Genomic DNA, 72,089 nt, shown 5'->3' with positions numbered 1-72,089 from the left:
GAGAGAGAGAGAGAGAGAGAGAGAGAGAGAGAGAGAGAGAGAGAGAGAGAGAGAGAGAGAGAGAGAGAGAGAGAGAGAGAGAGAGAGAGAGAGAGAGAGAGATGCTTCCAGTGGACAGTTGGACCATAGCAGACGTGTTACAGCCAAGCCACATGGACGTTCTGGGTTACAAACTGACTAACAAGCTGTTGGACTTGTGAACGGTGTCAAAGAATTGGCATGGCCTTGTTGTACAATCTGTCAAACTAGTTTTCTGTCACCCTGCAGAAAGAGACATGCACCTCTCTCATTGTCAGACATGTTCATCCTTGTTGTTGGATTTCGGTTAAATTCTTCAGTTTTCGTGAGCATTTGCATATTTATTCTCTTGATTATCTCCACTGTGACTTAAGTTCTTGACTTTTTTCCTTTCTCGTATCTAATATGAAAATCTGATGAGGTTCAAGGGCAACAACCTATTTTGTTCTTTTGACAAAATGGAGGTTGTATCGCATGAGGCGGGTATCAAGTAAAATGTAATCTCTTTGCAAAGTGTTTAATTTTCTCATTATTAAATGAACATGTTTGTCTTTGAGTTACAACCAGAACAACCACATCATGTTTTTTATGTGTTTTTTCAATATTTTAGCGGGAACCTGCTGTGTCTGTAATTATTCCTGCAAAGGCCGCTGGTGATCAAATAATTTCTTTGGAGAACCTGACTTCGGATCCGCCGAAGGAGAATTGGTTGAAACGCTTTCTCTCCCGCACAGAATTCCTAAAACAATTTCTGCTCTGCTTCCCTCCACTGTCCCCCTTCTTTCTCAACAACCTAATTACGGTTCCCCCTCCCAGCAGACGACAGACAGGGAAAAGAAAGTAAACTAGGAGTCATCCAAAAATGTCTGTCCAGTTGCGTCTCGTTGTCTATGGATGCTTCCTGTGCGTCACAGAGTAAAGAAGCAGTGGTGCTGGGCGTTACAGCACTGACATCACTTATTAATGTGGTCTGCATTTGGACATTACTGGAAGTGAGACAACGACCTTCCTTGAGTATGCCTGTTATGATAAATGGCCAGATACACTACGGTGGCCCACTTTCCTCGTTTTCTTTTTCTATTTCGGTCTTTCACGTGCATTCAGTCTCAGTCAGAAGTCTTGACATTTTAAGAGCAAGTCTCTGATTGAGGCGTAATGATATACGCGTATGCAGAATCCTACAGAGAGGAGTAACCTACCACCCTCCTCTCTCAGAAGCCCTTTGTTCCCATGTCTTTATTTCCTCATTCCGTCATATCTGCGAGAGATTGAGCGATATATATACCATCAAAGCTTTTTCAGAAGCTTCCCACTCTCTTCCAAAATCCTTTTGATTTCCGACAGCACGGGCTGCTTAATATTCCCAACTAGTCGGTGGCCTTTTCAGAGAACTAACAAGGTTCTGAAGATGCAAGTCTTGTCTTCGCGTGAAAGGCAGCTGGGGCGCAGCCCTCTGCTTTTTTTCCCGAGCTCACACCGAGGTGTCTGTGCTGCCAACAAGTTCAGAGCTGTTTGTCAGAGACACAGGGTCCGGCAGGACATGACTTTTTGTACTTGTTCTGCAAGAGTGCCCATCCACTGCCATTCAAAGACAAATATATGTTTTCTGGCACTATTATTATTATTTTTGTTTAATTTTTTGGGGCGGGGGGGGGGGGGGGGTTGGTTGTGGGAGTCAGGAAATCATAGTTTGTTATCATTCATTACAATTTTTTTTACATTTGGTTTGAACAGACTTATTTCATTTTAGAGCTGAAACAATAAGTCAATTAATTGATGGGATCAAAAGGAAAGTCATTTTCTGCTATTTTGATATTTCACAAGTCGTTATATATTATTTATTTATTCAAGCTAAATTGTCTCATTATCCCAGATACTAGAAGTTGGAAGATTTACAACTTTCCATTTTTCCATTCCATATTTCTGTAAAAACAAAGCAAGTTGAAGATGTTTTCTTGGGATTTTAGACAATTGTGACTCTTTTTTTATTTATTTTTTACATTTTGTGGCCAAAACAATGAATCCATTATGCAAGAAAATAATCCGCAGATTAATCTGTAATAAAAATAATCAGCAGACCATCTCTGTTTAACCAAGCACACAATGAACTTAACTCCAGGCTAGATGCAAAATTAAATATCTGTGGTAAATGAAGACTCCCCGGCAGCCTGCAGGTGCATTTCCGCCAGAATAAAATGATGGTATGTGGACACAGGCCATAAGTTTACAATTTTACCTTTTGCATTATTAATGAGATAAAAAAATAAAATCCCCACGCCGTTTCTGGTTTAATGCTGTTGCTAAAGGTTGCTGTCTATGTGCTACGTCTGTGACTTATCGCTGGAATCTGATGCTAAAGTCTCTCCACCGGCAGCGTTCGCCTACAAGCATGAAAGCAGAGTTCACTTCAGAGAGCACCACAGAGTCTTGACAGGCACCAAGGGTATTTACTCAGCTTCCAAAAACTTCCAAACTCCTATTTACTTTTATCTTGGCTTCCTCTTGCAAGCTTGCCTTTGCCGCCTCCCACTCCAAGTATTATCCTTTCATCCTGTTTCTTCACTTTAGAGTTGGAGTGCAAAAGCAGGAGTGGCTCTAAGAGATACTTCAGTTCTCAAGTTTCTCTCTTTTCTTTTTTTCTCCTGCGTTTACGCATTGACTCCACCAGCTCCCTCCCCAGAGCCTGTTGGAGCTTGTTGCTTCACCCTTTAACTGTGGCACTCCAATGCCGATGTTACCGGGATCGAATGACTGAATGCAAAAAGTAGCTTAGTTTGTGTGTTTTTACGTGAAGTGTAACTAACTTGTGATGCTACAGGTGTACCACAAGTGTGGAAGTATGTAGTTTTCTTTTTTGGGGGTGGGGGAATTCACCAATAGAAAAGTCTGTGCATGGGAAAGAAGAGAGCGAACAGTGGGTGAACAGCTGCACCCGATCTGGGCACAAAAAGGTAGCGACAGAGCCCCCAAATATATGCAAAGCACCACTAAATAACATCAGAATTTACTGTCTGTTTCCCTGAACACTTGTGACAACCACAACGCATCTCCCAGCATGTGATGCAGACCTACTGAAACCCTCATTGTTCGCTAAATCCAGTGTGAAAATGACCCTAATGGTTTGAGAGTTGGGAGAGGTTGGCACAGGGCCAGTGCTTTTAGAGAATATGCCTCTCATTGGTGACTAGCTTTAGCCCCCCAATTTTGTGGCTTTTTTTGCGGGGTAAATTAAAGACCTTTTATTTTTGGTCCATGCATATTTCTTTGATAGATTAGTATTAATATAGAAACATCGTACTCTTTCATTGGAGATAGTCTAACCTTTTCTGCTTTTGACAGCTCATTATAACACGTAATGAGCAAGATTTTCATTTCCATTTTCAAGAGTGTGTTTAATTTAACCTTTTGGTATAGAACACGCGCATATATATATATATATATATATATATATATATATATATATATATATATACACACACACACACACACACACACACACACACACACACACACACACACACACACACACACACAAACACAAACACACACACACAAATAGCTTGAAAAGGCTTTTGTCATCTTTTGAACAACATATTGAAACTTTTATATGTAGCTTTTTTTTGTTTATCTCTTTGCGTGCGCACACATACTCACACAACAAAGTGGACCACACACGGGAAGATAGACCTCGGGAAGAGAAGCAGTCTATCAATCCTGCAGCTAATTCTTTGGCACTAAAATCCAAAAGAACTGCAGAAATAGGTTGATAGTTTGATGAAGAGAAAATAACTTGAAACAGTTAATTATTTTCATATTGATTAATTGTTTAGTAATGTTAAATGCATTTAAAAACTTTTTACTGACTAGACAATTCATTGATTTAAGGGGTGGAATCCGCAGAGTGATCGATAAATAAATCTTTATTAATTCCAGCCCAAAGCTCAAATTGTAATGACGTTGTATTGAGTCTGAAAGCGCATGTGACACAAAGTCTCTGGTTTTGTGTGCGCGCAAGTGAACAGGCAGAGTTGATGAAATGTGCGATAAGAAGTGAGCACATTTTAACCGGTTCGATTCGGCTCCGCAAGCAGACATCTCAATTAATTGAGCGCTTCACTTTGCAGACTGAGAAATCTTGGAGATTGCTTCGGGCATCAGATGGTCAACGATTGGCTGGCACTGTCGTGGCATCGGTTGCGCGATCATTCAGTGTTTGGCCAGCCATCGACTCCCTGGAGAGAATGGATGTATTATGACGGCCCAACAGATGGGTCTCCATCTCTCTTTCTACCCCGACTACGAGCCTTGATAGATGGCTGCTTGTGTCAGGGTGGCAGCGAATGAGGCGCGACTAGAATAACTAATGGCCTAATATTATTCTCAGTCAAGCCGCCGTAAAGGAAATATCCTCGGCCTAATGTTCAGAATGTATTCACGGGAGAGAGCCATAAAGTTGATGTTCATGATTCATATGCGAGGTGTCAACCCGTTGCTTAAGAAAGGTCGAATGAATGGGGACAATATGTAAAGGCTATGAAAATGATGTCAGCTCGGTGCTAAGCTTTGAGAGCCACATATAAGCCACCTTGAAGAGGAGCTGGAGTGCTTCTCGAGTTGCACTGCCCTTGCTAACACAAGAGGTTGTTACTCATCCTTCGCTTTTGGTTCAACTTAAGTGTTCGAAATTGAGCTTCTGCAGAAAAAGATGATCTTTATCAAGCAGTCGGACATAATTGCAGTTTATTATAAACGCAAACAGGTTTTGTGTGCTGCTGTTATGAGCTATAGTGTATACCATGGCTACAGAAGGTGATTTTATTTCTGATGAAATATGTAAGGATCTATGTACCGTTTTATCAGACCACCTAAAACATAGTCCATCAATCACTTTTTGATTTTTACTTGTGTTTTCAGTTCGTTTTGTCGGCAGGTAAACACTACTGACTCCATTTTCATGTAACTTGGTGCTCGGGTGTAGCATGGCCCAAGAAATAACACACAATACTATTTCACTTACGGAAACGGCATTAGCGGAGGTCTGCACTCTCCGCGTGCCCTTTTTAGTTGATTTCTTTTTCCTAACACCTTTTTTTTGGACAAGCTTTCTTTGAAGATGGCGAATGTTTTGATTAAAACAAGACATCTTTTACACATACCGTCGCAATTAAATTAAAATAACAGTAAACCAACAAAGAAATGAAACGTGTGTTCAAAAGGTATTTCAACGTTGTTTTAAGATATCTAACTACATTCAACTTTTTCTGCAGGACATTGGTGAGCAGAATTGCAAATGAATCCCCTGCTGAGCTAAATCCGACAGATCCAGATTTGTTGTATCTCATTATTATACAAGATGTCTAAACAGTCACCTCACTCATTAGATACCTGGCCTCTGCTGGGTGCACCACTTATTCTCACACTCAGCCATTTTATCAGGTACAGCTAGCTCAAACTAGTGACGGGTGTTTCTAGGTTTTAGTCTATTCTCGTTGATATGAATGGCATGGACAAAATAATAATAACACCTGTAGTGACCTTTTTAAAATCTGAAAAAATGTATATCGTGGATTTGGGGAATCTTGAAATATTCGCTTGTTATTCTTGACTGTATAATTCGATGAGCAGTTTCTCAATATAGATGCTTCTTTAAACAACACTGGAGACGGATGTTCAGAGAGAGAGGAGATATCTGAAATGTTGCCTAGAAAATGCATAGATGGCAGGAGCGGTGCAGGATAAGCTCCAGGAATAATGAGCTGCTCTAGGCTGATGTTTACGCTCATTTTCTTCTCCTCACCATCTGCCTGCAGCACACCTTCATAAAAAAAAAAAAAATCTGTACGCCCATACAGTAGCCAGGGAATATTGATTAAGACTGCTGACATTTCTACTTCCTTTTCACTCTGTCTGGGTACAACATGTGCCGTCTTTCGGATGAAGGACACACACACACACACACACACACACACACACACACACACACACACACACACACACACACACACACACACACACACACACACACACATCCATCCAATGTGCCACCAGAGCAGAAATATGTCAGGAGTATTTTAATAATTTGGTTTCTCAGACCCTTACAATATATATTTTAAATGCCGATTGTAGCTACAGGGGTTTTCACATAAATTACATGAAATAATTTGCTTCTTTCTTTGCTAATCTGATAACAGACAAATGCTGGAAATCTGATTTATCTGCATATTTTCTAGTTACTTATTTGTAGCAGAATAACTCTGCTGTGATAATGGTGGATGGTTTTACTTCAACAAGGAAGCAGCACTCATCAGGCATGTTTTCAACCTGTAATTGAGAAAAGAATAAAAGCAGAAATGTCATATATTGAATTGGGATTAATTGGAATGGCTACAAACAAATAATGCTTTAACTCATTTAATTTATTTGTAATTGGATTAAATCACTTTAAGACGATTTGGTTAGTTCATCGCGTCTTATTGTCGTCTATTATTCTCCAAGCATTGTAAAACTGTAGAGGGCACGCAATGGCTGAGGCAGCCCAGCTGTTTTTATTTATACAATATCTAATTTAAGTGCTTTGTCAATAAGCACATTTCATAAAAAGATCGATTTTCTCTCTTGATGTGACAATTTAGCACTTTCTTTGGTTTAATAGCCTCTTTCAACAGGGCTAGAAATAGATTGGTGAGATTAATTGCAGAGCAAAGTATCCATGTCACTCTGAGAGCATTTGCTCTGATAGACTGGTTGTACATTAATGACCCTGCTGTCGAAAAGCCTATGAATTCATCACGGCTCCAATTACAATTATGTATGTGTTTCCTGGTCTTAATTTTTAGAGCATCAGTGTACGGGTCTATGCAGCATTGATTTCAGGTTGTGATTAGCAACAGTGGAACAGCTGATATTTTTTGTTTCCTTCAGAAAGGTTTGTATTGGAAAGCTGCTTTGTGTTCAGGGGGATTTAATCATAATTTACCTCCAGAAACATTTGGTCTGTTCAAACATTTAATGCGGAGGATATGGATCTTAGATCAAGATGCTCAGATTACTGACATCCTTCCTCATGATTATCTAATTGTTTGCGTGAATATTTAACATGTGACCACTGTTGGTAACTTTCCCTGAATGCACGCTGGGGTAAAGCTGGTGACTCACCACTACGATGGCAATACGGCGGTATTTGAAATTGATGCAATAATAATAACTCATAGACATGTGACCAAGGGGGCACGAGTAAAACTGGCTTTGAAATAAGGATCACAAGCAAAGAAGGGAAGCAACGGGTTGCTAGACTTTTGGATGTCTTTTAATGACAAATGTTAGGACTTGAATAATCTCATACATTTTAATCAAAGTAAAACGCATCTTTTATACATGACTACAACTAGAAAAGACACCCTCAAAAATGTAAATAGCATGAACAAAACCAGTGAAAGACAATATCTATAAATATATTCACTGTGTCGGTTCATATTCAGACAAATATGCAGTATATTTACATTGACTACCTGCACATGCTCTAAAATGTCATTCAACTTTTTTTATTTTTCATACTTAACTTGAAGTCACATTAATGGAATTCCACGGTCTCCTCTGTCATGTGTAGGTACTGAGGAAACTGCATGCAGAAAATACCTGAAGAGCAAAGCCGTGGACAGACTTGGTGGTGAATGTTGACAGGATGTTCAGCCAGCTGGCCGTTTCTTTGTGAATGGATTAGAGGTCAGTATCAATATAATTTCAGTTAGATTTATTTCACAAAACTAAAATTAACCAAAGTGAGGTCATCAAAATACCTACGCTGAATGTTACGTTAACCTGTATAAATAAATATTCTGCGCACACACCTACTATATGATGACCGTGATCATCAAAGTCCTGGATGGAGGACTACAGTATGTGAAATGTAAATAACATACTGAATGCAGCACAACCTCTCCTGTATGCCCATTGGTGCTAGACTCCATTGCATGGACAAATTCAATCTTGCATCTTCTCCATGCTCTTAAACTCCACTGTGGAAAAAAGAAAAGCCCCAGTCCTGCCTGTTTGATGAAATGATGAAGCATCGCTGCTACGAGACCCACTAAGCCCTGCGTGCCTTCTCTTGTCATCACTGAATCATCTTTGAAAGCATAAGGAAAGATGGAGCTCTTTGAACTAACTCTGGGTTCATTACCTTTTATAACACAGGTTGGTGTGTGTCTGCATGAAAAGACACACACAGACACACACACACACATAGCAGTCTAATAATCTCTAGGTAATGACGCACCACTTTCATACCACGTCTGATATTTGAAACTGCTGTCTGGTGGGCAGTGTGTTCTAATAATTTGTGTATTTTTTTTTATAGCAACCAAAGGGAACATACTATTGAACTTGTTATGTTCTTGGTAGCATATGCTGGTACTTTGTTTTGTACAACTTATTGAACAATTTGTTTTTACAATCAAGTTATAAAAAGTAATTTAAATGTGAACTCGCCTCTAATTGGAAGACCCTTGATTCATTTTTTACTTCATGGTGTCTATCTGCAGGCTTCATGTCCACTTAATGAACTGACCAAAACATAGAAATGCAGCGTCATTAGAAACCAAAGATATCATGCTGCCCAAGGCTAAAAACAGTTAATACACGTATATAATATACATGTCACATATTTTAGCGACATTCTCCTTAGAATGAGTCGTTCAGTCAGTCATTTGCTTAGCTCAGCTGGTTGAGTGCACTTCAACAGTCCAATTGTTGTGTCATATTCCTTTTGAAACACATATGTACCACGTGAATTCTACCAGAGCATGATTTGGGTCTCGGCTTTTAGCGTCTTTTGCCGCCTCGTGTGTCTTCGATCCAGATTGGTTTCCACGATGTTGTCGGACAAGCAGACGACATGACCTGCCTCTAAAACGATGCAGATGGTCTTGCTTATTTATTTATTTTCTCTCGTCTCCTCTCCATTTGATTAGGAGTTTGCTTAATCCCTCAGTAGACCTCAGTTATAAGCTTTTTGGTAATGACCTGCTTAATCCTCCTAGAGATAAAACGCACAGGCGCATTAACTTCAAAGCGGTTTACTCACTTCTGGGCTGCCTCTAAACAAAGCTTTATTATTGAGCAGTGATGTGAGTTTACTTGTTGGTCTGTTGTGTCTGCCACTCTTTTAGGAGATGCTTCATTTGCAGGCCTGGAGTTACACCAAGGTTTCTGTTAGTACATGTTTTATAGATTCCTGGGCACTCGCTGGATCACAATCGAAACCACCGTTACTAGATTCGTAGCTAATTTGTCACTCAACATCATGAAAAACCCCAAAGTTATTTTTTATAGCAAACATTGTCTGGCTCCAGTTTCAATTGTGGGCGTTTTCTGGTTCTCATTCTTTATAAAATGACGATGCTTAACTCTCTGCTTCCTTTCAAGTATACTTGCTTTCTTTTTTTTCTTCCAACCTTGACTTATTGTCACGTTACGCGATCACAAGCGACGTGAAATTGCACCTCTTTTAAAGGTTCTCCTGCATCTCAAGTGTAAAGGACTTTGAGAACTGACCTCCGATAAGTGCTGGCTTTCACAAGTATGACTCAACCTCGTAGCTTAGCAACCTTTTACGAGACAACGAGTTATAATGATTTTTTAATTTCTGTGACCCGTCTGTTCTAGAAATTTGGTAAATCATGCCTGGAGGTGGGAAAGGGGGGGGGGGGGGGGGGGGGGGAGGGGGTATAAAGGTATTTTGGCAACAGACAGATCTGTTCATGTACCAGCGCTTCTTTTGAAAAGATAATGTCAGCTATAATGGAACCAGAATGTGAGCGTCGAAATAGAGATTTATAGCGACTCTCATACTAAACGGCCGTGGGGTAAAAGATGCAAGTTATTCCCCCCCCCCCCCCCCCCCCCCTGTCAGTTGTTGCCTTGAATTCACCCCGATGCCTACACAGTTTCACAATCGAGCGCACCCCCCCCCCTTCCACAGAAGCTAACATGCCTCACAGCTTCAGCATAAGCGGATAATTTACAGGCGGTCTCCATCCCGTACCTCACTTCACCCGTGGAGGACAGCAGTGAAAATGTCAAGAGTTTAGTTAGGGCTACAACACCTGCATCTCACGCGTGCACCGGGCCTCTGCTCCAATCGCTCCCTAAGGGTGGCTCACAAGCACTCAGCTTTTATTGCTGCGATGACTGCTCATGATTTTTACACCGGAGGACAGCGGGAGAAGGAAAAACAACTCCATTCACCCATCCTTATGCTCGCTGCTGCAGCCGTTTGGACACGTTGTAAATGTTGTAGATTCTGCACTGGGGATCAGGACGGAGATTAGCTGGCATGACTTGAAGTGCATTTAACAAGGTCACGATGTCTTTTTGACATTTGATTTCATGAGAAAATGCTGAACCCTTTCTTATCATGAAAAGAAAAAGAAAAACGTGCCTGCTCGAATTTTCCCAGCCTTGCTACTGGGGATTTGTGGGATAAAGACATCCAAATATTTGCATCTGTTGTCTGTGTGAGGCAGAATTAATACCCATAGTTTTAAGCCAAGGGATCACTTGCTGCATTTGATGAAGCGCCCAGAGATCCCTCATATAAAGTCCATCACAGCTGAAAGGCGAACGCTCACAATCAAAGTCTACATACAGCCTGATCTGCAGAAGCAGCAAGAAAGCTGGGCATGCAAGCACCCCTGGGACCTCAGGAATTCAAGACTGTGAAGTCGCTCGCCCTGTTAGTCAGTGAAGCCAATGTTCTCCCGAGCAGCTGGAGTGTGGAGCTGTCAGCAATATCATGTCGGACTTGTCAGCCAGATATCATGAAACTCTTATGAAGTCAGATGGGATTTACCAGTGGTTTGTAATTGTTACCCCACTTTAAATGTAGCATGTAGTTATTATATAATACTTTTTTTTTTTTTTTTTTTTTGGGACCTGGCGGTTATTTTCCAAAGTTATTGAATAATTTAAATCGTACATCTCGGGATGAAACGTTTGACTATTTTCATTATTGTTTAATCTGACGGTTCTTTTCTGCGTTGTTGGTTTCGTCCAGAAAAATCCCAGTTTTTCCAAGGGGATTTCTTCAGGTGTCTCGGGTCAAAAACCTATTCAAAAACCTATATTGAGTTTATTATCCAATAAAAAAACTACAAAAAGTATCACATTGTTATATTGGATAGGACCCACTTATATAATATGTTTCCAAATAGCTTCAGCATACAACTAAACTGGTCTATGTTCTATTGATGAACTCGGCTACTCCCAAAGTGTTGTCCTTTGCCTCCTGGCTTTGTATTAAGATACACAAAGCACCATGTGAAGCTTGTAAATATGTGACAGGCCTGTAACTACGCAAAGAGAGGAACAATTTTAAACAATCATAGCCTTTTTTACATACATAACTCATTTCCCTCTAAATAGCAGCTCAGTGGAAGTCAGGCTGTTAATCTTGTGCTAATTGTAAATTGATTCATCGTTAATACAGGGATTAAATAATCAAGTGCCACCAACTTGCTACACATTCTTCCGGCTCCTGTTGAGTGAGGAGAAAATCACTTCCCATTGAGATTTTTAATATGCCACAGCTTCCCTTTGTTCTTTTTCTTTTTCTCCATGGTTTTATTATTCAGGTATCATTCAGGCACAAAGAATGATGCCGTCATGTACAAATCTAAAGCCTCAACAGGGCACTGCCTGCTATTTAAGGCACTTCTCAATTTCCTGAGGCGGGACTCTGGGAGCAAGTAAACTGAAAAGCTGCTTTTGTTTTTTTAGGGTCTTTTTTTCAGGCACGGAAGACTCTTATACTCAAACAGTTTGTCTTTCACCTCCTGTCAAGTTGGATCTGTCTTTTCTTTTTTATATATATATATAATTTTTTTCAGTTTAGTCTTCACTCCAGATCAAAACAGAGTTATTACCAGAGGGATTATATCGATGCAACACTTCCTGAGTTGAGCTGATAACAAGTGGATTACACAAAGGTCCTTCCATATCTCCTCGACAAGTCCTCATACCTGGAGGATGAAATCAAAATGATGCATGCGACTGTCCCAAAGCCTGTTCTAAAGCTACAGATTGTGGTCGTGGTTAAGGTTAGGGAATTGCCTTTTATAGGAAAGAATTAATGAAAAATAAAGTGGATGATGCCAAGAAACAGGACACAAACTGCAGTCTCCAGTAAATCACACACACTTCCTCTCAACTATTCCCTCTGACTCTCTCCGACACACCACACAGATCCTGTCTTTGCTACAGAGTGAAGGCAGTCAGCATTCAAACAACTGAAGAGGTTGCTGAACACAAGTCATGCTAAGCTTTTTGAATAAACAACCAACGCTGTTGTTCTGCTGAGAACGGACTCCTAATAGATGAAAGTGAATTTGGGTTGAAATGCACCAGAGACAATGCAGCTACTTTCTGAGTAACGAGCTCAATGTTGTTTGCTTGCCTTGTAATTAAGTCAAACATTAGCAGAGGATGTGATTTACAAACATTCTCATTTGTGGAATAACAGTAGAGGACATTAATAATGGCGTTAAACTAGTCTGAACTTGGTTTCCAGTTGTTACTCTTTTACGTGGATTTAAATAAACATGTTTATTTGAATGGTGAGGGTCGTCTGGTTTTAATTAGAGTTGGGTACCGAGAAGTGAGTAAACACGTCCGGTACCTACCGGACCGAAAAGCAACGCAGATTTCGGTGTTTCCTTCCGGTGCCTGAGCCGATTTAAATACTTTTTTTTTTACACTACTCTGTAAAGTTGCACGGTATATAGATACTAAAAAGGTAGCGCGGTACCCGCACGCTAAAAACGATTATTAAAATAGCGCGGATCAGAGCACACTCGCTGCTCTGCTCTCTGTCTGCCTGCATGCAGAGCGGGGCTCGAGGGGGCGGGGCTTCCAGCGCGCTCACACACACACAGTGCGCGCACACAGAGATCGCTGGAGACACGAGCACGAGCTTTTGAATGTCCGTCCTCGGCTTGATGGAACAAATCTCTCCAGTTGATATTAATGATGACGTGTAGTCCAGTAAAGCAGCAGTTTTAGGATCCAACAGTGTCTGAGTTCTGTTGCACACGGTCCCATCAGGCCACCTGATTGGACTGGTGTCTGTTCTTTTTTTAAATATATATTTTTATAGTTTGAAGTTAAAAGGTTTGAAGCTGTAGTTTGAAGTGTGTTTTGTATGTACTTATTTATTTATATCTATAGTATATTTTAAACAGTTCATAATATTGTTCAATTTGAAGAAAAAAAATTGCCTTGGTAATAAAAAAGTATCGGTTCAGGCACCGTTTAGGCACCGGTATCGTTTTAAAAGTATCGGTTTAGCACCGGTATCGGAAAAAAACCAAACGATACCCATCCCTAGTTTTAATGTCCAAGAATTAAAGTTTGAGTAATAAATGATGCACGTGTTCAACAGTTTATCAGATGCAAAAGGGAGACACTTCACATTCAGGATGGGACAGGTTTCGATGGCAGCAACTAATGTCTGTATTACATGCTTTCTCCCCATAACCGGTATCAAATACAATATCGAACATCATTACGTCTTTTCTTTACGTTATCTTTCTTGCTTGTCTCTCTTTTTTTGTATCTGTCTTGCTCTCTTGCTCTTATTTAAAAGACATTTCCATCACTCTAGATAGTTAATAGTGGCTCTCTCAACCTCCTAGAGCTGATTTCAACCAGGTGGTAAATGATCAAGTGCCGATTTATGTGGATGAGAAATAAACAGAGGGAGGTATCGCCTGAATCAAAACACTCATGGTTTTTGATCCGCAAACAAACTGCATCATGTAATTTGCTCAGCCGTGACATTAACTCCTCTTCCAGTGTGCTTACTGTTGCAGGTAAATTACGTTCAGGAAATGGGACATGGCTTTTTTACGGATGGCCTCATCGTCGGCGCGAGGCATAAGGATACTCTCCATGCTGCAGTGCTTAAGCCCATGTCTATCCACCTTGAGCCTGAGCTCAACACCGGCAACGAATCACTATAAAAAGAACCAATTATTTATAGTCGGCTCCCTGACAGGGCCGGTCCTACTTATCTTTCAGGGTGCAGTCCGCAGTCCCCAGGCCATCTCCCTCGCATTTTTTAGCATTGTCACAGCTCCTGTCGGCCCTTTTCTTTCATTCCTGTATAAAGCAGTACGGAAGCGCATTGCATTCACTGGATAAAAAAATATAGACCCCTTTTCTCGTAATTACGACATCCTGATCTCGTAATTACGAAATCTTTTCTCGTAATTACGACATCCTGATCTCGTAATTATGACATCCTGACCTGATTGCGAAAGGTGCCATACTGTCCACTGTATGGCATGTATGTGTACAGGCGTCTGTATGCATGTATGTGTACAGGCGTCTGTATGCATGTATGTGTACAGGCGTCTGTATGCATGTATGTGTACAGGCGTCTGTATGCATGTATGTGTACAGGCGTCTTCTTAGACGGTTCCGTGGCCTTAGCTACTCCTTGGGGATCTATGATTTTTAACAGGTGCCGCACAGTTCTTTGAGTCACTGTAGCATCCCCGGCAGAATTATAGTCTGGAGTCTTTAAGTGATGGTTCGTATAGGTTTATTAAACTCACCGTAAGAACTATGAAGAACAACGGAAATAGCAGTTGGTTAGCTTAAGCTCTGACACAGACAAAAAACGTACCAATCTAAAACAATATTTTCTCAAAAAATGAACTTGAACAGGTGCAAACCTTGTGCCCATATCAGCCAGGTGCTAAACTAATACATCCGTAACCTTTTTATCACTGTTTTCCGTTGTTATGGCAACTTTTCCTTTCTGCCCATTTCTTACTAACAACTTCCGTTTTTTGTATCTTCAAAATAAGAGCGCAACCGGAAATGCACCGACTGCAGTAACAAAACGGACTAAAATAAAGGACAAAAAAAAAAAAGGAACAAACTATTACAATACTTTAAACTCTCAGAGGTCCGTTACAGTCACTACCAAACCAGATTGGATGCATTTCAAATGCATGAATATGTATACATGAAGCATCCCGTGCTGGTTCAACTGCTCCTGCAGAAACAGAGCGACATCCAGCACGTCAGACTGGGCTTTCCGCCTGAACAATCCTAACGCCTTGAGATGCCTGCGCAGTGTTGACATACTCAATTTAATAGCATCCTCATTTTTTAGAAACATCAGTATTTCCCAGTGTCTCAAACCGAGAAGGTAATAATAGCAGATTAACTGCGATCGCGCCATCATTGCCACTGAGAGGATTTACAGACGTTTCCCTTTTCTTCATCTTTTCTCGTAATTACGAGATCAGGATGTCGTAATTACGAGATCAGGATGTCGTAATTACGAGAAAAGGGGTCTATTTTTTTTTTTATCCAGTGAATGCAATGCGCTTCCGTAAAGCAGCACCTCTAAATCTTAATGATAGTTTTTATATGTGATAATAATTAATCAGGCGCAGAGTTTTTATTTTTCCATCCCTGACTGGAACACAACTGTAACTAATTTAAAACTAGCACGTAAACAAGAAATATAACGATTTCTTGACTTTTTGTCTCTTCTGTCTTCCTCTTTCTTGTGGAAAGAAAATAGTTCAGTTTACCAGAGAAGGAGATGTTCTGTGAGTGGACACATCTCAACCCCTTTCCTACTAACGCACACCCTAAATTCAGTGTTTGGCTTTTGAAGTTTTACTCTTAAGTCCTAACTTAAAAGGAGGTGATTGTTCATCTTCTACAATGTGCTATCCCTCAACATTTGCTTGTTATTAAAGACCTGTAGAAGTCCACTTTCCTATTTAGTAAAAGTCATCCAAGCCATTAACTTTGTTCCAGAGTCCGCTAGCACTATATTTTGCCTTTGCAATGCTGTAGGACATTGCTATCGTCCAATTAACGCACATTAATTGAGCTGACCTTTTAGTAGTGTCTGGTTTGAGGTGAGATATTGAAATGAACTTGGGGAATAATGATTTTCCTCCTCCCTCATCGGAGGACCTGACTCCTTCGTCGCTGTAATAGTGAATTCTTTGAGCAGTGAGCTATAATTAGTCTGGAGGAGGAAACCTCAGGATGTATTGATTTCCCCCTGGCTCGGTGAAAATGCCAGAGAAACACAGAGGACATGAAAACATGGATCCAGACTGATTCATCCAATAGTGTGTCTCATTGCGTTGTTTGAGGTCTTCATTCATATACAATTAGGCCGTCAGCGAAGCTATAACTAAAATAGAATCCGTGCAATGTCAAGTGATGTTGAGCTGCTATTGATTCGCTGTGAGCCGAAAAAGTCACTATGATAACAGATGTTGACCCAAGTTTAAAATGCATTCCGATAATTACAGTGAAAATAGATTAATGTATCGGAAATGCAAAGAATCTGACACAGACGGAATAGAAACGACCAGGAAGTGACGGTAACCTTTTATGTAAAAGAAAACTTTTCTTAAGACTTGATTTGGAAATGTCAATTTTCAAACTTATTGTGAGTGATGGTGTAAACCTTTCCAAAGGGTAATTGGGCAAAGGATGTAAGAGCCCTGTAGATGCAACATGGGCTGACCCGGTCAGAGATAAAAAAAATAAAATAAAAAAAACAGCTGCAATGCTGTAAAATAAAACAAAAGAACCCTAAAATAGATATGTCTGGTAGCCAATGATGGAAGGTCAGCGTCAGGGAGATAATAATTGTCGCTTCTTCTTGAGGACTTTTTGCAAATTGCTTTTACACTTTCTTTTGTAAGGATTAAAACAAACAAACCGTAACAGGTCCGTTTGTGAGCTTTTGAGGTTCTGGTAAAAAAAAAAGTAGATTTGGTTACTGTTGGACAAAGCGGACTGTTTGTTTCCAGTCTTTAGGCTAAGCTAAGCTAACCAGCTACTAGCTCAAGCTACATACATACAATATCAATGTTCTCAATCTAACTCTCAGCAAAAAAGCACATGAGCATATATCCCAAAATGTTGAACTATTCCTTTAATTGCAAGTGTGCCAGATAGAAGAGTGTGTGAGGAGCAGAATGGACTTGAAAGTGTTCCCAAAACGAGAATTAAAAATGATGGACGAGGAGACCGAAAGACCAATTTCAGACAATGGTTTTCTGTTGGGTAGTAAATGAGACACACATGCTCAGGCTGGCACTCGGAGCACAATCCAGAGCTCCTCATTGGTCACAAAACTGCCATTTTGCATGTGCAACTGGAGCCTTAATTACAACATTTTCTACATTTACCATCACTTTCCTCGTGTGTTTCTGACTCATCTCTACAGCAAGACGATCCTCACCAAACAAAAGTGAGCAAAAACGCGGTTTGACACAAATTACAACTTGTCATGTATTTAGGGAAAGTTGTTGCCAGCAGCATACTCTTGGGTTTATGTAGAGTTTCATGAGATCATCGCTGGATAACACACGTAGTGTCTACTGCTGCTCGGCATTGTCATTTACCATGTGGCTAGATTTGTTTAAATTTTTTTTATAGTTTCTTTTGGTTTTTATTCTTTTTTTTTAATTTACTACTGACCTCATTTAATTGATCTATTTGGTTTACGCATTATTAATGCTGTATGAATCAACTGAGTTTCCACTGATGTAGAAAATTAAACTTGTTGGAAAAGAGCAGAGCCGTTATGGGGCTCATTGCACTTGTATGCACTGAACCAGGTTACAGTCAGTAGTGTCAACCAGAAACCTGGTGTCAGGAATGGAGGGAGGGGATTATGGATTTCCCCATGTATATGTTTCCTGGACAAAGCTGATGTCTTGTTCATGTGTAAAGGTTTTCTTATCATCTTTTTTAAATTAACGTGTATGGCCAGCTTTAACAGAAATACTACAGGATGAAAGCGAATTTCACGACGCATATCCCATCCTTGTTTTCAAAAGGATTTCATTCATAGTCTGACTTCAACAGACACTAAGTGGCCTCTAGAAGTCTAGTCTAAACATTTGAATATTTGTTGCGGCACACGCACACACACACGCACACACGCACACACCCCCCCCTGTCCTCAGGAGTAGAGGAGAAATCGGATCAACAAATGATCAATCCCTTGTGTTTGTGTCTTGCAGGCGAGTTGTGACCATGCGCTGCCTGGCTGCTCGGGTGAACTACAAGACCCTCATCGTCATCTGCGCCCTCTTCACACTCATCACGGTGTTGCTATGGAACCGCTGCTCCAGCGACGCCTCCCTGCACTTCCTGCCCCGCGCTGCCTTGGTGGCTCCGAGCCCCAGGGTGGGGGACGCCAGCATCAGCAGCCAGCAGCACCCTCCTCAACCTCCAGAGCCGCCGCCCGTCGTCGGGGTCGTCGCGGGGATCAAGTATGAAGATATCGACTGCCTGATCAATGATGAATCTACAATCAAAGGCCGCCGAGAGGGTGGAGAGATATACCTGCCCTTCAGCTGGATGGAAAAGTACTTTGAGGTGTACGGCAAAGTGGTGCAGTACGACGGCTACGACCGGTTCGAGTTCCAGCACAGCTATTCCAAGGTTTACGCGCAGCGCGAGCCGTACCACCCCGATGGAGTCTTCATGTCGTTTGAGGGCTACAACGTGGAGGTCCGCGACCGAGTCAAGTGTATAAGTGGAGTGGAAGGTAAGATATATTTTTTTCTTTTTGAGTTTTTTTTTTTGTTTGAGAATACGCACCTATTGTCAGATGTCCCTAACTTCTACCATCTGTTAGATATTAGAGAATCAAATCTGAAAGGCTTTCTTCTTTTGAATAGCACTCTGACAAGAAGAGGTGGCTCTTCGGGTTAAAAATAATCAATTTATGTGTGGAAAAAGTGACAATGTTGAAAGATGGTAAAAAGAAATGAACAATTCGGTACAACTTCATTTTTCACATACATGCTTTTTGCATCTGAAGACCCTTTAGATTTATTTTTTTGGAGGGTGTCATTCTGTTCATTTTCCTATAATAACAGAATTTAAACTTGACTTTGATTCTTTTGTAGGTGTTTTAATAAACCCTGTGTCACAGTGAAATATATAGTTTACTTAATACTGTCTTTTCCAGCCAAGTGATGCATTGTAAATCCTCTACTTGATTTAACAAGATAGATCAGATTTCAAAAGCACCTGCTCAATCTCTGCCACCCATTCCCAAACACGAGTAGCCTTTCTTTAACAATGCCTAAAAAGTCATTTGGGCAAATTCAATTTAAAAATGTATCTTTTCTTCACACAATCAGCAAGTCTTTGTATCGATTATCTTACTGGAAGTGAGCGTATCCCTCCCTGTTCCTTCCCACTTTGAGTCCATCCAGAAAGTTGTTTTCTCTTCAAGGTTCCTTTTAAAATAATTACCCGGAAGGATCAATAGCTCATTTAAAAAGGCCATTAGTTCAAACCACATTGTCGTCAATATAATTTCCTCGCTCGCTTGAAAAAGAGACCCTGTATACTCGCCTGAAATTACAAAATGGATATTTATTGTTCTGCTTTTATTGTCAGATAACTAGAGCCTCCAGTTTTCCACTTTGTTTTAGTGGGGTTATGTAATAAAAAGTGTTATATTCACTGTTAAAGTGGCAGTTACTGAGGTCAGCTTGCTGAGTAATGATGACCAATGTCTGCAAGAGCTATTTGCCCATAATAAATAGGTATTTTTGTTGAGATGGATTGTGCAAATTCCCCACTTTGGCGTCTGAAGTGTGCGCATGCACGCACACTTCAAGATGTACATGCGTCATTCTTTTCTTCACTTTCAGAGGCTGTAATAATCTATTAAATGCAAAATTATGATGCCGGTCAGAAAGCCTGAAACCATATTTGGTTGATTAGTTCCAATAACTTTGGCTGATTTTCAGTAAATGGTATTATTTTGTAGTTCTCATTACTGTGAACCGCAGTCCCACTTAAGGACCCACTACAAAAACGCATGTATGGGAGGGAACATATAAAGCGGGAAATAGGACAGATGGGAATCCACACACTTGCACACACTCAATTTAACAAGGTCCATTAATTAAGCCCAAGGCTTCTTGCTATTTAGCGCTCCACACACACTGAAGCACACACACCTCTCTCCAACGTAGCACATTTCTACAGGTTAAAATAGCAGTTCATTAATTAGCCTGCCACAGTCCAAGTTACAGCAGGGCTTAAACAAGGTCATCGGAGCATTTCAGTCCCAACGCACCCTGCTGCCCATGGAAAGGTTATTTAACAGGATCCTCTGCAATGTTCTTTACATGTCGTCACACGAGCTTCTGCCATTTTCTGTGGAGAGTCAAAACATTTGACATGCACCCATATTCTGATTCTGATTCTTTGAGATGCAATTGGAATGGGGTGGGCTCCAAATGTGAGCCGTTCAGACAAAATAGTCTGGAATTTGACTGCAAAAATATGCTATCAAGGTTTTTATTGTTAGACAGACATAAAAACGCAGCGCTTTTATGTGCCATTACTTGTCGCATCTCCTTCTGGGCTTGTGGTTTTATAGTGGAGGGTTAGAAATTGAGGTCTTTTTTTTTCCTTGTTGCAAAGAACAAAAGTTGAGAATAATGAATCTCCGGCAGCCAGAGCACTATCATTAGTGGAAGTAGTTAATCCTCTTACAACACCCTCTTAAATCACGTTCTGTCTCGTTTTGTGTATCTCTCGCTTTTTCTTGAACCATCTTTATCTTCACTCCCGGTTCTCTTGCAGACCGCCATCACTTAAACGTGTGTGTGTGTGTGTGTGTGTGTGTGTGTGTGTGTGTGTGTGTGTGTGTGTGTGTGTGTGTGTGTGTGTGTGTGTGTGTGTGTGTGTGTGTGTGTGTGTGTGTGTGTGTGTGTGTGTGTGTGTGTGTGCGTGCACACACACACACACACACACATACGCGCGCGGTCTAAGAGGTTTTCTAACCTTTTAAGTGCTTGATAAAACTCACATTCGATGCAAACATACGTGACGAGTGATCTTTTTAACCCAACGCCTTCGCACGTTCAACGTGTTGACCAAGATGGATGCAGCACTCTCTTGTGAAGACTGAGGTGGATCTGGATGAGTAGTCTGTGAATCCAGCTCACAATGACTCCAAACCACTAATTCATTGGAATAGACAATAATCCCAGTTGACTTGTGTCATGTTAAACATTTTATAAAGTTGTGGTTTGAAGTCAGTGTGCAGACATGACTCTTTGCATCTGTGCTGTTTTCCGAAGCACAGTAAACGCTCCTTTTGAGCTGCTGCAGATTGTGTGGCGATCGAGTCCTGTATTCTGTGAAACACTTAGTTGTACATGCAGCTAAATACACTTAGTAATCGTTTATGACGTAACCAGCCAGAACATCCAGCTGTAATAACTACATTGAAGCTATATTGAGCTATTTTGGCCACTAGGTGGCAGAAAGACTACAAAAAGCTCACAGAAACACAACCTGATTGGTTGTTGATGTCTAATATGTTGACAAATAGTTGCCCACTTTACTTAAGTGTACACAGAGTAACATGAACATCCCACTTGCATCATGTTTCTGACTGCTTGACATGTCAGTCAACTATTCGCTGGCTTTTTAGCACTGCTTCCCTTGTTAACATGAACCAGTAACGAATTGGTGTATTTTTATGAAGAAGAAAAAACAAGAAATGGGTCGTGCACACCAGGTCCTGTCTCTAAATAGCCCAATCAGTTTACATGGACGTCAAAAGAAAGCTTCGGTGCCCATGTTAAAGTAATCTATAGACTGTAAATGAACCTATACAAGATATAAGTAACCGGTCAAAGATGTTCTTGGTAGTTAACCCTAGTCTCCATCAAATCCTGATTAAAACCCAGCTGTCAGCTGCAACATGCTGGACTTTCTCCACCACTTTCCTTTGGTTCTTCACAGTGAGCTAGTCTCAGTTTGTTTGCTCAAAAACAGTTTAAAGAAACTAAAAAGTGCAAAGACATAGTTGGGCTTTAATTCTCAGCACAGCGATCGACGCGTTCACGTGACACATTAGTGATTGGGTTTAATGTTAACATTAAACAAATTGCTGAATGGAGCTTTAATGTAGACTCACCTTCAACCAGTTGTTCCAGTCTCGCTGACCTACTGGAGGTCAAACGCAAAGCTTGCATACCAATGAGAAGGTGGAGCTTGTTTGCTGCTATATTAACCGCTCAGGCTTAGAGCCTATAAGTGTAATTGGCCAAAGACCTAGTTTTTCAGATTTCTAGAAAAGTCCACCCTCTGGAGTCATTAAAATATGTGCAGGCTTAACAGTCAATTCCACATGGATTACTTGGTGGTATTCAGGGAGAAGCACAGCGTTCCAGTGTTAGGATTTTGACTGTCATTTGACTTAAGTTGTCAGGGGAGACGCCAGTAACAAGACAAGCATGGAGAGAAAGTCTGGCATAGGATTGGAAAGTGTGTGTGCATTTGTGTGTGTGGTACTTGTCCCTTTTATAAGAAATAAACATCAACTTTTTGATAGTCGTCTGTATGTCACTTTGACGTTTGAAGGAAAATAAATCATCACAATCGCATGAAATGTCTTTGTGGATGAGCTGTCGAGGCCGTCGGCATTGGAAACTCTGCAGGGAGAGTTGGAAAATGTGCGAGATATTTTACCTCTGCTGGGCAACGCGACTGCCATTCTACAGTTAAGATGCTGTGATTGTTTTTGTGCAATGGATTTGGTCCGTCTGAAGTAAGTCTTCACAGTACTGCACATGCAGTCCATGAAAATAATGAGATCAGCGGTGGAAGGAGGGCTTTTGGTGAATAGCGACTTCATTTTTTAACACCGGGAAGACTGAAGGTAGATGTTCCAGATTGGAAGACAAATTGGAAAATAATTGTGTTTTTAACTGTTGTATAATTGATGAACATATACTGCAAGTAAGAACTCACACTCATGGCACTTTTTTTTGCCGAATATTCCTGCATGACCAGTGTAGTGTGTGTGTGCCTATTTGAATGTAAATTGCCAATCTTTGTCATTTTAACTGTTTATTACAATGTCTGCTCTTTTCTTTTTTGTTTTGTGATTCACATTTGGAGCTGCATTTTTATGTTTGAAAGGTGCAATTAAACGTATTATTGACTAACATGAGAGACCGCTACTAGCCGAGTGGTCTCTAAGCAGAGTTAATCATTTTGTTTTCCTATTTCTGAAAACGGCACAAATGGCAATCGGGAAAGTAAAGTGTATGTAGTGTTTCCTTTTGAAATGAGTAGGGATGTTTCAGCCCTAACATGAGTATGTTATGATGTTGTTCCCAAAAGGATGGGGTTTTGGTTGCATGTGTGTGCTCTCGGTCACAAGGCATATAAGTGAGCTATCTGTTAATCAGAGTGAATCTTCCGCTTGAGCTATTTCTGGCTGATGAACAGGCAAGCTCGCCTCCAGTAGAATGCAGGAGATTAGCTTGTTTTTCAGCACTCATTGAGCACTCACCAATCATTTACATAGCCGGTGATAAAATAAATACAAAGATTCACCTTCTTTTTTGCCTTCTGCGCCTGTTTTATAAAATAGGCCGAGATTTGAATCTCTGATACTGCCACAGTCGTTTCCTATTACTGCAAAGTCTTAAAATGTTGTTTGATATCAATAATTCATTTTTAGACCAGTTTTCTTCGTATGAGCGTGGTTATGAACTCAATTTGACACTGCACCAAAAAAGAGCTGTTATGACAACTGCTATCTAAAAAGGATAATTTTCTTGAAATAAACAGAGCCTAAAAGGGAGATGCTCCCATAAGCACAAGATTTAGAAGCGTTTCAAGACGCCATTACAGGAGCGTAATAATGTCATGTACTTTGCGGTGTCTTTTCTATATTAATTTAACGTCGTTGTCCATTATCTTCCTCCCCAGGCGTGCCTCTGTCCACGCAGTGGGGCCCTCAGGGCTACTTCTACGCCATCCAGATCGCTCAGTACGGCTTGAGCCACTACAGCAAGAACCTGACGGAGCGCCCGCCCCACGTTGAGGTCTACGACACGGCGGAGGACCGAGACAGCCGGGCCAGCACGGCGCCCTGGAGCGTGCCAAAAGGTTGCAGCCTCAGCCGCATCCACGAGAAGACCCGAGCTACCTCCGTGCGTCAGTTCAGTGCTCCAGGTATGTGAGACCCCGGGGGGGCCAGGAGCTTATCTCCTGTTAAGCGGGGCTGAAGGAGGCCGATACAGCGACTCCACCCTCGGGACGCAACGGTAGTCTGCGGTGAGACACTCACAGCCACAGAGCCAGAATACTGGCAGACTGTGTCGGTTGACGGTGGACCCTCTACATAATGACGGCTTCCTGAACATTATGATGAATAAAGAACCGGCAGACACAACTTCACACATCTCATTCTATGTTGGTCACTGAGTCAGACTTGCATTGTGGAAATTGTCGCTGACGCCGAAGACGGAAATGCATTTAGTCGACATTATTCCCACGACAGACTTTTATCCCCTTTTTTTTTATCCAGAGCGTGAGTGTCAGTGGTTGAAATGATAACTGTTTGTCAGCTGGAGCCTATTAACCTTAATTTGTTAGTCAAAGGACAGAATAAATGTCTTTTGTCTGGTTAGTGTGCGCGTCGCAGGCGACTGTTGGAGCCATATGGGCTTTAATGGAAGACAGTTAGCGAGTGCCTCTTTGAGTCTCTTTAGTGAAACGATCCAGTTGATCGCTTCAGACAGGTGGTCGCTACTTAAGGTATTAACTTTTAAAAACATGTCACAAATATTTAATTTCACTATTCAAAATGGCTAAATCCTTTCCTGGAACACCAGGCTGATGCAGTTTTAATCAAACGGAGTAAAGAGTGCATTTGTTCGGGACTATTTTCAGCTGCAGATTAGTGTGTGTGTGTGTGTGTGTGTGTGTGTGTGTGTGTGTGTGTGTGTGTGTGTGTGTGTGTGTGTGTGTGTGTGTGTGTGTGTGTGTGTGTGTGTGTGTGTGTGTGTGTGTGTGTGTGTGTGTGTGTGTGCTGCATGATCATTGTCAGGAAGATGGATGTCACCCACTGCAACATTGATCTGGTTTCATTGTTTATTGACAACAATGGAGGTCTTTTGCAAAGAGGAGGTTCAGCTTTTCATAGTATTTGTAGACTATTCCTTTTAAGCATATCATATTGATCAGTTTTATATTTAAACAAATCCACCTAATAGCTCTTGGTCTAAAGAAGCTAAAGTTAACTCATCTTCTGACAGTTAAGAGCGCTTTGCAGTGTCAGATCAGTCGGATATTATTCTGTATATATAATAACATTGTTAGAATTTAATTTATCTGTACATTTATTGATATAACCAGATTTGATACTGAAGGGGCAATGTGTAAGATATAGCCAGAATAAATTAAAAACATTATCAAAAGAATGTGAAGAAGTAACAGTTTTGCCTTTGAACCGCTTTGGATGTAGTTCAATAAACAAACAAAACGTACACGCACCATTCAGCTCCCAATTAGTGTCAAAAAGCAGATGGCGACTGTAAACTTTAGACTGAAGCCAAACAGGAAGATTATAAGATAGAAGTGTTATTTTTTTATTTTACCAGCTCTCAAGAGTTTTACCAGTTTGATCATATTTTATGTATTCTTAACCTGCTTTCAGTTAGTAGTTGGCTTTTTTAAAATAACTGATGACTATAAAAGTAGATTATATGGACCCAGCAGGTGGTTTGACATTTCAGCATCGTGACAAAAGGAATTCATAAGAAATATATATATATGTATGTGTGTATGAAGGTCTCAGGAATTGCAAACATTTATAGTTCTTTTGGAGTCATTTGAACATTGCAGTAAGAACTTTAAAAACATTCTTTAAAATTCTCGTCAGTGCTCAGTTAGAAGGCCTCTTGTAATGAAACTAACTGAAGGATGGCGCCGTCCTTGGTGCCATATTGCACCATTTCCAACTCCAAGGAATCTAATTTAATCCACCTCGCTCATTTTGTATCGAGGCTCATATGGTGCAGAGGACACTCAGACTGTGTGCAGTCGTCTCTATTATGCATCTAAGAATTTAACAATGAAGTAATAAATATGAAAAAAATAAACGGTCTCCCTCCCTCACTCCTAGTCCTTTTCGTTATGCCCCAAACAGAATTGTATTGTGTGTGTGTGTGTGTGTGTGTGTGTGTGTGTGTGTGTGTGTGTGTGTGAGTGAGAGACTGATTCAGACACAGTTTGAAAGAGTGCATGTTTTAAAATCACAAGAGGGATTTTAAGTTAAATCTGGTGACAACTCTCTCTTTACTCAGCTGTTGTTGAAACAACACAAATATAAGATCTTGGCTGCTGCCTGGTTCATATGTGCACTCCCTGCACGCTGGTGTTTATACATTTGTGCTTGGCCAAAGATAGTTTTGTGAAAGAAGAAGCGCCACTCGGAATGGCCCGTGTTTGTTTTGTTTTTGTTGTTTTGTGTGATGATTGTCTCCCGCTAATTTCAGACTGACGAGAAGGTCGTTGAGAGGTTTTCAAGTAACGCTAAATGGCAGCTGGAGAACAGAGTGGTTTGAATCTCCCAGTTCAACTTTCAAGTTTATGACTTTAAACAACACGTAGCTAAATTCATGGTCAAATTGTTTCAATTTAAATCGAAATAATGGCCAGAAAAAATGGAATTAGGTATTTTCCTTAAAGTGTTCAGCCCAACGGTAATGGGCAGACAGATTCATTTTATTGTCAAAGCTGTAAAATTAAAATTACTGAGGCCACAAGGTAGTATTTTTGGAAATGGGAGAAGTTTGCTTCTTTGCTGACTGAACGATCTTAATTCTCCTTTGATCTCCTGCTTAAGCCTAATCTATGGTTTTCCGTCAGGTCAACGGCGTAGCTACGACGTAGACCCCTACGCCATAGCCTGACGCGCACCTCCAAAAAATCCTAACTACGCGTCGCGTCGACGCGGACCGTAAGCGCTGTGATTGGTCCGCTCAGAACGTAATTTCCGGCAGTTGCTTTTTCCCAGCCTCGACCGGTTTAGTGGTCGTACAGACCACCTCCGCAAATGTCTTCTCTGTCGCCTGCGCTTCAACATTTGCAATATAAGCATTTGCTCTTCAATATTGATGAGCTCCAACTTTAATGCAGCCGCTCCAACTTGGTCGCCATTGTTTACTGTGACCGGAATTCGGCTATAACCCCTGAAACCACACAGACACACAGGCACACCCCCCTGGCGGCATGGCGGTAATTGCAAGCAACGCGTTCCCTCGACGCAGAACTTCGAATGCTCAACGACGGCGTCACGTCGACGGCGAACCATAAACTAGGCTTTATATTTCCAGGTCTCTCTCTCTCTCTCTCTCTCTATCTCTCATCATGAACAAATTATTTTCATTTCACCGCTCTACACTTTCTCTCCGCTCTCCTTGCTTCACAGCTTCAACCCGCCATCGTCGGCTCTCTCTTTCCTCAACATCATCATGTTTTCATCATCACCCCTCAGCCCTCCCTCAGCAGCCTTCACTCTCCATTAATCTTCCCCCCGTCGCTCCCCAGATTTCTGTCAGTTTTCCACCTCTCTTTACTCATTTCCACTCACTTGTCGCTCCTCAGCCCGCTCCAGCTTCCTAAACATTGCAATCCCATTATGCTCTCTCCGTTTTAACGCCTTATTCTGCTCTGTCATCCAAACTTTTCCTGTTTTCTTCCTCCGCTGTCGGTTTCTCTTTCCGTCTCTGCCTCCCTCCACTTTCTCCTCCTACTCCCTTCACCCTATTTTTTTTTTCTTTCCTCCTTTCTGTATCTAGGACACTGGTGTTGAACAGCCTCTCAAATCCTCTGACAAGTGGATCAATCGTCTGTCCCCTGATAATAACCTACCATCACCATCTGCACATTCCGGCACGAACACTGTCCGCCGCTGAGACCCTTATTTTCTCAATCCCCTCGTGGTCGTTTGATAGTTTCATAAGCCTGCCAGAATTAGTAAGGTGATCTGTGCATGAAGATGCAATGCAGTGACAGCTGCCACCAGCACCGAAGGGTGCCTTTTTGAAATGGGTCTGGACGTTTTCTTGTTGTATGGTCTCCATTGGCATTGAATCAAATTCAAAGGGTTGAAGTTGCTTCTTTTTTTTAACACTTTATACTTGTCCTCAACACTTCTTGAAGAGCTGCAGTGTGACAAACAAACAAACAAACAAAAAAACGGTGGTATTTGTTATTTTATTTTTTAACCAAACAAACCGTTGTTTTAATAAATATGTCAGTCATTAACAACTGAGTTTCATTACTCCTTTGCAACAGATTAAAACTGACCCACTGCCAAAACTGTATTCTCATTCTGTAGATGGATTTTTTTCATTAATATCAGCAGACGTCACTAACTGTCGTGACAAATATGTTGCCATTCCGGTGACTCCTTCACAATAAAATCCACCCTTTTGTTCCATCAGTTGGAAGGTTTTAATGTGAAGCAGCAGTAGGAGGTGATGGGTTTGCATTCAGTCATGTAGCTCTGACGCGGCTGTAGGAGTGCGAGCAGTGAACCCGTGAGTCTGATGCCAAACACACATCTCTTTCCTCTGATTCATGTGAAGTTTAGGCGTTGGGCAATCTGAAACCACTACTACCAGTACAAACTACTGTGTTAAGAGATTATTACTGATTGTAAAAACATTGACTGACTATTTCAGAAAAAAATGCTGAGCATAAATAGTATCACAAATGGGGTTTGATCTCAAGAAGTGAACCCCGGCTCCGCTTGTCCATGTCGATGTGTCCTTAGGTAAGACGCTTAACCCCAAAATAGCTCCCGCCTGCGTTGTGTGAATGAGTATGAATGGTTAGTTAGAGTCCTGATGGGCAGGTGGCACCTTGCATGGTGTCACCTGTCATCCGTGTATGAATGGGTGAATGATGACATGTAGTGGGAAAGGGCTTTGAGTGGTCAGAAGATTAGAAAAGCGCTAGTACAGTCCATTTACCATTTATGTTACGACTTTGAAGCAAAGGTGCTAAATCTGATGCAAACATGCATATATTTAGTGTTTTATATTTTTTTAATTCAGTGTCAAAAAGCCATGTTAAATCTACTTTGATACAAAGTTGACAGTTCTTATCATTATAATGATTATTTTCCAACATTTAATGGACAAAAAGTTGAACCGAGAAAAAAAATTGGCCGACTAAATCAATAATGGAAATAATTGCTTGTGGCCATACAAACTTCCAGAGGAGGTGAATGGTCTTTTATAGGCGCCGTGTTTCTCGATGTAGTCACCGGAAGACGGGGATGAATAACCAATGTGCATCGGCTGTCGCTTGTATCCGCATGCACAACACGCGCCGAACATGTTCGTCGTGCTCGCTCGTGTTTGCGAGCATTGTTGTATTTCCGCTGACATATTTGTAGCTGCATGTCCTCTCTGTCTGCTGCCTCATCGCTAAACAGCCAGAGAGCGGAGCAGAGGAGGCGGAATCTCGTCTATATTCCCTCTGCCCATCCTTTATTGATGCCAGAGTAATCATGGGGCCAGAGTACAAATCCACTTACTCCCTGCATTGCCTTAAGTAATGGATTTATGAGTGCATTAAAGAGCCGTAGTCATCCAGAGGCCCCTGCCAGACTGGCTCGCTCCTCCATTCTCCTCCTGATCGACTGTCTTTGTGTCTCGGGCGGCCTCGTCTCCTCCTGCTCTCTCAGCTCACGTCACGTGAGATCTGACTCTCAATTGTCTTCTCGCTTTTGGCTCATTTTCACTCTCTCCGTCAGGCTGGCGTTGAGGGCACTTGATGCGACTCGTCTTGCCATTATCCTTCTTTTTCCACTCGCTTTCTTCTCTTCATCCTTTCAGGAGCTATCTTTGAGCTATCTTTGGTTGTTGTTGTTTATTAGCTGTGCAGACCGAGTAACTAGACCAAAGATACAGAGTTGATATAATGCAAGAGGAGCGGTGGCTGTGTGGAAGCTGAATATCCGAGTTCCTAGCGTTGAGATTTGTAGGGAAGAGTTGTGGGGATGCAAGTGGGGGAAAAAAAAGTTGCTGCAGTGCATGAACTTTCTCTTCCTCTCTTTTTCTAACCGCTCTGCTCTTTTCCTCCCTCTATACCCTCCTTCCTGTCCTCCTAATTAAGCTCTGTGTGCAGCACATCTGTACTGCACATCCCATGAGGAGCTTGTCTCTGTCTGTGTTCGAGACACACACACACACACACACACACACACACACACACACACACACACACACACACACACACACACACACACACACACACACACACACACACACACAGAGAGCTAGCCACTTCAAACAGGTATTAATGAAACAAGGTTTTGACCACATAAGATCATTTGGGAATGTGACTGCATAGTGAATCTGGGGAACGTGAGGAAAAGACGAGCTTTCATGGAAACAGGGATTCAAAGGAGACAGATTCTGTTCAAGGCTTCCTGTCATTCTGCTAAAAATAGTCCAATGTCATCCAGTAATCGTCAGACGTTTGTCAAATGAGGTTAGCGGACCAAATGCATTTGAAGAAACGCCACAAACAACGTTATCCTTTTTCTTTTTAGTTTATTACACACATTGTTCACACCCTCCTTCCTCTTCTCATTTGACCACAGAGTCCTCAGAGGGCGTGTCCCTCCAGCTGGGGAACTCCAAAGACTTCATCCTCAGCTTGGACATCAAGTTCATCTCCAACGGCAGCATGTCTGTGATCCTGGAAACCACGGAGAAGGGCCCGCCGTTCACGATCCACTACGTGACAAACACGCAGCTCATTGCCTTCAAAGACCACGAGATCACGTACGGCGTCGGGCCCCGAACCGCCTGGAGCACGCTGACCCGAGACCTGCTCACCGACCTCCGCAAGGGCGTCGGCCTGTCCAACACCAAGGCTGTGAAGGCCACAAAGGTCGGTTTGGGTCAAACCGGCGGTACCTTTTGATGCAACACCTGTGTTCGAAAAACGATTCAACTGGACGAGAGCTGAAACATTTAGTGGATTAAGCAATCAAGAGGAAGTTATTGTTGATAATGAAGTCATCTTTTAAGTGATTTTAGAAGCAAAAAAAGTCTAACATTTCCTTCTCATATTTGCTGCTTTTCTTCATCTTATATCATGGCCAACTGAATGTTTATGGTTTTCATACAAAACAAGTCATTTGAAGACGTCCCCATAGGTTTTAAGAAATTATGATAGACAAAAACATTAAATAAAAATAATCAGCAGATTAATCAATAATGAACTGCATTTAATTAATCATAATTAATTTCCCATCTTAAAGCTGCATTTCCGTTGGTGGGATGAACAGAACTAATGTCTGAATTTAGATTAAATGTAATTGTAGATTTTTGTAACATTTAGCTTGTATGCATTTCATCGTGAGAACTTTGTCGCTGAATAATAGAATAATTTAAAGATGATAAACAACAATATTGAATAAATGCCTAATGCTAAATCCAGCGATAACAATGCGTGTGTCGACCCTTGCGTTTGATTTCCTCCTCAGATCATGCCCAGGCGGGTGGTGCGATTAGTCCTACATGGGCGTGGCTTCGTAGACAACGTCACCATCTCCACCACTGCCCACATGGCCGCTTTCTTCGCCGCCAGCGACTGGCTGGTGCGCAACCAGGACGAGCGAGGTGGCTGGCCCATCATGGTCACCCGCAAGCTGGGCGAAGGCTTCCGGCCTCTGGAGCCCGGCTGGTACTCGGCCATGGCTCAGGGCCAGGCCATGTCCACCCTGGTGAGGGCCTACCTCCTCACCAAGGACCAGGCGTACCTCAACGCCGCCCTCAAGGCGGTCGGACCCTACAAGGTGCCTTCAGCGCAGCACGGGGTCAAAGCCGTGTTCATGAACAAATACGACTGGTATGAAGAGTACCCCACCACACCCAGCTCCTTTGTCCTCAACGGCTTCATCTACTCCCTGCTGGGCCTCCACGACTTGACTGAGACGGCCGGAGAGAAGCTCGGCAGGGAGGCGGGACAGCTGTTCGGTCGCGGCATGGAGTCGCTGAAGGCCATGCTGCCGCTCTTCGACACGGGGTCCGGGAGCATCTACGACCTCCGTCACTTCATGTTGGCCACAGCGCCCAACCTGGCACGCTGGGACTATCACACCACGCACATTAACCAGCTGCAGCTGCTGGCCTCCATAGACAACGCTCCCGTCTTTAAGGAAGTGGTCAAACGCTGGAAAAACTACTTAAAAGGGATCCGTGCCAAGCACAACTAAACCAACTGTAACCCACACGAAGCAAACAGCTGAGAGGATGACTGGAAGGTTGAATATACTGTTCTCCTACACTGTGCGTGTGCGTGCGTGTGCGTGTGCGTGCGTGTGCGTGTGCGTGCGTGTGCGTGTGTGTGATCTACAAGATGAGTTTATTCAGCTGCAGCTCTCAACACTAAAAGTTTCTCGTGTGCTCTATTGCAGGTTCATTTTCTGCAACACTGACTGTAGCTCTCCCCTCCTGTGTTTTTCCTTGAGCTAGTGTTTGTAATTATGCACAGACCTAGTTTCAGAGTGCGAGTGTGTGCGTTCAGGAAGAACATGTGTGTGTGTGTGTGTGTGTGTGTGTGTGTGTGTGTGTGTGTGTTTAGAGTAAAAATATATAACGTCAGAGACGGATAAAACTCCTTGACTTTTTTTGTTTTTTACCATCCCAGATTTGCAAAGTTTATTAAAACCAATAAACTAAAAGAAAATGAAAATAAATAAATATATTATGAGGAGGAGAAAGTTGCCAAAAGAAAATATCTTATTAATATGGATTTTGGATTTAATTCCTCCACTGCAAAATTATTTTTATCAGATAATGCCGCAAGAGTTAGAAGTTTAAAATCACGACGTATTTTTAAATGCACCATATTTGAGCTGTGAGGTGAGATAAATTAAATTGCTACCATCCCTTTTATAGAAAACTGTTATGCTTCCGAACTGGCTGCTTCCAGTTCTGTTCTGAATCTTTTTTCCATCAAACACCGATAAATAGTTACAAATAGTTTTGGGTGAGCTTAACTCTTTTTAAATGTATGTTTTCCTTTTAATATCAATATTAAGTCACAGATTAGGTATCTGTTGAGCTGTTCTGGGGGATAAACACCTCAAACCACCATATTTGGGTTCAGATAGTGAACCAGGATACCTTCTTGGTTCCTACCCATAATTCCACTGTGTACAGCTGAGCTGTCTGGTCAGAGATGACTGCATGACTGCATCTTTAGTTTGTGTTTCAGGTGTCACCTGGAGGGCTGCAGGTAGCGTGTTCCTGTTCTATTCCCTGAGATAATTAATAATCTGTCCTTAATTGGACCCATTGATGTGGAAACCACTGGAACACAGTTTTTTTTTATGTGATGTTTTAAGACATCCAACTGTGTGCTGCCATTCTCGGCTGAAACCAGAAGCCACTAAAGTCCCTCAGTTGGTCACAAACAAACTTAATTATTTATGTTGGGCAGCAGCACACAGCTACAAATAGTTAGCGCTGCATCACTTTGAGTTCAAGAGTCACCGTCGCTCTGGTCCTCTCATTAGCACATTTTTGGGTGAAAGCTACAAAAACAGTTTGGGTTGAGACGGTCGGCTAAATATATTTAACTTCCTCATGGCAGTGTTGTCTGGAAGTGGACTCGGGTAATTTCCAGTGAGCAGACTGTACTACAAATTTATACAATAACCTCTTCAGATCTTAGTATTTTAACTAGTCTGACTTCAGATGTAAATTACTAAATCTTGGCTAACTGACACCTTTTCATTTATTTTGGATCAATGCCCCTGATGAGTCTAAATAACGGCCCATCTCATGTCATCATTAAGCTCCACACTCGAGCTGTAAAAATCAAACTAACGATTGCATTTCTCGTTTTAAAATTGAGAGCATTGACCTATCATTGTGAAACATTGGACTATTATTCCCTTTGGCCTGAACATCAGCACCATTAGCTACATTTTCATGCCCCGCTTTTGACCTTTTTTTTTTTCTTTTGGCCACTTCCCTGAAAAGCTCTTCCTTCAGAAACTCGTACGTCCAGGTGATGATTACAGGAAAAGTGTAGGTTGTGATGGATGTTATGCACAGCTGCGCTAACACGTCTGTTTATAACATTTAAATAGACAATGCCAGGAGTACTGAAGGTCGAGGTCAACTCTTGACGGCCGCTGCGGATGAGCGAACTCCGTGTTTTTAATCTGAGAGCCGACCTGTTGACCGCTGTGCGAGCAGAAAGAAAGCTCGCCGAGACGCTAACGATTCAACCGGCTAATAGGCTGGAGAGCCTGCTCACCCGGTACAGTGGCAAGTCGGGGATGAGTCAGCACTCACAAACAAAACAAAGTGGAGCCCTCAGCGTCAATGAAGCTTTCATCGATCTACCTAAAAGATCATTTATGGGTCGGTTTGTTCTCCTCAAGGTGCTGATGGGGAATTTTTCTTTGGTCATTTTTATGTAAACTTTGAGATGAAAGCAGGTTTTTTCCCACTTTCAGGCTGTCGTATTGTGAGGGGATGAGACTAAATCAAAGAAGCATTTATTCATTTTGATGTAGCGTTGGATAGAAAAACAAGTATTGCTTTTTTGTTTCACAGTCGCTATTAAATCCGTCGGGCACATCTTCCTCATCTCGCAGCTTCATCTGTAACTCAACTTCTTGAACTAAGTGAGGATTTACGACAAAGTATGGCAAGAAAATTATCTGAGATTTCACGAAAGAAATTTAAATATTTAGGGAATAAAGTCATCACAGTAAGGACACAAATATTACCCTTGGACTCTGACTGTATCCTAGTTTAACCACTTTATTCTTGAAATATTATGACTTTATTCTTGAAATAGTATGCCCTTTTCTTTCCTCCCCATGACATTTTCACTTTATTCCCAAACTGTCAATTTTTTTTTCCTAGAGGTTTATTCTGTGGGTTGAAGGAATTATATTGATGTTCTATTTGTAAGGTTAAAAGATCAAATATCCCAGAGAAGAGGTATGAATACACATTTTGATAATTCCACTTTTTGTACGCTTGCAGACCTTTTTTTGTTTTTGACCATTTCCTCGTGTACTTTTTTTCCCATGAACACTTCTTTCATTGTTTTCCCATTGTGACAGGACACTTAGAAATATGTAGTTCAAAACATTCAGGAATGGAACGTTTGTGTGTGAATAACTGTCTTTATTTTGTTTATACCAAAGTCATTGATTCAAGTATATTTGAATGTGTCTATTTTTGTGCGAAGCGATTTCCATTCAGCATTTAAAGATGTTAAGTCTCCTTGGAGATGTCACAGAGAGACACTGCCTTTTGAGAAATGCTAGTTTTTCAAATGTAGGTTGAATTACAGCTGAGAAGACGTGTAAAAAGTGCTTATCGTAATGGGGATGTGTGCAACTAGAGATTAGCATTTAGTCCGCTGCTGTTTTAAAGGGAAGCGAGCCGCTTGCTGTAAATTCTCTTTGAAAGTTTTTCTTTCTGTTTGAGTGTTTGTTTGCATCATTCGTCATTTGTTTGCGGAGGAGTAAGATGTTTTACTAGATAGATAAAAGCACAACTGCCGTTTGTAGTCACTTTTTGTTCTTTGTTGCATTTCTTTCTTTAGTTTTTTCTTTTCAGGACAATGTGCGACGCCTTCGTTTAGAAACGTGCTATGATTGTTCACTGTGCAACAGGTGTCACGGCTTCTTTTTCTTAATTTTAGTAGATTTTTTGCTGTTTTTCCAACAAATGACCACTGAGGTCAAATGTGATTTATGCAATAAAATGTTTACTGGGGTCGTGAATGCCACAGGAGACCCAGAGCGGATGTACAGACTTTGCAATTCAAGCACAATGTGCAAATGCTACCATTTTTTTAGTCCAAGGAAGAGAGGTGTTTATATACAGAGTAAATCTTTGTGCTTTAAAGATGTGCTTTTTAAAGGTGTAAAAAATAAAAGCGTTTTTCTTAAACTTCTGGTCGTATATCTTTCTTTTTGGTATTTAACACAGCAGTTTCATGAAAATACAAAAAAAAGATTCATTTGCTACAATTGTAGCCATTTTTCAACCAAATATGCAAACAATCTTTTGGTTCTAGCTTCTCAGTTGTGAATATTTGCGGCTTTTCATTGTCTTTTGTGATCAAAACCAAAAAAATCTTTGGGATTTTAGGGCTCTTGGTCGGAAAAAAACAAGACATGGGAAGATGGACGTTTTTCCCTGTTGTATAGATGATTAATTGACTGATGGGGGAAAAAAGTATTGGGAGATTAACTGCGACATAAAATTTTATTTTTTGTATTTGTATCATTTATATATTATATAGTATACTTTATTGCAAGAGACCTCATTTCAAATTGTTTACCTTTCATCGTCTCTGCATAATTCTATATAAAAAAATGGACGATGCAATAGTCCATCATACCTAAACAGCCATAAGATTACTGTATATCTAATAATCTCTTTTCATTTTGTATATGAGTGATATATATATATTGAGAAATGTCATTTATTGCCTACTTAACATTTTCAAGAGAAGGTTGATTTTTAACTAGTTCCTTGCTATTTATTCTTGAGTCTTCTTAAGAGTGCTCAGGTGGTGTTATACCTACAATAAAGTCCATTGTTAAGCAGCTCTGACAAATGGTTTGTTCATACTGAACGGCTTCTCTGAAACTGCGCCGAAGAAAAACAATCCAGATTAATAATTTATTCTAATTAGGCTATTCTCAGCCGGAGAGCAGCGCCGGCACCTGAGAAGGACTGTATCTCCTGCCACCCGCTTGCATTTTTCATTATCTCCTGGCATTTATACTATCCAGCCACAACTTCCCGCTCACAGCCACACACCTCGCCTCCCACGGCTCATTCCTCTTCTTTCCCCGACGCTAATGATATTACCGTCTCTCCTGACAGCGAGTCGGTCTCCCAGCCCTGTAATTAGCCCTACATAAACCCAATAAGCCCCGTCTCTTCATGGCCTCTTCTGCTGCCATTCAGGCGCCTTTGAGATGGCCGTGATGACATTACAGTGGATCCGTCCGGAGGCCCCAGGCTTCGCGGTGTCCATAAATTTACCCACTTGATGAAATTAACACTCCGTTGAACCCTGCGTTATTGGATTTGTTTGTGTGTTGTTTGGGGCCGTCTCAGAGGAAGTGGGAAAGGAGGGGAACAAATGGATGTGGAGGCATCCAGTGAAAAGAGAACGGAAGCAATACACCTGCAATCCCAGTAGGGTTTTGATCTTATTGAGTGACTTTCTTCCAATGTATCATGAGGAAGAAGTTTGATATTTTGGGAAATACCCGTGCGGGGAAAAACTGCATGCTGGGGTCTGTTCTGTTTTTTTCACCAAGTACACTTTTGTTTCTCTTTCTGGCAGTAAATTAGAGATGTGAAGATCAATAACACTCTCATAGCTGTGCACCAAACGGATATGAGCATACAGCTAATACGACCTGCAGCCGCTTAGCACAAAAACTGGGCTCAGGGGGAAACTGCTAGCTACCCTCTGTCCAAAGATTTAAAAATCCACATAACAGCACCTTTAAATCTCACCTGTCGAAAGTGCCAATTAGAGAGGTTTCGAGATGCTGGTGGGTGGATTTTTTTAGCGAGGCTCGTTGTTTCCTCCCGTTAACGACCTTTGTAGCTGCAGCTTCATATTTAAGGGACACACAATAGAATTGGCATCAATCTTCTCATCTAACTCTCAGCAAGAAAACTAACCAAGCACATATTCTAAAACGTGGAAGTACTCCTTTAAAACTCTGCCCTCGTATTAGCAGCTACCTGAGCAGTCTGCTGCGAAAAATCTGCTTTTCTAAATTAGCTCTGCCTTCAAACGTCACTTCTTTATCTGCATCCATTTGTGCCATCGACCAGACAGTGTTATCACGTTCAGCTTAGTCTCTCCTCCAAATGAACCCCAGAGAGAAACTGTCATTACACTAAAGGAAAATGATTTCCCGGCCTCCGTTTCCAAACCTGGTAATTGTTGTATTTTGCTCATTCATGAGCAGCTGGCATCCTTTGGTTTAAATGGGAGAGAGAATAAAAGTCTTCAACCGTGCAGTCAGCAGCCAAGAGTCAGACATGAAGACGGTGCTGGGAGAGAACAATGCGGAGAGGGAGCAGCAGTAGGAGGCAGAGTAAACAGGAAAATAATACAAAGATGTTGAGGAGAGAGAGAGAGCATCTTCAGCGGGGGGGATTTCTGGATTGAGCGAGGGAGAAGCTGCTTTGAAAGTCTGAAATTCAACAGATAAGGGGGGGGGAAAGGGCCTGGAGTCTAACAACTATTAATAATGTATCAGGGGGACGTCTGCCACACACACACACACACACACACACACACACACACACACACACACACACACACACACACACACACACACACACACACACGAGACGCTCCTCATTTGGAGACACAAACGACACCTCATCAACCAAAACACCAGGGAGGCACCGGCGCTCTGAGCAGCTGCAATGCGGCCGCCCGGTTCAGTGACGTCTATCGCACATCTGTAGCCACGACACTAACGCAGCACTTCATAACTCATCACTGTTGTTAGAAGAACGGCACGTGTGAAGAGAATGAGTGTTTAACGTGGTAACTCAGGGCAAGAACAAGATGGTTGGGCATTAGTATGCTTGCACTTGACATCTTATTGTGTGCATTTATTGTTTTTTCTTATTTATTTATTTATTTATTTATCACATATATTTATTGATGGGATGCAACTCTGAACATGTATTCAACTAAAATACTTATGGACAAAGTTGAGGTACTTCTGCTTTACTTGAGTGTCTTCATATCAACACACAGGACTTTCATCCAGGCGACCACTGTTCATGTCCAATGCGTTCCAATACTCATATTACCATGATATTTAGAAATTGTACTATGTCCCTATATATATGTATATATATATATATATATATATATATATATATATATATATATATATATATATATATATATATATATGTATATATATATGTATATATATATATACATATATATACATATGTATATATATATATATATACATATATATACATATATATATATATATATGTATATATATATATATATATATATATACATATATATATATATATGTATATATATATATATACATATATATATATATATACACACATGAAATTCTGCCTATTCTGACCCACAATCCTCTGCACAGTGGAGATGTGAGCGAGAGGGTCAAAGGTTTAAAGTAGAATGCGCCAATTGAATGCACTCTGCATACAATACTATGTACTTTTTAAGGACAGCTGCAGTACTTGCTAAAAGTGTATAAGAAAAAGTATGCAATTTGGAGTAAACTTTAACATTGTGTCACGTGACCCACGTGAATCAATCGTCACATGAGTCGTTGTTAATGTTTACCATGTTCTTTTCCTAAACCAATTGTGTTAGGATTGAAATAGTGTTGATTTATGCGGTATTACTACTTTTACCTAAATAAGAAGATACACATACTTCCACCATTTATATCCTTATTGGATTATTGTTATCATCAAAGTTCAGGTTTTTTTGTTTAGGTGATCGAAGTGGAGCCACAGTGCATCCAACTTCAAATTCATAAGATGTGTTGTATTTAAAAGTAATAGCTAAAATAAACGTAGTGTAAGAAGTATGAAGTGTTACTTTCCACCACTGCATATATGTAAATTAAATCTTTCATTTTGTCGTGCTTAATCAAATGTAATATCTGTGCTGTAAGCCTTTGGACGACCTTCCAGCCATCTGAAGTTCACAAAAACAAAGTTTGCATCAGCAGCAACTCGATGAATGCTTAATGTGCGACGCTCCATCGTTGTGCTGATGTTACACAAACATGCAGGACTACAGGAGGCTCCGCTCGGCCTCACACTGCGACCTGAAGTGAACTTCTTACGGTTTCTCATTAACAATCGATAAGAGAAGCCAAGACCTTTCTGTCTCTGCAGTGATGCACTTTAATTCCCTATGATGTCTCCAAAACACTTAGCTGTAGCCCAAGGTTCCTAAAAGATCAATGAATTCATATCAAAAGAATACAAAGGCAAACTATATTATATTAGGAGAGAGTTTGAGGTCACTGAGCTTCTTTAAAGAAGACCTTCAATTCAGGCTGAAATAAAATAAATAAAACCTTTTCTTTTTATTATGCATCACCACACAGCTTCTGTTTGAAAGTACTGACACCTTGTGGAGAGATGGGACAGTGCAGGTGTCAGCAGATACTGTTTATAATCTGTCTGATTGAACTTTATTAATACAGATTATAGGAAAAGCAACTGTGTTTTATGTTTCTCATTAATTCAGGTGTTTCTATTAAATGAACAGTGTGACACATTTAAGGAGCTCTATTGGCAGAAATTAAGTATAATATTAATTATAAGTATGTGATCTTTATTGTTTAATCACCTGAAAATCACAATCATTGTGTTTTTTGTTACCTTGGAATGTTTAAATTTACATAAGGAGCGGGTCGTCTGCACAGAGCCTGCGGTCATGTGCGCTTTCTCATTTTGTTTATGTAAGTATAAATGATGTACACACACACACACACACACACACACACACACACACACACACACACACACACACACACACACACACACACACACACACACACACAGTGGAATACAGTTAAATACATGTACTCAAGTTCAGTACTTATTTGCAATATTTCTTTATTTTAATTTTCTGCTTCTTTACACTTCTACCCCACTCCAAATATTGCACTTTTTACTCCACATATATTCCACAGCTTTAGTTCATTTCCTTATTATGATAAGTAGTTCACCTCAATTCAAACTTAAAGCATAGAGCATTATTATATATTTATTCTTTGCATGAATGGTTGGTTTTCATGGTTTTTAAACTCTACCTGATCTAATTTCAGCTCCATGGTACCAATGAAGGAAACACACACACACACACACACACACTGGAGAGACAGAAAGATGTGGGATGGGGACCAGCTACTGCTCGCATGGAAATGTAATCTAATCCTTTTGCAATGTGTAATGTGTGTTGGCAAAAGACTCTGCAGAACCCTTTTCTACTTTTATTCATGCACTACAAACCACATGAGGTGTGTTTTTATAAGTCTGTATTGTTTAAGATGCACACGAGCGCTCCTGTGTGCTGCCCCGCCCTCGCAGTGCAAACCTGCACCCTGCAGCTTGTGGGAGCACATTCCTGACCCCGTCTGACCCCACCCGTCAGTACTGCTGGATGGGCGTGGTCACGTGGGTCGCAAGTGTGCCGGGCTTGAGAATTAGTTAGTGAGGGTTAGTGAAACACTTTTCATATTTATATTTAAATCACCAGGTAAGGTGTGCTAATCCGCTCCAATCAACATGTTGTTGTCACTTTGACCGTCCTCTTGCCCCTCAGGTCAAAACCCTTCACACTTGACTTTATTTACACTGTTGCCTCTTAAAGTCTTAATGACTCACATATTAACCAACTGACTCGTCTGTTTGTTTGTTGTCTTTTTCCGCTCTGAACCCGTGATGCTGCTTTGCAACTCCGGTCCTCTGAGGGAGAGAAAGCTGAATGAGATCCCAAGGTGCTCTGCACTCCATGTTATGTTTCATTACACTGATCTATTGTGATTGGCAGGCACAATGTGTATACGCACACATACTTGAATAATTTGGACTTGTAGCTTCAGGATTAGGCATTTTCGAACAATTTGGATTTTCCATCAAGCCTTTGAGATGAAGCATTAACTTATTGTATGTGTTTAAACTTAAGCAAGCATGACTTTCTGTTAAATATTTGAGCTCAAAACAAAAGAGCTTTCGTATGCAGTGATGTCACCAAAGTTCAAATATATCACACTTTTCCTTCATCTTTACAGCCTGAGCAAACTGTCAAAAGATCACACCATCTCCTGCTTTCTGACCTATTTCTGTGGCGGTGGCAGTGAGACCTGTTTGCTTTCATTGTTTCAGAGTTTAAACAAGATAACAGGCCCGGGGAGCTCTGGCTCGGCTGCTGGGTGTGACGGCTGCCGTCGGGCCTTTGTGCGCAGATGGTGACATGTCAGTTAACCAGGACAGGAGCAAGAAAGTGGCATGAAAGGAACTCTGTTGACTTTTCTGCCAGACCGATTCACACCCCTCATTCACTTTATCGGGGACCGGCTGATAGCGCTTGTTAAGTTGACCTGCCTGTTTGTTTATTTGATAATATCAGCTTCTGTTGCAGACCTTTACATTGATATTAATGGAAAGTTTTTTTGTATAACTTGTTCTGACCTGAAACTTGTTGTACTGGCTAGACTGTCATCTCTTTGTGAGAGAATTATGCAATGACAAAAAGAAGAGCTTTGTTTTGGAAACAGCAGACTCTTCATATGAATGTTAAGATGTTGTGATCTTGAAAAACGTGTGTGTGTGTGTGTGTGTGTGTTTGTGTGTTTGTGTGTGCGTGTGTGTGTGTGTGTGTGTGTGTGTGCACATACCCTCCTCCACCTCCAGAGAGACAGACAGCAGCAGGAGGAGGACGAAAAGGAGGAGGAGGAGTAGGAGGAGTTGCACAGGTACACTGGATATTCTCGCTGGGTTTGAAGAGGGAGGAGATGAAGGGGAGAAACCTTGAGAGCAGCATGGCAACACAAACCGTATAAAGAATGAGGCACACCCCAGCGGGCAGCCTAGGTTCAGCTCTCCTCCTTGACAGCAGCAGCAGCAGCAGCAGCACTCTGCAGCCGTCATGCTCAGCCTTAAATTACCACAAGTCTTCACCATCCATCAAGTGCCCAAAGTAAGTTCATCTTCACTGTTCCTTAACATTTCAGACTGAGCTGGACTCAATTAGGAGTTGTTGAGTGGGTAAATTAAAGGAGACATAGTACGCTCATTTGCAGGCCCAAGCTTGGATTTGGGGTTTCTACTAGAATATGTTTACATGCTTTAGTGATAATAAAAAAAACACTCTTTATTTTCCTCACATGGTTTTCTGATTGTACCCGTATTGATCCTCTGTCTGAAACGCTTTGTTTTAGCGCTTTTCAACAGAATTACATTGCTACGCAACAGCTTTGGTCCATGTTTACTTCCTGTCCTCTGAGGTCATTCACATGCACTGCAACAGGAAATACACTGGGATATATTTTACCTTTAAAACTGTGAAACGGTGGATATGTTGTGTAGCAAGAATAGAAGGCGTCACAACCGTACTGAAATCCTGACGGTTTGTTTAAAGATGGCTTCTGGTTACTATGCATTTCCCCGCAGACTGAGGAATTCAAATTTATAATTTCGCAGTATTTATATAGCACCTAGACCTGCTTTATAATTATATAATTGAAAATTGTCACTAAATAAACATTACAATCTCACCTTAAAAGATCATTTCAGAACTTAAAAGAGAACTCAAGTCAAAAGTGTAAGAAAAGTGTATTAATTTTGTCACACTTTGACTTATCAACACCTTTCATACTTCACCTCATGAAATATACATTATTGTGAGTGCAGAGAGGGCTGCACAAATATTTGAGTTTAAAGTTGCTTATGGACAAAAACTGTATTCTGTGAAGAAGGCAGTTTAAATCAGTGGTTGGTCACCATTTGGGCTTAAAACCCCAAGAAAAAAAAAGAAAAAAACATACAAAAATGTCCCTTCTAATAAACTGTAACCATTGAAATGTGGGACTTTTCGGGGGAACCCCCCTCAAACGTGCAACACTCCTCGTCTTGTGTATTTTGCTGAGTGACTTCTTCGGCCTCCAGAATACGAGAATTACAGGTTTCACAAACTGTCTGAGGACTAACTCACAGGTTTCTCTCGCAAGATTTTCCACGAGGACAGCATCCACTCCGGCTACCGACACCCCCGCAGCTCCGCCACTGACTGCATCCTGAGCCTCTTCCAGCTGACCAATGAGACGCTCAACATCTGGACCCACTTTTTGCCCACCTGGTAAACACTCTAAATGTGTCTCAACGACAACGCTGTTCCATTGCTGCAATGCGTCGCAATTTTAAGAGGCATGAACAGGTTTTCCACCTGTCATGTGTCTTGTAGGCTGTCAACATGTGACACACCTGAGGGAATTTTCTTTGTGTTTTTGTTTCCAACTGTTTTGCAGGCCAGTGGCGGAGGTAGTGAGTTCACTTATCACGTCTTCTGTAATTCTCCAAATTCCTTCTTCAGCAAAGCTGTACATTTTTTTGTTTTCATACCAGTCACGAGGCTTTGTTGAGTTTTGTAGGTCAGACAGTAAAACAGAATTTCAATCTGTGGTTTTTAGCTACTATAAAGCGAAGATAGAAGATTTATTAGATCAGTTCTGGCACATTACCGACTAAAGGCTACCATTCATTTTTACAGCTCATATCCAGAGTTACAGTGTCTGTCTGCTTGGTATTCATAGTATACGATCCAGTGCATATTTAGTACCATAAATGTACTCATCAAGGTGTCAGGAGAGCAGTGGACTTTACATAGCAGTGAAGCCATTGAGGATAGTGTGGACAGTTGGCACAGGACACATATGTGTCAAATCACTGGAATGACTCACGCTATATTAGAAGGATAGCACATACAAACAGGCTTGTTTTGAAGACTTACCTCCCAGCAACCATGTGGGTCCCATTGAGGAGGCGGGGCCTCCCAATCAGAGGCCTTTTACTGCGTGTGCAGCAGGCAGCCGGTCCAACAGGACTCTCATAGTGCAGCTGCATTTATACTTTATGTATTTATATGTGATTCAGCTCACACGTTTACTCAACCTTTGAGTTGAAAGAACAGTTGGATTTGTCTGTTCATACATGCGTGTAGCAACGAATTGGCCGTTTTGGTCTCAGTAGTCTAAGATATATTTCGTCGTTTAGTCATTTTCCAGTGCGTTTTTCATGCTGAAAGACGCACGCCCAATACATTTTTGGAGAACTCCGTCAATGTAATTAACTGATTGATTTGCCGACAAAATCTTGTGAGTGTTCGTCGACTAAGAATATCGAGGACAGCCCTGCACTTGTGTCTCAGATGAGTCTTAAGTGAGGTTAAGAATCCACTTCTTCGTCATCTTTGTAACACATTTAATCCTCACATTGCAAACCCTGACCCACCGACCCACGTTTGAATGGCGGTTAGAAGTACACGCAAAGCTGCAGTGCTTAGATTAGTCGCTGTGCACGGGGGAATCATTGCTTTACAAACTGGATATCAGCTGGTGACAATATAACTAAACACTTGGATCAATTTAAAAATGTCAAGAGGTCTAAATAAATGAGTAACCAAGTTATGTAATTAATAACTGACACAAGTAGCTAGCCCTAAAATTGAGTGAACTAAAGAAGACTTCATTGCCAAATTTCTTTGAGTTTTCTCATATTTTATTGTACAGTATATTGAGAGGCTTACAATGTAACACCTGCAGGAGCAGACAGAGAGGAGAAACAGCTGAGGAGAGGAAGAAAGCCAAAGACAGACAGGAAGCTAAAGAATGAGGATAATTCCCGTTTCGGCCCACTATACACTGTACGTTTATTCTGGAGCTTAAAGCAACATGTTTTACTTCCTCCCCAAGTTTAGCGTCTCCTCTCTGTTTGACAAACACTGCCCGATAGCATGAAGGTTAGATCCAAAGACTTTCACTGATGCAATTATTTAGTTGTGTAGACGTGTGGTTGATGCGTGTTTATGTGAGTCTAGCTCTCGTGCTTTAAAGCTACTACGGAGGTGACGGCCCCCCAGGAGACACGGTGCACTTCCTCCCTGCTGACATGCCAGTTGCTTGCTTTGACTGCATAGTCCAGGGAGACTGTGTGTGTGTGTGTGTGTGTGTGTGTGTGTGTGTGTGTGTGTGTGTGTGTGTGTGTGTGTGTGTGTGTGTGTTTGTGTGTATGCTGAGGCCACATGGGTGTCTGTGTCTTGGGGCTCGCCGGAGACCAAGAGCCAAGCCGCTAATGAGCAGATCTGTGCTCGAGGCTTATGAGTTGCCTTACTTAGTTAACTGCTCAGTGACGGGGAAAAGCACAAATAATGATGATTTGTTAATGAGAGGCGTGGAATCGAACTCGCGAGGCAAACTGTTGCCTCCTGACAAGACTGAGCTATTTGTGTGTAACTGTTATGGAACTGAGAGTTACTAACAAATGAAGGGTTTAACTGAGTAATACTTTGTTCTGACTACGTTGAGGCAGGTACAGGGAGGACAAGCGAAGTGTGTGTCTTTGATATGCTGTGAATGTTTCAGACGTCTGTCTCAGTTTACGCACGCACGTGTGCATGTGTGTGTGTGTATAAGATACATGTGTAATGATGTAAAAAGTACTATCCGTTACGATATTGCCATTGGGTTCAGGCCCGCTACAGAAGGTAATTGGCCATCACACAGGAAGTTGATACATTTCTGTTGTTTTATAGTTTTCATTATTGAGTCTCTCATAGTGCAATGATTCAGGGTTTACTTTCACTGCACGGAGCTGCTTGCATGTTCCAGTTTGTTTTGGTTGGCGAAAACAAATATTATATAATAACCTGCTTATGTTTCGTTTGCTTGTTTTATTGTGTATAGCTTGATCATTAAACAAACCAAATTTTAGAAATAACAAGGTTTGATGGGAAATGCTGAACAAACATCACACCAAATGTTTAACCACTCCTTTATTATCTCATATATGTGCAAATATTCCTGCAACTACTACTACTGATACTACTATAGTATGACAAATAATCATCATAAAGGAGCACAATCATTCATATAGTAACGGCCTAAATTGAAGATAGGGTTTTTATTATCTCTAGCTGCTTTAACATGAACTCAGTACTGAGGCAGTGTTTTCACTGATTAAATCCCTTCTATTGTCACTGACTACTTTCACTTGTTAATGTGGTCATGCTAGCAGACATATAAAGTAACAATAGGACCATACCAACAGTGTTTTGCTCCTCTATCCACCCCTGGAAAGGATCTTATCATGTCTTCACTTCATTGGAGTTGAGTCGAGGCTATATATCTCCACTTAGCTCCGTGAATCTACAGTTGGGGGACAAACTCAAACAAAAAAAACATCATTAAGCTCCAAAATCTCTCATTGTTGGGACTGTGAAGGCTGTATAATTCACATAGGGGGCCTTCATCTGATGTATGAAAGTATCACATTTTGTTTTGTTTCTACACTTATTTATGTTCATTCCGTTACTAAAGTAAGGCAAAAAAGCAGTACTGCTGCATCCAATACAATCAAGTTAATGTGACCTGCTTCTCCTGCAGGTACTTCCTGTGGGAGGTAGTGGCGGTGGTGTTGGTGCAGACAGCATGGCACGACTCCTTCATCTGGCCTCTGGTGGTCTTCCTGCTCACCTGCTTCATTTACCCGCTGGCGTCGAGCTGTGCTCACACCTTCAGCAGCATGTCGGCCCGGGCACGCCACATCTGCTTCTTCTTTGACTACGCGGCCCTCAGTTTCTACAGCCTGGGTACGTGTGTGTGCTCCTCTGGCAATAGGTCCACGAGTGGCTGTGCTTTATGCACTGAGCGCTTACTTTACTGACGAACTTGACCTCTTGAAAACCCACCTGAGGATGAGATTCAGGGTACAGGGTTAAATGATGGTCAACAATTTTCTTTTAATGAATGTAAAAAGTTGTATGTGTAAAATGGGAAACATATTGAAGTAATTTGATGATGATAAAACCTTTAACCATCAAACCATCAAACATTGTTAATTTAACCTTGAACCCGTCAGCAGGCAGACTACCCACCTGCCCGCTGTCGGGTTAAGAGGTTAACAAGTTAGGGGCAGTAACTCAACCAGATGTGGCAGGTCAAATAAATGCATGGAGTGCCTTAAAATGTTGTGTTTAGTGAAACTGTGTATGTCTTTTTAAATTTTAGAGAAATCTGACCATAAAGTAGAATCCAATTTGATCAGATTAAATGCTGTCTTTGTGTGTGTAAACATAGATGTAACAAAGTTCTGACTAAGATAAAAAAAAAAATGAAAAGACAGCAACAGAGATACTCAAACAGACTGCATATTAGTATTACCAGTAAGGATGTTTAATCAATCCATACTTATTTGTTTGGCTTTAATGTTTGGTTTAAACAAGCGTTTTTAATCTTCTTTCTTCCTCCTGTAGATTTTGTAAATGGAGGGTGGACAAAGTATCTAACTGGAGTGTTCACTTAGTTTTCCTGATACGAAACAAACGCTGCTAAAAATGTACAATTGTGCTTTGTTTAATGTGCCCTGCTGCAGGCACAGCAATCGTTTATTCAGCTTATGTTTTCCCGGACAAGTGGCTGAACACCCTCTTCCACCAGTGCTACGTCCCCATTGCTGTGCTAAACACTGTCATCTGCACCGGCATGGCCTGCTACTCCAGGTATGCTGAGAACATGCATTCTGCACCGAGAACACTGAATGCTAGTGTTGTCTTTTAGAAAAGAGTAACCTGTTTGCGTGCTAGCGAGCATCCAGTTTTAAGTCACAGAACTCAGCATTTGTTTCTAAAAGATAAGATCCCCGGAAAGGTGATTTACTTGCAACAGTTACAGTGAAATGATCTAGGTTAGTGAAATGTCTACACTCTGTGTGTTAGCATAACGACAGGCTAATATGCTACAGGGCTCTCAAGTTTTTAAGACAGGTAAGCGTGACATCTCTCTCTCTCTCTCTCTCTCTCTCTCTCTCTCTCTCTCTCTCTCTCTCTTTTTTTCTCTCTCTCTCTCTCTCCCCCCCACCCCCCGGACGGAGAAATACGATGTGTGGCGGGAGGGCGTGACTTAAGACCGAAATGCGTGACACCCTGACACCCTGACGCTAAATGTTACACCTCAGCAAATTAACATTTAGTAGTACATTAACATGCATGGTGTGCACACAGTGTTCTCTCATCTCCAGTGTCTTTATTCACTGTTGTTTTGACTTTGACTTTTGACGTATGCCTCAAAAGTGTAGTCCTGCTCCAGAGCAGAAGGTATAAATACTCTCTTACAAGTAAAAGTCCCTCATTTAAAAGGGATCAATACAGTCTTAACTTGAGTACACCATTTCCTCTGTATTGTTGTAGAAGTATAAAGTTGCAGAAAATTCAAATACTCAAGTGAAGTACAGGAACATCAACAGTGTCTTTAAGTACAGACAGTACTTGAGGAGATGTAGTCGGTTGCTTCACACCATTGTCCTGGTCCATGGCAACATTTTAATGTGACTGCTTTCAAATACTGTTGTCGGCCAATAATGTTGCTTTCATCAAATGTGAAATAAAATGAGAAGTGCTACGTCTGTAGGACATTTGTCAGTACGGAGAAAGCTTCCCTGTTGTTGGCTCGGTCCAGCTAATTCATTGTTCTTTCACTCATCTCTCCCCGCTGCTAAGGCTCGGCTTACCATTTCTGCATTATAATCACGACGTCGTAAAGAGGTAAAAAAAAAAATCCTCTTATCGTTTCACTATTCTATCATGAACCGTGCTTATCGTGCCTCAGACGATGGCAGCAACAGATTTCATCCTGTAGAAATGTGTGACTGTTGACTTCATCCCACAGACATTGTTGACTTTTCGAGAATTGAGCAAGTCTCTGTTGAACACAATGGGTGTCGCCTAAGCGTGACTATGGGGATCAGCCCAAACAGTGATTTTGTGTAATTTTAGCCGGTTACAAGGATCTGGCAAAACGTGTTCTGTAACAACCTGACTCACTGACTTTAAGTGTTTAAAGTGTTCTTGTGTGAAACTGAATGAGCATAATAACTCTTAGATAACAGAGTTCTGTAGTGTAAAGTATACCAGTGCAGCACAGAACACATTTACATTTAACATGAAAGTGTATTTATTATATAACTTTTGTATTTCAAGTTAATTACATGGAATTTTTTTTTTTTACAAATCGATCTACTCATCCTGACATTTTCAGCTACTGTACAGGTTGTGTCTTTTATTTCAGATTTCCTGAGCACCAGAGTCCAAAGTTCAGCAAATATCTTCGCGTTATTGCCTTTGCCTACCCCTACATGTTCGACCACATTCCTCTGTTCTACAGGGTAAGACCACATCTGTGCCCTTCACACACACACACAGACACGTGGCTTCACAAAACACACATCTGAAAGGATGTGTCTCACAGATAACGTTCAATATATTGGAAAAACATGCTTTTTTTTCATATAAATTACTTTATGTTACCGTATATCATGCCACGGGTTATTTTTTATGTGATATGATTTAAAGTAATAATAAACTGTAGTTCAGCTTTTTTTGTATTTGCACATTGTAAGTGTATGTAAGATATGATATATGATGTGAATCTGTCTGTGAAAGAGGAACATTTGGCACATTCCCCCTTGAGACTTGAATAACAGTCGTATCCTCCACTTAGAGATACTTAATAAATACGTGTATGCCTCATTCAAACAATTTGACGGTGATAAAAGTGGTCGTAATGGAGATAGCGTTGTAATCTGTTGACTCTGTTCTGTGTGTGTTCTCCTCACAGGTGTTTATGTGTGTAGGAGAGGGCTGCTCAGACAATGGTACCAACATGGTGCACTACTACCACATCACCTTGGCTCTTCTCACAGGCTTTCTGTTCGCCACACATTTACCTGAGCGGCTGGCGCCTGGCAGCTTCGACTACATAGGTGAGGCTGATCTCTGAGACTGAGTAGCTGTTGATTCTCATTAGCATGTTACACATTGGTTTGTTTCGCCGGAGAGCCAACCGCAGCCGAGAGAGAATCATCACGTGATTCTGCGCAGCGTTTCGGCATCTTTAAGCAAATGTGGTTCAGCTATACTGTTTAGATTCATTCTCACCAGTCTCATCTGCGTTGTTTACCGTCACAGCAGGCGGCTGTTTTAAGCAAGAACAACTCTAAAAACCCACTGCACACCACCTGATCAGCACCCAAATGCAGACAAAGTTGCCAATTAGCTGGTGATCATAGAGGAGCAGCTTCAGAGACAGATATTTCCCCCTCAGAGTAGGTGAAGACCAAAACAGAGCTAAAAGTAGAGTCCTATATAAAAAAATGTTGCTTTATATTTGCGTGTTGTTTTTAATAAGTTATATTAACTTATGGTGATGCTTTGCCAGTGTTGTGTTTAAAGTTTTTTAGCGGCCCAAAAAGTTAAAGCAGGATCAAATAAATGTGCGGTATATCTACCTCTGATAGCAACTCGTCCTATAAAGGTATGAAACGATGAAAGAAAATGGAGTGAAGGTTTGCCATAATGATACATACATGATGCTCCTACAATATTGTCTTTTATAGCTTTTGAATGTGGTGTTTTAAACAGTATTTCACATTTCTTTAACCTCTCCAACACTGGATTCACATTAACACATAACACATTAATCATTGTGAAATAATGCTAATGCTTAACCACCTCCACATCTCCTGTTGAAATCACTTGTCAGTGTGTTGAAATCAGTCGGGACTGTTCACTGTGCCGCCTGAACTCAAACGCGACTCGACTGCTCCCCCTGCAGGTCACAGCCATCAACTCTTTCACGTGTGTGGCATCCTCGGCACCCACTTCCAGATGAAGGCCGTCAAACAGGACATGGTAACACGGGGCCCCTGGCTCCTTGCCCACTCCGTGCCCATCACCTTCGCCAACTCAGTGGGTGCAGCGCTGCTCTGTGTGGTGGTGAATTTGACGATCATCACCCTCTACAGTCTACCTCTCCTCTCTGCTCCAGCCTGTCAAGAGAAGAAACATGATAAAGGTGCAAAGAAAGCCTCAACCAGGGCCTGCCTCTGCTCCAAAACCTCCCGCTTCTTAAATTGCATGGTCCCAGCTGGACACAAGACATACAGACGTGGGAAAAAGGTGCATTATGGGTGATATAAAAACATTTTAAAGAACACACTTGAGCTATGAGTCGCTGATGTCATGTCATTTTGCAGTTTATGCTAAACTCAAGCTGGCATTCAGCCGTAAGACATCACTTTGATGACTGCCGTTAAATGTGTGGGTAAACTGAAAATAAGGGCGGAAGTTGCACAAACGTACAATGTAAATTAAACAAAATGTGTGTTACTATAATATGTAATGAATCTAAATGTTTCTCAGGAAATTGTTACATAAAGCTACAAAAGGAGCATGTTTGCTACTGTGAGGAAGTGCACATGATGCACATCACTCACATATTGAAAAGCATGCCGAGACAAAGAGACAGTTATGACAAGGGAAGAAAATGTTTTGCTCTTGGCTTTGAGCTGCCTCAAAATAGGAAGTCAACAAAGTCAGTGTAGCCCAATACAGAGAAAATGTTTTCAGAGTAGTTTATTTCCTCATATTGATTGCTCTCTCTGTCCCCTGCCACAATGTGCCTTTGATGCAAAACTGAAAGTATTTATGTACAATGTTTTTTATTTTAAATAAAAAATAAAAAAAAACTTGCCTGAGTTAAAACTGTTTTTTAAAGAATGAAGATCAAGGAAAATCCATGTTGTCTTGTCTGCAATTGTATCAATGAATTTATTAAATGAAACTATTAAAAACATAAATACAGTAATATATACATGTAAATGAAAAAAGAAGCAGGTTATGGTGCTATTTACTTTGATACAGGATAATGCTGGGAACTGTTTATAAATTAATATATAAAGAATAGTGGAAATTAAGATTTACAGAGAAGTAATGTAAATCAATGTGCTCATTTTGTTTTCAATTTTCCGGTCTTCCTTTGTTCTTATTTTTATCATTAGTAAAGTGACTAATGTGGGTTTTTTCCTATGTAGAATTTTCCTAGCATTACAAGTAGCGGTTTGTAATACTTAGAGGACCTTGAATTTTTTATGTTCAAATGAACTGTAGTTTCTTTGTTTCACAGCATGAGTCAGTTCAGTTAGTTGTAATCGAGCAAAGACGGGGATAGGTGCTGGAGGCGGGACTTCCTGTTCTGCCTGCCGCGTCTGCTCCGTGATTGGTTGAAATATTAGCCACACGGAAGAGAATTTTTCAAATCGAGAAGAGGCGCTCTGTGTTCAGCGGAGAAGCGATTAACAACACAAACAATGCAGAGACCAGCGTGAGTATTACCACATTTTTATTATATATTTAACACGAAAAACCGGCTAACGATCTACATATATGCATTGTGTTAGTTATATGGCCCAGGTGCGTATTAATGATAACCTTTTAGCGGTTGTTCAGAAGAAAAGCTTCGTAAATTTCGCACAGCTCGCTCTATAGTGAACCTAGCTAACCTAGCTACTGAACCTAACTATCACTTTACAACTAACATTACAGCTCATCTATCACTAAAGTGTGTTACCTGTCTGTGAAAAGGACAACACGTTCTCCAGCTTTGGTTATTTTAATGTTAAAGTGGCGAATATCGTTTTACGTTCGTTTTTTTCTTGAGCGTCACCTATGAATCGTTAGCACGCGACACCTGGGCTGATTTACGTTAGCTAGCGTTAGATGACGTAACGGTAGATATCGTGAAGTTAACCGATAAGAGGTTAAGGTTAATTTGATTTTTTTTAAATATATATTTACGTTAACCGAAATGTGTCCCCGTAGTTTTGTCCATATAGCTTTATTTATATATATATATATATATATATATATATATATATATAAATAATATTTTGGCCTCAGTTCCTATTTAGGGCAAGCCTAATGTTAAAACGGTGTTTCCAACTTTATGGAAAGGTCGCTACATGACTATGCACAAATATTTATCTGAGTTTGCTGTGAAAGTTTGAGGAAGAATTGTCTCTAGAGTGTGAACTACGTAATGTGCAGTTGTCCACAGAGTGTAAATGACTCATGTTAATGATCAGGATTATTCAGGAAGTGATGTGTCTAATTAATTTAATGTAGCATGCTTTTTTTGTGTGTGTTTGACATTGATTCTGTAATTATTTATCACTCACAGCAAAGCAAAGACTCCTCGGAGGCCTGGCCAGAAAAAGGCATCCAACATAGAGAAAGATCCTGTTGGAGTAAGTGAACACTGCTTACTTTGTTACTTTAAAAAAAATCTGTGTTTATCTACGTGCACTGAATTTGTGACTGGCAACATCGGGTGATGAGTTCATATTAGATTTATCTGAATGTAGTTATTCTAGTGGTGGCTTCATCGCTGTAGACCTTATCTACTCCTTCATCATTTTAGGTATACTGTCGTATACGTCCACTTGGAGCAGAAGATGAGGAATGTTGTGTTGAGATGATCAGCAGCTCCACTATTCAGCTCCATGCTCCCGATGGCATTAAAGCCAACCGCAATGGGGAATTCAAAGAGGTAAGTGTGCTGCTGCCCTCTTCGCTTGGCCATGTAAAGCAAATTCACCACTTATACTTGTTTTTGTCTGCTAACTGGTCTATTACATAACGTCTTACATTTTGTTTCTGTTTATCCTCTAGACACAGTACTCATTTAAAAAAGTATTTGGTATTAATACCAATCAAATTGAGCTGTTTGAGGATGTTGCCAAGCCTCTGATAGAGCACCTTATTCGTTGTAAAAATGGTGAGTGAATTCAAGTTATGTGCACTGTGCAGAATCTCGTCCATTGCTATTTTTTAACCCTTTATAGTAAAAAAAAAAAACCTAACTTATCCTCTAAAATAAATGCCCATTCCTTATTGACACTGCCACCACTCACAGACCAGACCACAGCTCACAACATGATCAACATCAGCCCTAATCCTGTGTGAAAGTGGTTGTGTAATTGTGATATTCCATGTTCATAGGTCTGCTGTTTACGTATGGCGTTACTGGAAGTGGGAAGACTTTCACCATGACCGGCTCACCTGGGGAAGGTGGACTCCTCCCCCGCTCTCTAGACATACTCTTCAACACCATCGGCCCCTTTCAGGCCAAACGATTTGTAAGAATTTTGCGTGTTTGGTCTTCAAAAAAAGGAGTACCTTTTTGGGGGAAGGATGGTAAGGGTCATGTGTTTAAAAAAATAAATAAAACATCTTCATCAGGTGTTTAAACCAGATGAAAAAAATGGGATGGAGATCCAGGGTCAAGTTGACGCTCTCCTGGAGAGACAGAAGCGAGACAGTCAGCCGTCTGTGCCCAAAACACCATCATCCAGGTCACTATTAGTAACTTTATTTCACGTCTTCCTTTCTGTGCAATTTATGGTGTGACAACTACTTGTGTAGTTTGAGGGAACTGCATGTAAAGTACATGTTCCCTGCTGTTTTAATGATGTTGCTTTTCTTTCTTTTTTTGGTTTGTCTTCTCAGGCAGAAGGCTGACCCAGAGTTCGCGGATATGATCAGCTCAGAGGAGGCGTGCAAATTTGAAAATGTGGATGAAGACTGCTGTTACAGCGTTTTTGTGTCCTACATCGAGATCTACAACAACTATATCTATGATCTCCTCGAAGATGCACCGTTTGACCCTATCAGACCAAAGTAAGAGACAACATTTCAAACCTGTGGGCTTTTTTTAAAAACACAATGTAATTTTCAAGGATTGTCTGTACGCATATTTGTATTCAGGTTTAGTTTTTGGTTTGGTTTACGAGGTGGCTCTGCAGTAAATGAATATAGGGGAAACAAATGCACCATTCAATAAGTGTGATCTGTAAATGTTGAACTAGTAGTTCTCCATGACAACCACTCTGACTGTATGTGCTGAATACGTTTATTGAGACACTTTTATTTTTCCTGTTTACAAGATGCACTTTTAAAAGTCATGTTTTTGTTAGGTGGCTCGGTGGCGGCACGCCTGTACGGAACAATGAGTTCATGTATGTGTCCAGTGAACGTACATTAGACAGTTTATTCGTAGCTGTAAGTTGGCTGTAGCTGCTGTCACGTTTTAGGTCCTCAGTGTTTTTCCATCCCATTAATCCAAAGCCCTGTAAATAGCATATGTGTAGATTTCAAGCTTTTTTGTCATTCTGGTGGCTCCCTGCTGTTTGCTGTTCATGTGGAGATGCATAACTTCCCTGAATGGCTCAAACTTGTATGCATGCGTCTGTACCCCTGGATGTGCGTCCCTAGATTGTATTGTATTTAAACATGAACACTAACATCAAGTATTTGTCATTTTAGCTTTTGCTGCTTGTCTTACTAAAGCAACACTTCAGTGTGTTGCATTATGTTTATTCTTGTCATCAACTTGTTTCAGACCTCCGCAATCTAAGATTCTGCGTGAAGATCAGAATCATAACATGTACGTGGCTGGCTGCACAGAAGTTGAGGTCAAATCGACAGAGGAGGCCTTTGAAGTCTTTTGGAAGGGTGAGTGGTAATAATGACACTCTTATAGTGGCTTTGTATTATATGTTCTCTTAACATGCACACATTTAAATGACAAAGTTTGGCACCGTAAGCTTTTTAACTTATGTTTTGTATCTTCTCATTATATAAACAATTAGAATATTTTTTGTTGTGATTTAGGCAGCCATGACATTTCTTTGTTACAATGTTGCGGAGAAGTTTTGAGAGAATGCATACATAGTCTGTTTACCAATCAAACTAGCAGGAATCATTGAAAAATAAATATATAAATTGGTTGACTTTATATGTAGTAATTATTTGACTTTTTATTGCTCCTGTTTTTGTTGTTGTTAACAGAATGTATTAATAATGCTCTGCTGTTTCTCCAGGACAAAAGAAAAGGAGGATAGCCAACACTGAACTTAACCGTGAATCCAGTCGCTCACACAGCGTTTTCACAGTAAAGTTGGCTCAGGCACCACTCGATGCTGATGGGGACCACATTCTACAGGTGACATGCAGCTTACTTAAAAAAAAAAAATATATATATATATATATATATATATATATATATTTATTTATTTATTTATGTTTGTTTATTCAAAGATAGCCAGTGAATTGTTTGTCTGTTTTCATCTGACACAAAGCAGATCGAATCAGACGCATTAAGTGTTGCAAAGGATTCCAGCCGACGTGTGTTGATGCTAACTTCGCGTGTTATTAAATTGCAGGACAAAAACCAGGTGAACGTAAGCCAGCTGTGCCTGGTGGACCTGGCTGGCAGCGAGCGCACCAGCAGAACCAGAGCTGAGGGAAGCCGTCTGCGTGAAGCAGGTCAGTTCAGGGTCAGGGGAGTTTTTCCTAATCCGATGTGAGGTTCTGGGACAGGCATGTCGTATGTGTACAGATTGCAAAGCCCTCCAAGGCAAATTTGTGATTTTGGGCTATACAAAATAAACAGAATTGAAAAGTTCATGTACATCTTGCACGAAAAAAACCTCTGGTACAGTATCTACAGACTTTCAGTGCGTTTTAATGTTTGTTCCGACACAACACGTCTCCGGTTATGTGTCATTTACAGGTAACATTAACCAGTCCTTGATGACGCTGCGCACATGTATGGAAGTCCTGCGTGAAAACCAGATGTGTGGAACTAATAAGGTTGGTATTTTATCATCCATGTTATCATTTTATTTCTATGGACAACAATATTTATAATCTTGCTTGTTATCGTTGGTAATATTCCAGTCGGTGCCGTTTCACAGAGCCTTTGTCTTCTTCCAGATGGTGCCATACAGGGACTCTAAAGTTACACATCTGTTTAAAAACTACTTTGACGGAGAAGGAAAAGTCAGGATGATCGTGTGTGTCAACCCAAAGGCGGATGATTATGATGAAACTATGGTAAGACATTGCTTTTGTGTATAGTTTGAATGTTAAGTCTCTGTTGTCAATATTTTTACGAGGAGAAAATCATCTTCTCCTTTGCATCGCTGATCTGTTGGCTGGTTCGCCATCATACCGCAATGGACATTTTATAAAATGGCTAGATATATATATATATATATATATATATATATATATATATATATATATATATATATATATATATATAATCAATAGTGGGTTGAGCAATGTATTTATATTATATCTTAGATTTTGGATATTGTAATATGGCATAAGCGTGTTTCCCTGGTTTTAAAGGCTGCATGACAGTAAAGTGAAGTACATTTCTAAACTTACCAGACTGTTGTAGCTGTTCTATTATTTGCCTTGGCTAAGTCTTTGTTTCCACATCAGTGATGATTATTTCTCAAAAATATTGTGTGTGACTGCACAATAGTCAACCCTACAATACTGTGGCAAAATCATTATCGCGGTATTTGTCATTTCTAATGGTGTTCATGTTGCATGTACTGCAGCTGGTAATGCGTTTCGCGGAGATGACCCAAGAGGTGGAGGTCGCCCGGCCGATTGACCGGCCAATCTGTGGCCTTGCTGCAGGACGCAGAGGCAGAAACCGTGCCTTCAAAGATGAGATGTCACGTCGCCTTGATGACCGAGGAGGTTCAAGTAATGCTGGTAAATCACCCTCAAATCTGTACTGCTTGCTCTTTGTACTCATATCACATTCTTACAAGTGCATTTCATAAATGTAGCATAACTACAAACACAAACTTTTCAATGTTGTGTTCTTTTTCTCACAGTAGATGACCCGTCCTTCTTGAATCAGCTCATGGAAAGCCTTCCAGCCCTGCCTCATTTCGAGCTGGTGGACCCATCTGATGATCAGTCGTTGCCTCGCCTGATTGAGATCCTGGAAAGGAGGCATCGTGTCCGTCAGATGATGACGCAGCAGTACGACAAAACCGGTATTGGTCCATTTTCTAAGCAACAAATAATCTGTCTGGTTTTTAGAGTACCAACTTTGTTGGTATTAATGAATTAATTATGGAGTTCAGCAATGATACATCAATCATTTTTAGAAGGCGGCATTTATTCAAACTGTGGTGATCCTGTGATACTTGTGTGATATCCGCGATGGATGACTCCCTGCTTTTGGTTAGTCACTGAATTAGAATAGCAGTTTTTTTCCTGGTCATTGATCAAATCAACAGCTTACATTAATTTGTTTTCTCCCACAGCAAGTACACTGAAGTCCATGTTTCAGCAGTTCGACGGTCAGATCAATGCAAAGGAGACGTTCCTCCAGGATCAACGTTGCAAAATGAGCGAGAAAGACAAAGTCATCATCAGCCAGAGGACGGAGCTCGAACGATTAGAGAAAAAATCCAAAACGCTGGAATACAAGGTGTCTCCCTGACTACTATTTTTATTTTTTGACATTTTGTTTGCAGCATTTTAAACATGCTTATAAAAACAAGGGTATGGGAATTCACTCTTTTTCAGAGAAGCTTGTATTTATTGTTTTGACATCTTTTTTCTTCTCCTCAGGTCGATATCTTGCAGAAGACAACGGACATGTACGAGCAGGACAAGCGTTCACTTCGGCAGGAGCTGGAGACGCGGGAGCAGCGGCTCCAGAGAGAGCAGACAGACCGGAGGCGCATGGAGCAGCGCATGCAGGGAATGGTGACGGACTCCAAACTCAAGTGGGAGAAGGAGTGTGTAAGTAGACTTATTAACGGTACCCCCACTATTTTTTTTTTTTGGGTGGTTTGTACAGTGAGGGCTTGCACATACTTGCCAATCATTTACATCCGTGGAGCTGCATGTTTGTCTACTTCATACTTTAGTAGCCTAGTGTGACACGCAAGCACTGCTCAAACAAGTAAGAAGCAGCAGCACCAGAACAATACAGATACAATAACAAATAATATTTATTTTACAAATGCTAAACTGTGAAGAAGCAAACAAATACATATTTAGATTAAATGTTTATTTTTCTACTATAACAGCAATATTTAGAGAGCCTTCATTGTCTCTAGAATAAAGAATACATTCATTTATTGTTTCAATCTTTTACCGAGCACTGATATATCATATAAAAATGTACATTACAAGTAGTATTTTTTTTTTTTCTTTTTTAATACAATAAAACTTGGATCTGTGAAAGATTTTAGTTCACTTTGAAAGAACAAAAAATCACAATGCTTCGTCAGGTAAACTGTATTTACTATTTGCGGTGCAAGAACTTTGTAGCTGGTTTAAAAAATAAAAGTAAACTTAGCGATCTTTTAAAAACAAGAAATGTGAGCCACAATACCTCACTGATTTTTCTTGTCCTAAAGGATTAGATAATGTTCTTTCCGTTTCCCCGCTGGTGTTTTCCAATTAGGAGAGGCGCGTGAACGCCAAACAGCTGGAGATGCAGAACAAGCTGTGGGTGAAGGATGAAAAGTTGAAGCAGCTCAAGGCCATAGTGACGGAGAGCAGCAGCAGCGGTGCCATCGGTGGGTTTCCCACCGAGCGTCCAGAGAAACCAGAGAGGCCCTCAAGGGAGAGAGATCACAACATGGGCCAGAAGAGGTCTGCCTCGCCATCACCGCTTCACGTGAGTTATTGCCTCTGCTGCGCTGCCTCTTCATCGATGTGCACTTCAACATTCTCTTGTGAATCTGGAAATTTTGCATGTCACTAATTATTATCTTGATGATTGTAAAATATTTCTATGCTTCCTGTACACGGCATCCTCTTTGCTGAATCACCCTGTTGTTGTATTTGTGTTCATCCGGAGCCCCTAACATTCACAATGCTTGGCCCCGTTCCTCCATCACTTTTCAGGACTTCAGCCAAACTCCTTCCAACCAAAATCGAGCCAATGTTAGGGCAGTTCAGGACGCTTACCCCGACACCTCCTCATCCTCATCCTCAGCTTATCCCTCAGTAGCCTCCTGCATCTCCGATTGGGAGCACAGGCACTCTGTAGACCCAAGCCGCCGAGCTAGGCACTCTGGGACCCCCCAGTACAGCAGCCGGACTCCCGCCCCATGCCTCGGCACCAGCAGCGTGGGTCGCAGGAGAGGCCAGCGCTGGGCCGCAGAGACAGAGGCCCCTGCTACGACTCTCGTCTATGGGCTAAACCTAGAGGCAAGCACAAGGGTTAGTGTGTATAAAGCCTAGGTGTCCTCAAGGATGAGTTTGGTTTTCCTCTGCAAGCCTGTAGTTCAACCCTTTAGTGTAGGACTTCTCCCATATTGGTCTCAGTAGATGTCTGCTTGTTTAGAAATGCATCAAGTAGAAGCGCTGCATCAGTGTCGGCTGGTGTTGCTCTTATCCAGACTGTAAGGCCCTCTAATGTCATGCTAGTAAATCATCCCGACCTGCATCTAAAGCCTCCGTAGTATCAAAATTTGTTTAACATTTCAGCAGACATCATTTAGTGTTTCATCATGTTTGTGCTGCTTTCTGTTGCTTGTGGCTAACTGCTCTGGAATGTGCTTTCCTTGTACTGTATCATCACATTCGTTCCAACGCGTTCAGTGGCCACACTTAAAAGGATAAATGGACTATTGGCACTAAAAATAAACACACGTGCTGTCACGTAGCAGGATTGCACTTTTTTTTTATAAAGACCCATGCAAAAAGTTGCATGTTTATTTATTAGATATTCAAAGAAATTAGATCAGAATTGGTAAGGGGGAAAAAAACTCTTCAAACCTAAAACCTCATTGCACTCAGTGTTGGGGTTTGGTTTGATGTGACATGCAACACTGATGCTGTTCAGTGTGCTCGGCTTACACAAACATCGTGAGAATCCCACTTTAAACAATTACTAAAGTAAAACAATCTGTCCTTTTTTTTTTTTTTTTTTAAGTTTCCATCGCGTGCTCACTTTTATGTCTTCATGGGATTGAAAGACATTTTTGGGGATTTTGGGTTCCCACGTCTACAAATGAGCTACAACCTTTACTTGACTTAGTGGCCCACAGTTGGAAATGTTATGTGTACAGATGTGGACAAAACCGACAAATTAAAACCTGCAGTTTCATACTTTATTAAAAAAATCCACACGTGTAGCTTTTTGTTCTTTTGGTCAAAGTCTGAGTCGGGCATTTTTTTGTTTTACCAAGCCTAGTTCCAGACTTGAGTTGCTACCAACATTTTCTTCAGCGACTCAAATAATGAATGATTAATGAAGTGGAACGAAACTGCCATTCAGTCTGATTATCTGGCTGACTAACCCCAACTACGTAGAAATAAAATCTTCCTTCCAAAATAATAGTAAAGTTCCTTATTGACCTGCTCAGTATGCCGGGACCAAAACAGATTAATTTTGGGTCTTTGGTCTTAGACTTCACTGAAACGTTTGCCTTTTTTTTTTTTTTTAAACCACATCTGTATTTTGTTTGCATGTCGTCTTAACCGCTCAACCCACCTTCTCACTACTTTGTGCGCTGCTTTGCATGTTGATTCTTATTCACTCTACTGGGCTATTAGTTACTTTCTGAAAATATGTGTTGCTGGAAGGCCAGATTATTGTTTGGGGGTAAGATTTGAGTCTACATGTTGAGGGCTACAATACCATGGAAATACTTGTGGCCCCAGAAATTAATATTAAAACCTCCGTAGTGGGACATGCTTTGTCCCTCTTGGACTTCCCGTGGTACATGTATTTTCAACACAAGCTAACACCCTCTAATGATCCACCGTCACTACTAAACCCCAACAAACTTGAAATTGTCCCTGCTGGTGTCACATGTGAATAACTTCCTGGTTTGTTTCTCTCACGCTGGGATCACCAGACGGCCGCTCCAGTTCATCCAATGCACAGGCGCTCACACTCTGCGGGTGGGGAGAAATGGGTAGACCACAATCCATCTTCTAATTTGGACCTAGACACTGTCATGCAGCCAATCTTACCCAATGCAATCAAGGTGTCGACCCCGAATGAGAAAGCTCTGTCCAAATGCCAAAAGTATGTGCTTAGACATCAAGAGCTTGCCTCAGACGGGGAGATCGAGACCCAATTGATCAAGGTAAAAATCACATAATTGCTTAATTTGAGACTTCTAACTATTTCATATCTTGCATGATTTTGACTTGATCATTCTGTTTTATTTCACATTGACGGCTTGTTTTGTATCTTACTGGGCAACGGCCAACTTTTTTTTATGATTGTGTTTTTTCCTTTATTCCCTTTCCTTTACGGACATTTGTGAGTTTTATGTATCATAATTTTTTTCCGACTTCCTCAGGGCAATGTTTTTAAGACGAGAGGCGGAGGACAAGCTGTGCAGTTCACTGACATTGAGACACTTAAACAAGAGTGCCCAATGGCATCAAGGTACAGTAATTGTAACGTGAAACAACCGTTAATACTGTCGGTAACTTTTAATATATTTGGCAGCATCATGTAATTTTGGGTCCAGTCATATCTTAAAACATAATGTTAAAATGGACATTGTATTTAGGTGCTACATACTTGTTTTACCTTGCATGAAGAACTTTCACAATTTACACGTTTGATCTTAAGTGTTTTGAGAGGAGGAACTTGTAAAAGGAAGAAAAAAATCCCCGCCCGTTTTAGAGACATTGATTTATCAAGCCTTTATCTCATAAAATATGTCAACAAAATATGCTTGCATCTATTGTGAATAATTAGCAAAAGGAAGGTCAAGTTTATGTTTTTTGTTTCAGTCGCAAGAGAGGCTCAGGGTCTGGAGAAAGAGAAGCTCAAATGGAGGACATAGAAAACCGGGTAAGCGCTGAATTAATTAAATAAAACATCAAACAAGACATGAAAGGAAAATAAATTACTTTTAACCTACAATTGCTTTCTGGTCATTTACTGTGTTAACGTTTACTTTATAATAATGTACACGTCCTCAGGTATCAATGTTTAGGGTCTTTAGCCAGTTATTGTTCAATCTAAAATACGTACTTTTTATACAAAAGGGATGGTTTTGATTTGTGTGCATATCTCTTTTTCATGCGTCAACCTATTTCAACTTTTTCCCCTCCCGTTAGGCTCCAGTGGCAAGCACGAGTTCAGGCTTTGGGTATCAAAAGTAAGCGTGTGTGTGCATTGTTCACCATGTTTTATAAGGTTTCAGCATGCGTTTGTCTTTTGCTTTTTATTTAGCAAATAGGTGACATTATATGTGTGTGCTTGTGTAAATATTTATATTTTGTTGCCTTAGCTTTAAAATCAGGTTTATTGAGGTTTGTACTGTTTTCTTTCTCTCTTCCAGACGCAGGAAACCTTAAGTTGCTGGAGATATGAAGGAACTTCTTGAACACGCAATATTTTGCCTGACTATCAGGACATTGAAGGGACAGCCATGTGAAACTATGCATCTTTTTTTGTATGGGCATTTTTCTATTATGACTGATTTTATTACAAATTATTAGGGTGCAGTTCTAATTTGATCACGTGTTTGCTTGATTAATGTGTCTTTTGTTTTTTTTTGTTTAAGTTTTTTTTAATGCTAAAATAAAAACTTCTTAAAGACATGGACATATTAAGTAGCCCAATATGAATTTCCTATCATAAATGTAATGCTTTCTTACGTAATATTTTCACCCAAAGACTAGAATATTTGACCTTTTGAACAATAGAACATTTTTATTTTTGTATATGTTTTTATCTCTTTGTTTGCCTTTTTTCCCCACGGGATACTCCTTTATTGGATGTTCCACTAAGCATATGGCTGATTTAAAAAAAAAAAAAAAAAAGCACTGAACGCAGTTTTAGAATTAGTGTGCTGACCTGTAAATATAAAGCTGTTTTTTGCTAAAAATCTATCTCGGACTAACTGTAAATATATTATGAAGTGTTTTACTTCTGTTTATTGAAACGGCTCCTCCTGAGATGTATAACACACTTCCCTTTTTGCTGGCAATAAATGTATTCAAACACCGTCATGATTTTTCAATTCATGAAGACAGACTGTTTAAAGTCTGCATCTTCACATCCTTCAACGTATCCAAAAGACATCCATAATTCATTTTCCCAAGCTATGGCAGTTTGTTACAGGTACTCTTAATGTTGAAGCAGCTGTACGTTAATCATTAGTATTGGAAGGTTCTTCACCGGTTTCATCAGAGCAGAGGAAAACAAGTTAATGTTTTGTTTAGTATCTGCTTTACTTTGACTAAAAATACATTGTAAAGATTGAAGGGTCCCAATTCTGAGGATATTGAATAGCATGAATAAATAAAATCCATCCATGTTATGCTGGAAATGTTTCCTGTTAAATTAATCTGAATTGCAAGGGGACTTCCTGTCAGTAAGACCTATCGTGATATCTTCAGCTTCTGGGAGCAGTGCGTCATCCTCCCTCCAAATTCTTTGTTCATGTAATAGTTTCACAAAGGCACATTTATGCCAGTGTACTGTGCTGTCCTAATTTATAATGTGACGATGTTTTATCTCTGACCTTTCTGATAGAAATAAGTAATTTGCATATACCTCTATCAATGGGTCTCTAAGCAGAAACATCACATTCCACACTTGATTTGTTGGGCTTTTGCAGCTTTTCTTAATAATTTGCCTGCCGAAAGGAACAGTACATTATGCATGCATGTATGTATGTATGTATGCATGCATGCAGTACATGTATTAGCTTTGTCGAATCCACATTTTGGTCATGCTGAGGGGACAAAAGGTGTAGTTTATAGTGTGAACAGCAGGGGGAAGTAGATGCCTTTTTTGGAAGCACATATTTCTAAACAATTTAGTGCTTTTAGCCTTATGCCTTAAATACCTTAGATATGAGCTTGGATCGTCTCAAGGTTGAAGCTGATGTGATATTTATTATCAATAAAAAAAAGTTTTATCATTCTACAAGTTACTTCCCAGACCTGAAATGACCCGAACACACAGAGTTTGACAGTCGTCCATTAATGGACAGCGCCGCGCTTCCCATGATGCCCCGCTGCGTCGTTGGTATGGTTTCAGAGGGAAAGCCTGGACAACCAGGATGATGAGGTCACTGATTTGCTGAACTGCTTTTCTGCCTCGAAGATGTCATTAATGTCTCCCGAAGATTGAAATTTCACTTCACAGCAAATGAAGCTGAAAAGTGTGCGTGGTAATGGGCAATGGGCACTTGGCAAATTGACTGGAAGGCAATTAGGTTAGAGAAACATGGTTGATCAAATATGAGCTGTTTTTTTTTCTCCAATTCTATTTAGAAGCCACTGAACATTAAGTCATACAGGCTGCCTGCTCACCTTTTTTGAAGGTTGCCAATTGCATGGGAGGAGGGCTAAAATCTTATAATTAAATTGCCAAATACTAGTCGGTCTAGTGTTGTTCTGTTGACCTCAGGATGTCCATCCTGTCTCGTGGCACTACCAGTTTGAGCACCAGTTGGAAGTGGTATGATTGTGGAAAACAGCCATCGACCTATCTCAACTCTTTGCTTCCAAGCTTGCCTGTGAAAATATTGACCCTTCCTCCCCCGCCTGTTTAACTAGCCGGCCTTTAAGCAGTGTCGGAGCAAATACCACATGACAGCACCTTCCGAAATGGCTTCTTTACCTCAAACAGTCGCTAATGGCTACTTAAACAGGGCTCCTCTTATCCGCCGCAGGCTTTGTGTTTGCTTTAGTACATTGTATTAAACCGGTCACCTTTTTGTGTACTGCTGAGTGTGAAAGTTAGAGATTACAAAACGCTGTATTTGATGTGTGAGACTTTTACTTTCAGGGGAATTTTCTTTCCGTGTGATACAAGTATGACGTGGACACACAGTGTGTTGTGGGTTGTGTTGGCCTGTACACACACAAAGACTTGTTGATGAACCATTTTTTTTAAAAGGAGGAAAAACAAGCAAGTTTAGATTGTGGTGTGGCAAGCTAAATGTGCATTACGTGATAATAAAACAAGAAACACTTGGTGTTACCTGGTAAGCATTTTGGTACATAGACTTTGTCACACCCAGTGGAAATAACTGCATGTTGACTTCAATAACAAGGTGGGTTATCTGCTTGTAGGACAAAAAGCCATCAGTTGGGATTTAATAGGACACACATCATTGTGCATTGTGCACTAAAAGTCAATTAATCAATTAATTAATCAATTAATTGCACCGTAAACGGTATTGAGTAGATGTTGTTACTGTAAATTCCCATTTCACGGTTGTTGTTTTTTATATTGTCATTAAACACAGAAACACTGGAATGTCTTGGGTAATATAAAGACACTGTTATGCTATGGCCATTAGTTTGTATTATTTAAACTTTTAATTGCACTCACTAACTTGTGACACGGAAGAGTCCGTCCCAGAACGACGACTCAGAGATCCGCCTTGTTTCAGGAAGGATGAGTCGTGGTCTTGCTGGGTCAGACGAATACGATAATGAGACGAAAACAGTAGATTTTCATCTCAGCCAACAAAAAGCTGATAAAAAGATCTCAGTTGAACCTTTGAATATCAGTTACATAGCTACTACATTGTTACATAGTTAAGAATTCAATTGGGATACAGTGACATCAAACCCCAACTCTCGGTATGACCGGGACATTTTCCTTGAGTTTCCTCGACGGGGATGCGATCATATGAACAATGACGATGAGGAGCGGGTTTCCCACCAAGTTGTGTCACAATAATCTGAAACTCAGGCGTCGCTCGGGGTCGTCCAGGCAGAGCAGCAGCGCTTAGTGATATTATCTCTCTCTCACATTTATATATAACTATATATAGTTATATATACATGTTAGTTAATATAAAAGTTAAAATTAATATATATATATATATATATATATATATATATATATATATATATATATATATATAATATATATATATACTGTATATTACACATTACATATCATTAAAATAAGACTTTCAAGGCTCAATAATTCACCAAAAATAATGATAAAAAGCGGTTATTAGCGACTAATTTAACATACCTTAAGAAATCTTGTCTTTGCTGACATCCAGTGGTTTAACATGTCATCTTGCTGCATGACATCTTAACCAGAAAGCCAGAGAGGGCAGCAAGACACAGCTTTTAAACTTGCTGTCAAGTTTTTATTCAACGTGGCTGTGAAGTCTCTAAATTCCAGCGGCTGTGGAATATGACCTTTCTCTTTTGCACTGAGAGGACCTGCATTACCACACACACACACACACACACACACACACACACACACACACACACACACACACACACACACACACACACACACACACACATACACACACACACATACACACACACACACACACACACACACACACACAAAATGAATGCCTTTCTTTTGCATCATGTTATATGTAGATCAAGTGTGACTAGTGTTCATTTTGGTTCATTTTGGTGTGTAAAAAAACACTTAATCACACTGTAAAGGAGGGTACGCAATACAACTGGGAGGGCAGGTAAAGGTGGGGGAAAAAAACAATAATATTTACAAGTATTACAATGTGGAACAAAATCAGAACAAAGTGACAAATAAAAATAAATATGTTCACCATAATTGTTATGGGTGGCTCTATGACATTTCTGACCCATCTTCCACCGCAGGATATACAGCTGTCGGTGAGTCCAGTCTGGCTGTGGTACAATGGCCCAGTCCAATTATCTAACTCCAGTCGTTCTGAAGGATCGTCGCCTGCAGGTAAACGGACAGAAAAGCTGTTGACACTTTTACTACCTCAATTTAACATGTTGTGTGCACTCAATGGAGATATGAAGGGGACAAACAAGTGTCTTTAGTTTCTTTAAAGGTATTTACTGAGCAGACCTATAAAACATCACCTTCACGATTGGTTCCAGCCAACAAACGGACTAACCGAAATTTTCGAGTAATGTCTAATTAATATTACAGCGCTTTTCTAGTCTTCCGACCACTCAAAGTGCTTTAACACTACTTGACATCATTCACATACTGATGAGAGGAGCTACCATGCAAGGTGCCACATCAGTAATTATCAACCATTCATACACCGTAGGCGCAGCTACGGAAGCAATTTAGGGTTAAGTGTCTTGCTTAAGGACACATCGACATGGGCTAGCGGAGCCGGGGATCGAACCGCCGATCCTCTGATTGAAGAACGACTCTGCTCACCACTGAGCCACAGTCAACTGAGTCAATTGTTGATGTATAAGGTCCCATAAACTAGAGGCACTAGCTAAGGAAAGGCAGTGCGGAAGATGGTTACAACGGGCACTGAAGTAACTATTAAGTAATTTCACGCAAAAGTTTAAAAAGTATTAGGTTTTTTCCCCTTTTATATATTTCATGTTGAATAAGCATATCATTTTGTTGTAGATTGCGACTATTTAAAAAAAAAAAAAAAGATAAGTTTACTTTTTCAAAGGTTTATATATAGCAAATGTTTCTGCTTCAATACAACGGCAGTTTTCGTTTGAACACAGGCATATTTCCGAACTGGCAATCTGAGGGCTTCTCTGCTTGGTGCCGATAGATGTGGTAAGAACAGACATTAACATATGTAACTATATTTAATTACGATGAACTATGTATTTTTTCCCCTCATCATTTAGCAGCAGAGCAGCATGTCTTTGGACTGTGGGAGGAAGCCGAAGAATCTGGAGGGGAACCCATGTCATGGGGAGAACATGCAAACTCCACGCAGCAGGGAATCAAACAAGGACATGCCGCTTTGGATAATTGAGGACTATGTTGCGTCTGTATTTGGTCGTCTCTCACTATGTCAGCCCTGCGATAGTCTGGCGGCCTGTCCAGGATGTATTTCAGTCCCAGATGAAATGCAAACTTAACCTTTCTTCCCAATAACCTGCAAACTGTATTTTAGATTTAATTTTTGTCATAGTATATACATAAAAGGTATTCTCTGCATTTGACCCATCCTTAGTATTAAGGAGCAGTGGCCAGCCCTGATCAGCATCTGGGGTGCAATTTAGGGTTGGGTGTCTTGCTCAGGGACACTTCGACATGTGACCCATGGGGAGGCTGGGGATTGAGCCAATCTCAAAATGACACATTGTGTACAGCCTCTCACGTTTAAAAACATCCAGATTTCATGAGGTGACTAATTCCACTTGGCATTGATAGCATTTAAAATATCATATGCGCTATCTTTCCTCTTGATTCTGGTTAGAATTACAAGGAAACAGTCAATCATCAAAGATTATTTTCACTTCAGAATGACGGCAGACCACCTCAGACTGTCAGAGGATATGAGGACATTCTGAGTCATTGAATGACCATTGCTCTTATTATTGGAACTTTGCTTTTATTTTTAAGTCAGTTCTTATACTCTCACCATAATGCCTCGTATACATGTTGCCAAACCATGTGTGGGCTGTCTTGACCATATTTTTCCAAATTGAGGCTGGCTTGACCAGAAAAATGAACACGGAAGCAACAAACACATGCTCACATTTCAGAAGATGGAAAATACAATTACTTTTACTTGAAAATGTATGCCTACACAATTAATTGATAGAAGAAACAAATTGTTAAGTGTCATATCTTTACACTTTGGAGCATCCTTGATACTTATTTTGGACACATTCTTAGATTTTGCTACTTGGGCAAACTATGGAGATTTATAAACTGATTTAAAACTTAAATCATAAGCCACATTGAGCAGTATAGCAGGGCTCACATTGTGCGTTGATAAAATAAATATAATTGAGCCAATGGAACAAACTGGAATTATGAGCAATACTTATTACAATTTAAGTAGGGCTGCAACTAATGATTATTCTAATCGATTAATCTGGCGATTAATAAACAAAAAAACATTAATTTCCAACCCTTTATTCAAAAACAGAACTGACAAATTCACAGTGCAAAACATCTTCAGAAAGTACACAAACAGGTTGCTCCTTGAACATCCCTGAGCTGTTAAAGTAATAATACAATTAATGTAACAGTAGCTTCATTTTAATGTGTAACACTACTGAGAAGTGTGGTAGTAGTCTTTGATCTTTGTGGATGTTTTAATGTTGTTATCAGTGTTTAACTTTGCATATTTATATTGGAGCAAGGACTTGCTAGTCTTAGTATTTGAAGTTCCAGGATGTAGTAATCTTTGATCTTTGTGGTAGTCTAAAATTTGTTCTGTTTTTCTGGTTGAAGTAGTACAAGTCTATGTTTTAGAGTTTTAAGATTTAAGTCAGTTAGCTTTCTCACTTAACTTACCTGACAAAGCTGAACCCCCAATAAAATGTTGAAAAATTAAGTAATTCTTGTGTGTGAAAAAGTACAAAGAGCAAAGTGAAACCGGAGTCAAATTCCATGTATGTGCAAACTTACATGGCCGTTAAAGCTGATTCTGATTCTGTATATTACTCAACACTACTGATATCATGGGGGTATACAAGGCCATAATATATAATATGTATAATCATAATGTATAATCTAGCCTAGGCCCCTTTAACCCTGGGTATAATCCGGACTGGGGGTATACTATGGCCTGTTACACCGGGACAGAGCATGTCGTATGTGTACGGATTGTAAAGCCCTCTGAGGCTAATTTGTGATCTTGGGCTACACAAAATATATTGAATTGAATTGAATGTGTCACATTTAGATTTTAAGAGTTGCTGGTCGTGCTTGGTATACCGTATGGCCAGTGTGCAGAACAACAATATCACTTCTAAAATCCATGGCCTGCTCATTCACTTCAATGAGAACATTGCTTTGGCTCAGTGGGGTTGCAAACACAAATGCTGATATCTGTCAATGATGCAAGAGCACATTCCAGGGAGATTACTTTGTAACGTGTACAGCATATTTCTGCTGTTTACTTTTGCTATCATAGCAACACAGGATAAAATGACCGCTGCTGTGATAACGTCCCCTTGTAAGTTATAGTATTACATTTCTGGATTGTGTTTTTTCCCACTGATACCTGTAGCAACATGCCCACACTAACATGCAGCAGCCCCTTGTGGTGTTTAATGCAGGGCTATTTTTGACTTGAATGCTAGGGAATGAATCATTTTTCGTTGAATCCTGGCTTGTCAGTCATTGCGTATTGTGCTTTAGCTTTGTCTAACGTGAACACAAAGGCTAGGTTAGCTGTGGTTGATAGGCACATTATTGTTTTGAACTGATAAGGGACATTCAGACCGGGCATTTTTCTTTTATCGTTGGCTTTAGTGTACGTAGATATGACCATCTGTAAATGTAGCCAGTTTGTTTGATATCGGTATTAGTTGCCATCGCTTGTGTATTTTTTTTAACAAAGTCCATGTTTTGCACCATAATAAAAAAAAGGTGTCATGGCAAACTATATTGATTTAACCCTTAGTTGTTCTAAATTACACTCTCTGCCACCATTGTATTGACAATATAATATAGCCCTCTTCCACAACAACATCCCCCCTTCGTTTCACCTACCTCCTGCGTCTCCTCCCAAGTCAACAAACAGTGTTTGTACAGCCGTGTGTGTACGTGTGTGTGTGTGTGTATGTGTACATGAGCGTTCAGAGTAAACAATGGTGGTTTGAAGCTGTACTAGGTTCCCTTGTCTCCCATTTAATTTTCAGGTTTCACCTCAGTGGTCCATATCTATTGCCTTAGACCTTACCTTGTTGAGTGAAAGTCAACACAGTTTTATCACATTTGTGATAGTAAAACAAACGTCTAGCAA

The 72,089-nt window shown here is 40.6% G+C and overlaps 3 protein-coding genes across 4 annotated transcripts; all 3 read left to right on the top strand.

Moving 5' to 3' along the window:
• Positions 1-18,105: 18,105 nt before the first annotated feature.
• On the top strand, positions 18,106-32,155 carry glceb (glucuronic acid epimerase b; the record flags this gene model as incomplete). The annotated part of the gene is made up of 4 exons (XM_079216896.1): positions 18,106-18,622; positions 23,836-24,081; positions 30,533-30,825; positions 31,424-32,155. 4 exons carry the CDS (start codon positions 18,106-18,108, stop codon positions 32,153-32,155), a joined length of 1,788 nt encoding a protein of 595 aa, XP_079073022.1.
• Positions 32,156-47,167: 15,012 nt separating this feature from the next.
• Positions 47,168-52,268, top strand: paqr5b (progestin and adipoQ receptor family member Vb). Of its 2 annotated transcripts, XM_079217587.1 has the most exons (6): positions 47,168-47,352; positions 48,135-48,261; positions 49,258-49,302; positions 49,826-49,922; positions 50,375-50,519; positions 51,371-52,268. In XM_079217587.1, the coding sequence occupies exons 1-6, from the start codon at positions 47,286-47,288 to the stop codon at positions 51,727-51,729; spliced, it is 840 nt and encodes a 279-aa protein (XP_079073713.1). In that variant the 5' UTR covers positions 47,168-47,285; the 3' UTR covers positions 51,730-52,268. The 2 variants fall into 2 exon arrangements, with proteins under 2 accessions (XP_079073713.1, XP_079073714.1); XM_079217588.1 differs by lacking the exon at positions 49,258-49,302.
• A 636-nt stretch (positions 52,269-52,904) lies between these two features.
• Positions 52,905-64,295, top strand: LOC306735667 (kinesin-like protein KIF23; the record flags this gene model as incomplete). The annotated part of the gene is made up of 24 exons (XM_079217166.1): positions 52,905-52,918; positions 53,774-53,840; positions 54,014-54,142; positions 54,265-54,370; positions 54,595-54,731; positions 54,835-54,947; positions 55,102-55,272; positions 55,569-55,610; positions 55,994-56,106; positions 56,475-56,596; positions 56,817-56,919; positions 57,167-57,246; positions 57,370-57,489; positions 58,008-58,167; positions 58,293-58,457; positions 58,731-58,897; positions 59,041-59,214; positions 59,885-60,100; positions 60,331-60,648; positions 62,292-62,525; positions 62,745-62,833; positions 63,187-63,247; positions 63,517-63,557; positions 63,741-64,295. 24 exons carry the CDS (start codon positions 52,905-52,907, stop codon positions 63,754-63,756), a joined length of 2,958 nt encoding a protein of 985 aa, XP_079073292.1. The 3' UTR covers positions 63,757-64,295.
• Positions 64,296-72,089: the final 7,794 nt, after the last annotated feature.

The sequence above is a fragment of the Taurulus bubalis genome (genome assembly GCF_910589615.1).
Source record: "Taurulus bubalis genome assembly, chromosome: 4".
Classification (NCBI taxonomy): Eukaryota; Metazoa; Chordata; class Actinopteri; order Perciformes; family Cottidae; genus Taurulus; species Taurulus bubalis.
Note: the sequence above shows the minus strand (reverse complement) of the source record. Positions and strands in the feature narration are given on the sequence as shown.

Coding starts and splice junctions, on each gene's coding strand:
- paqr5b (XM_079217587.1), top strand. CDS start 47,286: ATGTCGGCCCGGGCACGCCACATCTGCTTCTTCTTTGACTACGCGGCC. Junction 47,353..48,134: donor CCTCAGTTTCTACAGCCTGG/GTACGTGTGTGT, acceptor GCCCTGCTGCAG/GCACAGCAATCGTTTATTCA. Junction 49,303..49,825: donor AATCACGACGTCGTAAAGAG/GTAAAAAAAAAA, acceptor CTTTTATTTCAG/ATTTCCTGAGCACCAGAGTC.